The 72,089-nt window shown below is 43.9% G+C and overlaps 1 protein-coding gene and 1 non-coding gene across 2 annotated transcripts; both read left to right on the top strand.

Moving 5' to 3' along the window:
• Positions 1–8,470: 8,470 nt before the first annotated feature.
• Positions 8,471–8,545, top strand: Trnas-uga (transfer RNA serine (anticodon UGA)). Its single transcript has one exon. It is a non-coding gene; the product is annotated as a tRNA-Ser (tRNA).
• Positions 8,546–17,720: 9,175 nt separating this feature from the next.
• LOC126187772 (uncharacterized) lies at positions 17,721–61,604 on the top strand. Its single transcript, XM_049929038.1, has 4 exons — positions 17,721–18,117; positions 30,776–31,003; positions 53,975–54,217; positions 60,723–61,604. The coding sequence occupies exons 1-4, from the start codon at positions 17,778–17,780 to the stop codon at positions 60,881–60,883; spliced, it is 972 nt and encodes a 323-aa protein (XP_049784995.1). The 5' UTR covers positions 17,721–17,777; the 3' UTR covers positions 60,884–61,604.
• The last annotated feature ends 10,485 nt before the right edge of the window (positions 61,605–72,089 follow it).

The raw sequence follows: 72,089 nt of genomic DNA, 5'->3' as shown, positions 1-72,089 counted from the left end.
GGTTGGAGACTGTAGCGCCTAGAACCGCTCGGCCACTCCGGCCGGCGAAGGAAAGCGTACAGTGTACATTGCCTAAGACGAAACTTGGCTCGTTGAACGTTACTTCTTGTAGGATGAAATCATCTAAAAGAGCCGTTCTCAACGTGGGGGCCGGGGCTCGTGGGAGGAGGGCGGCAGGGGGAGGGGGGTCGCTGAGGGTAATAGAGGATGGCGCCGGCTTTCATTGAAATATTTTATGTTATGTAAGAAAAAAGATTTCCGCTGAAAAAATATTGATAGCATCATACTCTCATTTCCATGAAGCAAGTTAGGAAACTGGCCCATCGTTAATGTAATGTCTTATTTCACAAGAACTGTTCAGCAGATCCCGTCAGCAGGAATCGTGAGAAAAGTCTTGAGGCATATGTCACAGATCACCCGCTGTGTTAGCTACTTACCAAAGATTTAGCAACCACTAATGACAATAAGCCGCTTGGCAATGTGACCACCACGTCGTTACACCACTGACTACAAGTGTAAGGTATTGCCCACAACCATTTTGACTGCCCACCCGATTTCAGCCAGGCTCCCGGAGTCAGCTCAAAGGAAGTGAAATAGCTAGAAGGTGAATTCTAGCGTGTGTTCAGTGGAAGTAGTCAGCCGGGTTTAAAGTAAAGTGATACATGTTCCGCCCTTTCCATGGATAAGTCGCTGATTCGCAGTGGTAACAAGAGAGCCCATGGAAGTGATTCACCGAGTGTCTCTTCTCCTTCGAAAGCATAAGGAACGAGATTCGAATTTAATCAAACTACATCCTCCTTTCCTATGAGCAACGTTAGTTCCAAACGCAGAACCGAGGTCAAAAATCAAGTTGATTATTTGACATCAGGCTTTACGAGCATTCTTTTGAATAATGGGGAACGACCACAATGCGATCTTTGGAAATTTCCACTAAAGGTAGCTTGAAGCCTATAAACATCTGCCGACAGAAACCTATAGACAAAACATCCAGATCATGTAAATGAACCCATCGAATTTTTAAGTGTGGTAAGCAACAAATAAAAGGATATTGCATTCTCTCCCGTCCGCGGCTCGTGGTCTTGCGGTAGCGTTCTCGCTTCCCGCGCACGGGGTCCTAGGTTCGATTCGCGGCGGGGTCAGGGATTTTCTCTGCCTCGAGATGACTGGATGTTGTGTGTCTTTCATCATCATTTCATCCTCATTCACTCGCAAGTCGCCATAGTGGCGTTTAAGAATTTGTGGAGCGGCGGCCGAACCGCCCCGCGAGGGGTCAATGCCATACGCTCATTATCATTACAACCTCTCCCGCCTTTAAAACATGCAAAATCATGCGGCGAGAAAAATTTGGCGAGAGCCTGAAGGCGGAACCAGTGTCACATGATATCATGGCTCATCGTACTGATGCACTGACGTATTGCTACCACATCTTTATGAGCCCGAAATTCGAAAAAAAATTGGAAATTTGTGGTAAGCCCTATGGGACCAAACTGCTGAGGTCATCCGTCCCTAAGCTTACACACTACTTAATCTAACTTAAACTAACTTACGCTAAAGACAACACATACACCCATGCCCGAGGAAGGACTCGACCCTCCGACAGGAACAGCCACACGAAACGTACCAAGGCGCCCCAGACCGCACCGTTACCCCGCGCGGCCCGAAATTCGATCTGCAACATGATGACAGTACTGATATCGGAAATATTTCCCAGCTTCTTGTTTTTTGTGCGCTACTGTTATGAAAATGAAATGCAGGAAACTTCCTATTTTGCAAATCTCTAGAAGGTAGGACTCCAGCGAAGATGTTTTCTTTCTTGTGAATTCCTTTTCTGTTGACAACAGTCTATTACGGACAAATTATGTTAATGTATGTACCAATGGGGTGGCAGCATTTACTGGAGCTAAAAAGGGTTTCATGACAAGAGTGCGCCGTTTTACGTACTGCATGACACACAGGGGGGCATTGACTTCTAAAATAGTACAACGGAAGTCAATGAGGTGTTGAACGATTCAGTTAGTTTTGAAAATTTGGTGAAAGCATGAGTTTGAAACAGTAGGCTGTTTTCCATTCTTTGCAAGGAGATAGGTTCTCTTGCACTTTGAGGTACGTTGGTTCTCTCGTGGTAACGCTCTTCGTAGCGTTGTGTAGTTGGAGGACGAACTTCGTCTTTTCTATTTGAACAGCAGTTCCATACTTGGGGCTCAGTTTCTGGATGAAAAGTGGTTTCTGATACTGTGCTACTTGGCAGACGTTTATGAGAAATTGAATGATCTTAACGTATCACTCGAAGGCCGAAATATTAGTATCACCATTCTTATCAAGCAAGTGCTTGTTTTTAAGAGAAAACTTGAACAGAGGGAGAAGGATAACTGCGAGATATTTTCTTGTCTGAATGATTTCGTGGAGCAAAATGAGATGCACGTAGGTAATAGAATTGGCGTAGTACACTCGAAAACCTTCGTCAACAATTCGAGCATAAATCACCAGAACTTTCATTTGGGTGTTACTGTAGGATCCTCAATCCGTTCGATTCCGTCACAACAGACAACTTGTCAACAGTAGATCAGGAGGAACCAACAGAACTCTTAACTGATAGAACACTTCTAAATGAATTTAAATCGAAGTCTCTTAACAATTTTTGGGGTGCAGGTACAATATGAATATCACAATTTAGCAAGGACAGTAGACATTTCTCTAGAACTTACTGGCGTGAGTCAACATTTTCTGCAATTATTTTCATTATTTTTAGGGGTGTCGTCAAGGAAATAATCGTGAAGGCTTGAAATTATATGTTAACTTTGTTGGAAGTCATAAGGCCTGTCATTCTAAAATACTGGATGAATAAAGCCTGGGTAAATTGCGCGCGGTGGGTTACACTGCGTCAAGACACATACGAAATAATGTGAAATACCGAAAATCGAATTTTTGTTGCCCCTGGAAGACGATAGATAGGCAACTTGTGCCTGGCATAGTCGTTTTGTAATATAGAAGGTACACGTAATCCGTCCTTTAAAGATCAAGGAAACCATCCTCTTTAGATTTTGGGTAAGTAAAGAAAGCTGAATTTGGTCAGATGACGATTTGACCCTCGCTCCTTCCAAATATCGGTTCGATGCAGTAGGAAACCGTTACTTCCTGAAATAAATGTGGCAATGTTATGGAGAATATTTAACTGCTAAATTTCTCCGTATACGCACATTTAAAGGCCTCACTGATGTTTTTCTAGCAAAACACGAACTGAAAGCTGTCTGAACATGCGTCATTTCAGATACGTAAGATTTATGATCCATGGTCGGCCTGCTTAGCTGCGTGGTGACGTGATCGCCTCCCATGCAAGCAGTCCCGGGTTCGATTCCCGGCCGGATTTGAGATTTTCTCCGCTCGGGGACTGGGTGTTGTGTTATCCTCATCACCGGCGTGCAAGTCGACTGAATGTAGCGTCGACTGAAATAAGACTTGCACTTGGCGGCCGAACTTCCCCGAATGGGGCCTCCCGGCCAACGGTGCCGTACGCTCCTTTCCATTTTTTTTTTATAAATCCATGGAACAGGCAAGCAATTAAAAGACGAGCTGAGCTCTCAGAACTGATGCTGCCGGGAAATACGCCACTTTAGATGCGTCATACGAGCCTAATTCTTCGCCTTTGTTCGTAAATTCAGCTATAGCAGCTACAGATGCTAATCTCTGCACCACTTTGACGACTGCACTGGAATTCATGACTCCTTACAAGAAAAAAGCGTTAGAACAAAATTATCTCTCGACGACGTCTGAAATTCGTCACTTCCTGGTCTCGAGAACAAAGTACTCGAGATCCTCGATTCTGCCAACGACTACTCTAGAACAGTATGACATTTACGTTGACATAATTGACATTAAGGTGTCTCATGCGGGTGACGGGACGGAAGGATTGGCAGCTGAGCCTCAATATAAATGTAACGTATTGCACATAGACCGACGGAAAGGCCCATTACTGTTTGATTAAACGGTTGAAGAATAGTAGCTAGTATGCATACAGTGTTATTTAGAGCGAAACAATAGCATAAAACTAACAGTAGAAAAGACAGATTCATTGGAAGACTTCTTAGGAAACATAGGCCACCCACGAAGAAGGTCGCTTACACAATCCTCATTCGATAGAAAGCTGAGAGGGACATTTACCAAGTGGGGCAAAGGACATAGAGAACACCCAAAGAAGATCAGACACCGTTGTCACGGGTTCATTTTGTCAGTACAACAGTGTCACGGAAATGCTCATCGAACTGCAGTGGTAGACGCTACAAGAGAAGCGTTGTGCATCACTGCGTGGCTCACTTAAAATTCCTAGAGCATACTTTGAAGAATCAACCAGATATACTGCTTATTTCGCGAAAAGGCCCTGAAGATATAATTAGGGAGATCGATCTCGCACGGGAGCTCAGCAAATGCTTTTCTTCCCAGGCACCATACGCGATTGAAACAGGAGAGTGAGGAAGTCGCAATGGTACACGAAGTAACCCCCACCAGGCAACGTAAAGTGCATTGCAGAATATAGATGCAGATGTACTGTCTTACAGCATCATATTCTGGGACAACTCTTGATTTAGGAAGAAAGTTTTTGGTGCACAGGAGCGTGTGATACAGTTAATATACACTGATCAGCCAGAACATTATGACCACCAACATACAGTCGATATAAACCCTGCCAGGCGATAGCCGCATCACGTGGCAAGGAGTTACTGCTAGTCAGACACAGGCATGTTCAAATGGCTCTTAGCACTATGGGACTTAACTTCTAAGGTCATCAGTCCCCTAGAACTTAGAACTACTTAAACCTAACTAACCTAAGGACATCACACACATCGATGCCCGACGCAGGATCCGAACCTGAGACCGTAGCGGTCGCGCAGTTCCAGACTGTAGCGCCTAGAACCGCACAGCCACACCGGCCGGCGGACACAGGTATGGTGCATGTAGTATCAGTGAGTGTGTATAGAATGGGGAAGGTGCGCGATCTACCTGAGTTTTGATCGAGGGCAGATTGTGATGGCCCGGAGACTCGGCACAAGCATTTCGGAAGCTGATATCACGTCCAGATGTTCTCGTTCTCTTTTATAACTTTTTTTCCGTCTGCCCCACTGTCAAATTATTATTTGATTGAGCTTACAAATTGTAATAAATGGAATCTGAGATTATACTGCTTGCCTGCTGGTCACCGATTTTACGAATCGCATATACAGGGTATTTGACATTTTGTTGTTAGGCTGTTATGTTGCTACACATTAATGCTGCAGCGGCGGGAAGAGCAGCGCCGCTGTGTTTTAATGCATCATCTGGTAAGACCTAGTGTGAGTTGCGAGGCTGCATCAGACACGTACCATAATAATAGTACACGGTTGTACTCGACGAGGTGTGAAGCAACCTCCAGTGGTGTAACAACAAATGTCGAGGAATACGCTCTTGTATGCCTACTTAGCCCGCCCGGTTAGCAGTGCTATCTAACGCACAGCTTCCCGGGCGGGAAGGAGTGCCGGCCAGTCTGTGGATGGTTTTTAAGGCGGTTTTCCATCTGCCTTGGCGAATGCGGGCTGGTTCCCCTTATTCCGCCTCAGTTACACTATGTCGGCGATTGCTGGGCAAATACTTTCTCCACGTACGCGTACACCATAATTACTCTACCACGCAAATATTGGGGTTCCACTCGTCTTGTGTGAGACGTTCCCGGCGACGCGGGGCGGGGGGGGGGGGGGGGAGGGGGGGGGGGGAAGATCCACTGGGGGCCGAACCGCACAATAACCCTGGGTTCGGTGTGGGGCGGCCGTGGGTTGGTGGACTGCTGTAGCCTGTTGTGGGGTTGTGAACCACTGGGGGCTACGGCGGGGACATAGCCTCTCCGTCGTTTCTTGGTCCCCAGTTCAATACAATACAATGCCTTCTTTCTTGTTAATCTCACGGAGAGTGCCCATTAGCAAGTAACTCCTATCAGTACTTGCTGCGGCGATTACATTGAAAAAAAAAACCTTGTGGAAGTTTATATATGAAGATGGTATGTGTTCTTTCGGACATCTCCAAAAGGACAGATACCATCTTCGTATAGATAAGGCTTACCGGCCAATGCACTTCTTCGGTGCGGATGCACTCACATTGCCCGAACTCTTACCGGACACGGTAGACTGACTGCCGCGAGTAATGAGTATAGTGGGCAGGGGCACTACAAATGTAGTGTGTGGACAGTAAGTTGAGAATGTGTGCCTTACGGGGAGCGTCTCTGAGATAAGTCCCTGCAGTCGCACTATCCCCTCTGTCCTCGGTGGCTCAGACGGATAGAGTGTCTGTCATATAAGCTGAAGATCCCGGGTTCAAGTCTCGGTCGGGGCGCACATTTTCACGTGTCCCCGTTGATATTTATCAACACCTGTGAGCAGCTAAACGTCTGATTTCATTGTAATTTCATTTTTGGAAGTTTACTTCTGCAAGTCGCTTGAGTAAGTTAATTTCAAGAAGTTGCTGCCAGTGTTCGTAGAAGTTTTCCACGAGACTAGCGTAGTGCGAAAGGCAAGCAGAAGTTTACAATGTCGTGCTTAAAAAGCAGAGCAGCCGCAACCGTTGTTGCATTATTATTATTAAAGAAGACTCGTGACGAAAAATATAAAGCCAAGAAGAAAGAAGTGTTTGGGTAAATAGATAAGAGGCGTACATATTTCAGTTTTCAAGAAACACTGTTTGAATGAACAAAACTTTCTGAGAATGTGGAATGCAAGTTTTGAACATCTCTTGTCTTCTTCTCCTTCTCTGCTTTTACGATCTCATTGGACCTCTCCAGTCGATCATTTTCTGGTCATGTACTTCAATAGGTGCTATCGCGAAATAGGGGAGAGAGTGTCACTGAAATGATACAGGATTTGGTGTGGACATCATTAAAAAAAAGGCTTTTTTAGTTGCGGCTGAATCTTTCTCCTCTGAATGCGAAAATATTTTGTTGATTCCGCCCTACATAGGTAGAAACGATCATCATAATAAAATAAGGGAAATCAAAGCACGCATGGAAAGATATAGGTGTTCGTTTTTTCCGCTCCCTGTACGAGATTGGAATAATAGAGAATTATTGTGAAGGTGGATCGATGAACTCTCTGCCAGGCACTTAAATGTGATTTGCAGAGTATCCATGCAGATGTAGATGCTCAGTATCTTTTCATTCATTCTGATCCTTCTCGTCGTTCCTCACTGTAAATACTAAATACCCTGAAACTTTCCTGGCAGATTAAAACTGTGTGCCCGACCGAGACTCGAACTCGGGACCTTTGCCTTTCGCGGGCAAGTGCTCTACCAACTGAGCTACCGAAGCACGACTCACGCCCGGTACTCACAGCTTTACTTCTGCCAGTACCTTGTCTCCTACCTTCCAAACTTTACAGAAGCTCTCCTGCGAACCTTGCAGAACTAACACTCCTGAAAGAAAGGATATTGCGGAGACATGGCTTAGCCACAGCCTAGGGAATGTTTCCAGAATGAGATTTTCACTCTGCAGCGGAGTGTGCGCTGATATGAAACTTTCCTGGCAGATTAAAACTGTGTGCCCGACCGAGACTCGAACTCGGGACCTTTGCCTTTCGCGGGCAAGTGCTCTACCAACTGAGCTACCGAAGCACGACTCACGCCCGGTACTCACAGCTTTACTTCTGCCAGTACCTCGTCTCCTACCTTCCAAACTTTACAGAAGCTCTCCTGCGAACCTTGCAGAACTAACACTCCTGAAAGAAAGGATATTGCGGAGACATGGCTTAGCCACAGCCTAGGGAATGTTTCCAGAATGAGATTTTCACTCTGCAGCGGAGTGTGCGCTGATATGAAACTTTCCTGGCAGATTAAAACTGTGTGCCCGACCGAGACTCGAACTCGGGACCTTTGCCTTTCGCGGGCAAGTGCTCTACCAACTGAGCTACCGAAGCACGACTCACGCCCGGTACTCACAGCTTTACTTCTGCCAGTACCTCGTCTCCTACCTTCCAAACTTTACAGAAGCTCTCCTGCGAACCTTGCAGAACTAGCACTCCTGAAAGAAAGGATATTGCGGAGACATGGCTTAGCCACAGCCTAGGGAATGTTTCCAGAATGAGATTTTCACTCTGCAGCGGAGTGTGCGCTGATATGAAACTTTCCTGGCAGATTAAAACTGTGTGCTCGACCGAGACTCGAACTCGGTACCTTTGCCTTTCGCGGGCAAGTGCTCTACCAACTGAGCTACCGAAGCACGACTCACGCCCGGTACTCACAGCTTTACTTCTGCCAGTACCTCGTCTCCTACCTTCCAAACTTTACAGAAGCTCTCCTGCGAACCTTGCAGAACTAACACTCCTGAAAGAAAGGATATTGCGGAGACATGGCTTAGCCACAGCCTAGTTCTGCAAGGTTCGCAGGAGAGCTTCTGTAAAGTTTGGAAGGTAGGAGACGAGGTACTGGCAGAAGTAAAGCTGTGAGTACCGGGCGTGAGTCGTGCTTCGGTAGCTCAGTTGGTAGAGCACTTGCCCGTGAAAGGCAAAGGTCCCGAGTTCGAGTCTCGGTCGGGCACACAGTTTTAATCTGCCAGGAAAGTTTCATATCAGCGCACACTCCGCTGCAGAGTGAAAATCTCATTCTGGGACTAAATACCCTCTTTACTGTTTGTTGTTTGTCTGTTTTTGGTTTAAATCGTATTTTTATTTGTTCTGTTTCCTTAAATTTTCTGTTTTGTTTTTCAAATCGTCCAAGGTTAATTCTAGCTCTTTAATATGCTCCCTGGTTTCCTTTATCCAGTTTACATGTTGCTTCATGTTCCAAAGTTTTTCTGTATTTTTTCTTTGTAAACTGGTTTATGGTGTTCTCATAATGTGACCAAAAAGTTTCTTTTTTCCCGTATGGTATATGCAACGGGCTCCAGTTCGTATACACCGCTTCATTTGGCACTATCCGCCATTGTCTATTTTTTTGATATTTCTTACTTATGCATGTTCTAGTTATTGTTCTCTCACTTCTATGGTTTTGTCTATTCGGTTTTTCTGGGTGATTTTGACTATTGTATAATTGTCTATTGTATAAGCAAGTATTCGCAAACAGGATACAAAAATGAAGTAAGCCATTCCATCGCCTTTTAATTACTCTTCAATTTCTACAAACAGCGTTTATTACTTACGCAAATGAGAAGCAAGTTGCATCTGTGTTCTACAGGGTTACTTTATTTAACTAACCGGTTGTCGCCCTACAACGTCATTATCAGGCTTTAACTGATATATCATTGTGAAAGAACATACAATATTAGATAAGATGTAACTCATCTAGGGTGAGTCACGAATACAGAGTACAAAATGGCTCTGAGCACTATGTGACTTAATATCTGTGGTGATCAGTCCCCTAGAACTTAGAACTACTTAAACCTAACTAACCTAAGGACATCACACACATCCATGCCCGAGGCAGGATTCGAACCTGCGACCGCAGCGGTCATGCTGTTCCAGACTGAAGCGCCTGGAACAGCACGGCCACACCGGCCGGCCTACAGAGTTCATCTACACCCAAACGGCTGCTCTGCAATTCACAACTGACTGCCTGGTAGAGGATTCGTCGAACCACCACCTCTACCGTTTCACTCTCGAACAGTCCGATGGGAAGACGAGCTCTTACTCTTTCCGTACGGGCTTTCATTTCTTATAGTTTATTACTATGATCATTTCTCCCTATGCAGGTGGATGCCAACAAAAATTTTACGCTCTGAGGAGAAAGTTGCTGATTGAAATTTCGTAAGCAGATCTCACCGCAACTTCTGTGAACTTCTCGATATCCTCCGTCAGTCTGGTAAGGATCCCATGTCGTGTAGCAATACTCGAAGAGGGCGAAGAACTGTAGTGTAGTCTTTCGTTCGTCTTTCCCATAACTTCATCTATGTGGTCGTTCCAGTACAAGTTGTTCGTAATTGTAATACCAAGCTGAATTGACAGCCTTTGGATTTATGTGATTTATCGTGTAACTGAAATTTAACGGATTACTTTAGTACTCAGGAGGATGGTCTCACACTTTCATTATTTAGGGTCAATTCCACTTTTCACACCGTACTGTTACTACGTTGAAACAATTTTAAATTGATTTTGATCTTATTTTGACTTTACTGGACGGTAAATGACAGCATCATCTACAAAAGATCTGATACAACTCCTCAGATTGCCACCTAAATCGTTTATACAGACTAGGAACAGCAGAGTGCCTTTAACACTTTCTTGGGGAACGCCAGATGTTAGTTCTGTTTTACTCGGTGACTTTCCGTCAGTTTCTACTAACTGAGACCTATCTGACAGGTAATCACAAATCCTGTTACATAACTAAGACAATTCTCCAGAGGCATGCAATTTGAATAGAAGTCACTTGTGAGGAACAGTGTCAAAAGCATTGCGAAAATCTAGAAATGTGGAATCAGTTTGTGATCCCCTGTCGAAGTCATCTTTGTGAGTAATAATGCAATTAAAAAGTTAAAAGTCGAACAGCAAATAATATAAAGAGAGCAAACGTTGAAGAACATGCACACAAAACTTTGAAAACAGTGCATATATAATAACTTTGATTAAATTAAGAATCCGAATAAAATCAAATTAGTATGCGACAAGAGTACTAAAGAAGGGCTTGAAGTGGTAATATATATGGGAAGTGACACAGAAACAGAGCAAGAAATAGATTTGCCAATTGAAACAACTTAATATATGGAGTACATAACGAATCACAATGAAATAAATAAACACAGGATATGGAGGAATGGAAGGGAACACGAAGTATGGGAAGTATTGAAAAACTTTGATGACTAAGTGAAGATTATAAAAGAGGAACTATTGAGCTGGGTTGTTCATTTAATATTAAATCAAGACTGTAGCCAGATGTTTTGTTGATTTCCAGGGTTGGCAACAGGTTGAGATTTTGGGCTTTGTTTACTAAACGGAGACGTTGGGATTGTAGCTGGTAGCTGTGGTTCTCATTCAGTACATGTTCAGCAAATTTAGAATCATAATTCTTCAACCTCCAGCTGCGTTCACATTCAACCAACGTATTTGCTACGTCTCAGCCTGACTGATCAACATCAAACTTATCATAAGAAGAACAAGTAATTACTTTTATTACAAATTCCCTTTAAGGGGAGCCGGAACGATCCATCTCCTCCATGTTAACTTTAGCAAATAGAAGGAACATTTTTTTATAAAACCATTAAACATATTGCTCTGAAATTTGGACTACTTGTTCAGTGAATATTTCTCTACAAAATTATAATGCCGTGTTAAGAAGTATTTATTGGTTTTTGTTTCTCAATTTTTTTAAACAGATGCTTATTTTTTCTCTAAACTTCTGCACTTTTTCTTCTATAACTCTTGAAATATACATTTTTTTTTACAATTTGTTATAAAAATTTCTTTGATTACTGTTAGAATTTTTTGAGAAAATGTTCCTCAAAGATAAAAATTTTTAAGTTACGGGAAATGGCTTCCAAAGTTTTTTAATAAATTCCTGCCCCATATGATGGATTATCAGCGTCCTCTTCTTTTTCCAATGTTAGTTTCCTTTTCACTGGTCTTTTCTTCCATTTTGCTGCATGTTGTAGGCTTTTGTCTCTTCTTCAAAAAAAATGGTTCAAATGGTTCTGAGCACTATGGGACTTAACTTCTGAGGTCATCAGTCCACTAGAACTTAGAACTGCTTAAACCTAACTAACCTAAGGACATCACACACATCTATGCCCGAGGCAGGATTCGAACCTGCGACCGTAGCGGTCGCGCGGTTCCAGACTGTAGCGCCTAGAACCGATCGGCCACAGCGGCCGGCTCTCTCATCTTCCTGCATTTTTTAGTCTTCCTTCATCAATTAGGCGCATTGTGGAAATGGTGTTGTGTCCTGGTTGGAAACCTAAACGTTTCAGCACATCACACTTGATAACGTTTCCTTCATTGTATGTTGCCACTGCATCATACGCTCCTAAATGCAATGTTTTTATCTGTACAAATATTCTTTTGGGAATCCTAATCCAAATTAAAATATTTACACTTTCATTTGACTTTTGTGTTTTCCCACGTAAACACTTTTCCAATAAACTTGGCTGTGATAAATCTCTGAATATGGGCTTAATTACATCAATTGCAGCATTTGGCAAACTGTTTTTATGGGCATATTCCTTTCCTGATTGGTACTTACACCATGAGTCATCACCTGTGGGGCACAGTGCATATTGTGGGCGCTCATTTGTTGATGCAGTATGAAAAAATAATGCCCATACTGCTCTCCTCATATGCTCAATACTTCTTGTATTTTGCCTAATTGCGCACCCATAATACCTTTACAATCTATCAATTGCTTCATCTGTCAATCTTCCTCTTCCTCCAAGGGTCTTACCATCACTAAGCTACTGGGATCCTAATGTCTGCTTTAGTTTGCGCAAGAGAGCTCCCACGAGCTTCTGTACATGTCCAATGCACTCCTGTTTTTTAATGTGAATTTCATTTCCATATGGTTTGAGTTCCTCTACAGCTTTATATCTCTTAGAAGTACCATCTCCTAGATAGTTAGTGTATCGTACATTATACCACTCCTGTGATCTGGGAAAAATTGCTTTTACTCCCTCTACTTCCATCTCTGCACTCGTGGTATAAAATTTTGCTTCACGACTTTCACTATGTTCGTCCTTGGTATTGCCCTTACATCTACAATGTTTTGAGAGAATAGCAACATTAATTACTTTGCAACTGTCTCCACTGATAACTGTCACAACTCCATTTAGAAATTTATGACCTCTACGTTGCCATGATCCATCTAAGGCAACAAATGTCTACAATTCCCATTATCTGTCACAGCTTCTTGAACTGCTTTCTTCATTGTTGCTTGAGCAATATCTTCAGCATAAGATCCGAGAATTCATTGTAACATCCAAACTTGGTTGGAGGTTTTGCCTGCCTGCAGCACTGCCCTTGCAATGCAGCGCAAGGCATGCACTAGACTAACATTTATATCATACACCTTCTTTCCACTATTACCACTACGAGGAATACTGTTAGAATTAGAAAACGAAACTTCTGCAACACATTTGTTACACTTCAATAACATTTTACATGCAAAACCAATGTGTGAAGTTATTTTCAATTCCAGTCCTCTTTCTTTGCAAAATGCCATAATACGTTACGTTTCAAAATATTAGAGAGCAAGGAAATGTTAATTATATTATTCACATCATTACTCTCACTTTCATAGTTTTCAAATTTTTCTTTGCTGTCACAAAGTTTCTTGCTGGAAGAAGATCCATCACATTCATTTGGAGTAGTCGGTGAAGCAGTCTGAGCAGCATCTCCCTTCGAAACAACAAAAGATTCCTTCTTCCACTCATTGTGCCTTTTCTTAAACACTCGATTGCTGAAACAGGGCATATTGATATCCACAAACCAAATACGTAAAACAGGTACGAGCAAAATTCGTCAAATACGCAAAATTGAACAGCTAAACAACACAAAGCAAACTCCACAAGTCAACACACACGGTATAGCGTTTATGCTTACCGATATGAACAGTCCATTGTCAAAGAGATAAAGCCTTACAACGCTGGAAAACAAAATACTGTCTAATTCCACAAAGAAACCCTGCTTGCAGCCAGCGAGCGGCGCCGTCAGAGGTGACACACCAAGTCGCTTCAACCGTTTACGCGGCGCGTCAGCTTTGCAGGGATAAAAACACAATTAGAATTCAAGTAGAAGGGTGAAACTTGATTTGTTTTATTCAGAAAACTCCAAATAATTTTACAATGAAGAAACCAAAAATTGTTAATTTTGTCATTTTCATCGTTCCGGCTCCCCTTAAGACAAAGAAAAGCGACGCACCACCAAGGAATTATGAGAATGAGAAGGAATTTGATAGATGTGATGTACATGTACACACAAACAAACGATTACACTTTAAGAAAAATTCGATCATTTATTCAACAGAAAGAGCTTGACAAAATGAGCAACTCAGTAACGCTTTGGTCCACCACTGCCCCTTATGCAAGCAGTTATTCGGCTTCGCATTGATTGTTAGACTTGTTGGACGTCCTCCTCAGGCAGGGGCGGGCAAACGTTGCACGCGGCTCGTGAGCGCACAGCGCTGCACGTGTGCTGCTCGCGTGCAGTCGTCGAATGGGGCAGTGGCGACAGCCGGCAGGTTGCGGCAGTGTAGTACAAGGCTAAGCCGCGGACACTGATGCGAAGCGACCACTACGTAGTGAACGTTGTATTTCAAGAACCGGAAAATGCAGAGTGAATCAAGGAAATGGAGACGTGGAGATTTGCTATCTTTTAAAAAGTAATGGGAGAATCATTTTTTCTCTGTGCAAAGACGTGAAAATTCTAAATGTTTAATATGTGGCAGTATTCTCGCTGGTCAGCGGAAGTTTAGAATTGAAGGCCATTATAATAAATTTCACAAGGACGAGTACAATTTATTGTCGGATTCTGAGCGGATGGGGAAATTGATTGAGCTTAAGAAGAGCGATCTGACGATATTAGATGCATCTGTCCTAGTTGCCGTTGTCACGAGAGATCAGCGATTTTCTTTCGTCATGTCTCTCATCTAACTGATTTAACATTTTATGGAGCACTGTTTTCAATTTTTCAGGGCGACAACAATAATAGCCTAGCGGTACGTGCAAGCTATAAAATTGCGCTTAATATAGTGATAGCTGGAAAACCATTTGCTGAATTAATAAGCCTCGGTTAAGAGCAAACATAAGTGATGAAAATTTACGTAACTGTTTGCGTTTGTCTGTATGCAGAAATTTTGGTCCAGATATTAAACGTATTGTAAACTCCACCTGTGATAATTAAATAAAACGTATCGTAGTTAATAGGTCGTCTTTCAAACCATGATTTATTTCAAGCACTCCTGCTAACCTTATTCCATCATTCAATAAAGCACGCCAGAAAAACAAAACGCATTGCAGAGGAAGGAGTGGACAGAAGGTATGGTGGGGAGGGGAGATAAGCGGGTGGCCAGCTTGCCCCTGTGTGCACGCAGAACACCTGTTAACTGCACGCGTGCAAGTGCACCGCACACGTGCAGGATTCCTGCCCGCCCCTGTCCTAAGGGATATCGTGCGATATTCTGTACAGATGGCGCGTTAGACGGTCAACATCCCGAGGTGGTTGGAGGGCTTTGTTCATAATGCTGCAAACGTTCTCAGTTGGATAGAGATTCTGCGACCTTTCTGGACACGGCAGCTTCGGCAAGCACGAAGACAAGCAGTAGGAACTCTCGCCGTGTACGGATGGACGTTATCTTGCCGAAGTATAAGCCCAGAATGACTTGCCATGGAAGCAACAAAACGGGGCGTAAAATATCACTGACATATAGCTGTGCCGTAAGGGTGCCGCTGATGACAGCCAAAGAGCTCCCACTATGAGATAGACCGTCACTACAGGTAGTAGGAGCGTACAGCGGAGTCAGGTTGGTATCACACCACTGTCTGGGGTGTCACCAGCCACGTCTTCGGCCTGGAATCTCATTGACTGGAGTAGAATTGTCTTCAAAGATGAATCCCGCTTCGATCTGAGCCCTGATGACCAGCGAAGACGCGTCTAAGACGCCCCGGACAGCGGTGGGGTACCAACCTGACTGCCGCCCGCCATACGCCGCGACAACCAGGAGTGATTGTCTGAGGCTCCATTTCATGTCGTCGCAGGACCCCTTTGGTTGTCATACTCGCCACCATTATGGCATAGAGGTACGTCGATGGTATTTTACGCCCAGTTTTGTTGCCTTCCGTGGGAGGCCATTCTGGGCTTACATTTCAGCAAGATAATGCCCTTCCACGCAAGGCTAGAGTTTCTACTTGACAAGCCCTGCCTTGGCCAGAAAGGAGCCGGATCTCTCCCCATTGAGAACGTTTGGAGCGTTATGAACGAAGCCCTTCAACCATCTCGGGATATTGACTGTCTAAAGCGCCAAATGGACAGAATTCGGCACGATATCCCTCAGGAGGTCACAAAACAACTCTGTCAATCAATGCCAAGCCGAATAACTGCTTGGGTAAGACCCAGAGGTATTCCAAAGCGTTACTGAGCTGCTCAATTTTACGAAGCTCTTTCTGTTGAAAAAATGATCCATTTTTTTTGAAAATATAATCATTTGTTTGTCTTTGCATGTACATCAAATCTATCCCATTCTGCTAATTCCTTCGCCGTGCGTAGTTTCTTTTGTCTTAGTGTGCATAATCCATTTGTTTTTAATTTTTGTTTTTCCATCCTTTTAGCAGGACGTCTCTGGGACGACGGCCGTTTACTGTCGTGACAAAAAGTAAAAACACCTACAGCCGTCTTTATGATTTTATTATATTTTGCCGCTACCAGTTTCGACGCTTCATTGCGTCATCTTCAGGCTGTTTTGATGCGGTACAGGTTGATACGATCCCCATGCATAACCCATCAGTTGCCAGCACTCCAACCATCAACTGTCAACCACACAGTTGATGGTTGAAGTGCTGACACATTATCTGCGAATCCAGTAATGCTGGCAACTGATGTGTTACACATGGGGATCGTATCAACCTGTACCGCATCAAAACAGCCTGAAGATGACGCAATGAAGCGCCGAAACTGGTAGCGACAAAATAAAATAAAAACATAATGGCGGCTGTAAGGGCTTTTATTTTTGGTCACGAACTTATTTTTATGTCTTTATGCTAGCATTTAAAGACTGTCTGTGTCGTTTTTGTAATTTCGCTCTTGGTGGAAAGAAGACATCGATAAATTCAAAAAAATGTCTCTGAGCACTATGCGACTTAACTTCTGAGGTCATCAGTCGCCTAGAACTAATTAAACCTAACTAACCTAAGGACATCACACACATCCATGCCCGAGGCAGGATTCGAACCTGCGACCGTAGCGGTCGCTCGGCTCAAGACTGTAGCACCTAGAACCGCACGGCCACTCCAGCCGGCATCGATAAATTCATTTCGCACTTAATGGCTGACACTCGTCAGCTGCTTTTCGACACTGACATTTTCGTACCATTACAGAAAACACGAAGCTTCTGCGTTAGCAAACTGGCAAGTTCGGCAGTTGTGTGAATTGCAAAAAACTGTTGTCACTAACTTGCGGAAGCTACTGTACTTCTGGAAGTTGGCGATACCTGAGTAATTCGACTTGTTAGGGATAGTTTCATGTCAAAGAACCTGCAGGAGTGACTTCTAGAAGTGACTTGTAGAAGTTTACTTGCTAGTGAACACGGGTATTTACGAAGAAAAGAGTATAGCAATGCACTCAGATCTGGGAGCTGTCGAGGAATGAACCGGACGAGCGTAAATTCTCCGCCTTCGTTAGTGAATGCGACTATAGTGACTATATACGCTAATCGTTAGATGGCAGTGACGTCTGCTCTGAAATCGTGCGTCTTTTTATTTATTTTTTTTTAAGAAGAAAAAAGAAAAGATTAGAAACGAAAAATGATAGATTGAAATTATCTAGTGACAACAGCTGAGTTCCTTCACTGGGGCTCGTCCTCGCTCGCAGGGGAAGGCCGGGAACAGAGAGAGAGGAACGGAGGCAGACAGATAGAGCGAGATGGGGAGAGGGGAGTGTCGGAGCGCAGCTGCAGTGTCGGGCATACGGGCGGTTGGCGGGAAGGGAGGAAGCGGCGCAGGCACGCGCCGGAGACGTGACCGCCGCAGCGGCAGCTGGGAGAGAGCGAGGCGGTGGGAGGCGTCTGGCGCTATATAGGCGGCGCGCGGCCCGGCGCCCGGCTAGTCGCTCACTGCTGCCGCTGCTTCTACTGCTGATAGCATGGCCGCCTGCTACGTGCATCTGCTGCTGGTTCTGCTGGTGGGCGCGCCTCTGGCGCCCGCCCAGACCGCCTCAGAGCCAGGACCGGAGGCGCCGCTGGACGTCGTCCTGTCGTCGACGCTGCGCGCCGGCGACGCCTCGCTGCCCGAGTACGTCGTCGTGCCGGAAGACGCCGCCTCGCAGCCGCCGCCGTCGCCGTCGGACCTGGCCGTGGAGGACGGGGACGCGGCGGCGCCGCCGCAGCTGCGCAAGCCGTCCGCCGACAAGGCGTGGAGCCTCGCCGAGCGCCGCGAGCAGCTCATGGCCGACCTCGACGACGGGGAGCCCATCTACCCTAGAGGTGAGCTGCACCAGTAACACTGTAAGGCTTAAACGGGGATGCAGTCTCTCTCTTGATTTAATTTTCTCGCGTTTTCTGTCAGCCGAGTCGCGTTGTCTCGACGTTTCGACGAGTTTCCTACCCGTCATCTTCAGGCAAGTAAACTCGTCGAAACGTCGCAGCCAGCCAGCCGTTGGTGGCCGAGCGGTTCTAGGTGCTTCAGTCTGGAACCGCGCGACCGCAGGTCGCAGGTTCGAATCCTGCCTCGGGCATGGATGTGTGTGATGTCCTTAGGTTAGTTAGGTTTAAGTAGTTCTAAGTTCTAGGGGACTGATGACCTCAGATGTTAAGCCCCATTGTGCTCAGAGCCATTTGAACCATTTTTTTGAAACGTCGCGAAAACACCAAGTCACGACTCGGTTGGTAACTCGGCAACATTTCATCAACTATAAAGAGTTTTTCCGTTAGTGCTGCTACAATTTGTATTTGTTCACGGACAGCCAGTTTCGGTCAACTGAGATCTTCGACTCGCGGTTTAACATGACATCAGTTCAGAGGAGAGTTCCTTGACGTCAGCCAGAAAAAGTTTCGAAAACGTTCGAAATTTTGTATAAAGTTTGTTGGGAGTCGCTAAGTGTTCTCTGTCTCAGATACTGGATTAATATAATCTGGGTAATTTGCGCTCGATGAATTGCGCTGGCCGGCTGGGGTGGCCGAGCGGTTCTAGGCGCTACAGTCTGAAACCGCGCGACCGCTACGGTCGCAGGTTCGAATCCTGCCTCTGGCATGGATGTTTGTGATGTCCTTAGGTTAGTTAGGTTTAAGTAGTTCTAAGTTCTAGGGGACTGATGACCTCAGCAGTTAAGTCCCTTTGTGCTCAGAGCCATTTGAACCATTTTTGAATTGCGCTGTCTCAAAACATATACACAGTTTCCAGCTGTATTAATTGATTAAAAAGAGATTCGCAATCGAGGCGGCTTTGTAGTTTTTTAACATATTAACCAACGATTGCTGACGTGCTGCGATGTTGAAGGTTCTGTAATAATTGACTTATTGTGTTAAACCTTTAACGTAAGATGATAGCTCTTAATGAGTAGATTATGACAGTTTTTCAAATGACCACAGCAGTTAAGTCCCACAGTGCTCAGAGCCATTTAAACCATTTCTTTTAAATGTTTAACTTTTACCAGTAACTGTATAAAATACTGAAAACCAAATTTTTGTTGCCGTTAGAGTGGCACCCTGCAAATGGCAGCATAACTCAGTTCACAGGTTTAGTAATATAGATGTTATACTGAACTCAGAGCGTATTATTTTGTAACTATGAAAATTATAGCGTGACTTTGCGAGGCTTTACGGAGTCTATTCTGGAGGATTTAGTTTCTCCGTGTTTTCTCTTTGTCACTTTAGCTGAATGTTAGAATGGGTCCTTCTGTAAGATCGTGTCTAATCTCTTTTCTTGTCGTAGCGTATCTGACTTTTAGAGTTCTGTCTTTAATCACCTAAATTGTCATGAAAACGATAAACATTATCTTCACCTGAAGTAATTTTGGGAAATTACTGAAAACGCCTACAAGAGTGCAGTGTCTTAAAACCTACGCCACTTTGGTCAGTACACGCGGTTATATGAATTTAATCAACAATCTTTCACTGTTGCTTGTTGAGTGGTGTTATTTGATAAATTTAGCAGAAATGCTTGTCCTTCTGACACGAGAAATTTTCCAGATATCTCTCCGCGACAGATACGTCAACTTCTCAGTTCTCCACATGCGATTCACTAAACGTGTCTCGGAATTCGGCAGACGGATACTTGTCTGTTGTGGACGTCCAACACCCAGCTGTTGAAGCCGAACAGGAGCAACCTGGCCTGCAATCCGCCGGGGAACTGTCGGCAGACTGTTTGAATCAATGCAGATGCGTGTATATGTGTAGAGGCACTTGTAACAGTGCATGTCAACACCACCAACTGTTTCTCTGCATCGCAACATCTCATAACTGGCTACTTCTTTATTCATTCCAAAAGATTCTTGCATGGTGATGTAATTTTCACACAGATTATTGGTTGTCTTTGACACAATAAAAAGTATCGTTTGCGACTCTGCCGGCTGCACAATGATTAGCAAATCATAGATGCAGCCAAGAACCTAGAGCTAAGACGTGGGAGTTAAATCTGATCTCACACTATTATATGGTAAACTCAATTCACTCATCCATTTTTTATTATTTTTTTTAGTCCGCAGCCTTTCTCCTTCTTAGATGCTATGTACGACAACCAACATTCTCTGAAAACCCTTGAAAAATGTCTAAGCTTTGTCTTACCCTACAGTCTTTGCCTACTAGTGCTTCTGCTTCTCCTTGAGCTGAGATAACTGTTCCTGGTCTAATGAGATGACCCACCAGTTTCTGCCAGTTTTTAGCAAAGGTTTCCCACATACTTCTTCCATAGCACGTTCTTTTTCTACAGACCTTATACATCTACAAGTATACTATACAAATCACTGTGAAGTGTGTGGCGCAGGACATCTTCTGTTGCGCCAGTTATTAGAGCATCTTCCCGTTCCATTTACGCATGGAGCTCGGGAAGAATGAGTGCTTAACCGCCTTTGTGTGCGCTGAAACTAACCTAATATTGTCTTCGCGACCCCTACGGGGGCGATACATTCCTCTCTTGATAAGAGCGAAAGAAACTCAACCAGCACGTTTCAATAACTAACGGTAACAATCGTCATTTGAACGAATAAATAGATTCAATGAATGATGTTGACCGGCTCCTACTGTTCTCAACGGACCTTTCTTGTTTGTTATTCATCTGTACTTCGGCTCGTTTGAGTGGCTGTCTCACGTCTTCCGATTCTGTGCTCATACCCTCCAGCCATGCACACATATTACATGCAACGTGCTCTGCATTCGACTCTTCGTCTGTACCTGCCTCTACTTCTTCCAGTGCCCAGTTAACAGTGTCTGGAAATTTATGCCCGATCGCTGTATTACAGTACACCGCCGCCCTGGACGGGGATGAAAATCTTTGCGTTCAGTTCTCGTGTAATTAAGGGGAGATCTTTGCTGAAACATTCACATTAATTTACCACAGTCGGAAGCTGGAGGGAAGAAAAAAGAAAATCTCTTCCCTTCCACTGCCATACTTGTTCGGGCGTCCGCATATAGAAGCATTAGAAATCTTGAGCGGTTGAGCTATTATTGTAAATGACCAATAAAAGGTGTGAATGTAAAGCAAATACCTATGAAGTGCCTCGTACTCGTAAAAATTTCCGTGGCCTTTCCTTTTCGTCTTTTCTCCCTAATAGCGCTATTTTATGGTCTATCTACCCAGTAAATACTTAGTATGCTTCTCTAACACTTCGTCCAATACTGCATTGCGCAGCAGAATTACAGGAGCACTTTTTCGAAACCCCATAATTCTCACCCAGTGTGACGCTTTAGTTTGAAAATTGGCTCTAAGGTGCGTACAACTTTCCTCCGTAACGGTGCAAATGCGTGGGGCCCTGCAACGTCACCCTCGGCCTCGACAACGCTTCGTACACCAAGATGTCGACACATGCGCAGAAAAAAGGCTGTAGCTCAGGAGTACTTGCGACGCGTAAGGTGGGTTAATGATGTCACTTTGGCACCAAACTTCACCACAATTCTTCCAAACGATAGGATGGTCGTCTTACCCACATTTGGCCCCCTCTTGTAAGGCATCTGCAATGGAAGTCAGAACCGATACACCCCAGCGTTGAAATCACTCCATTTTCTTATGTGTTGCCAGGGAAAACATTCCAGACACACCGTAGCTGAGAACCGGCTCAAAACCGCCGCAGGGGGTGGCATAATGGGCGTCAATGAAACCATCCCTTTCCCTTGGTCGCTGATACCCACACATTTCGCCGTCGAAAACGACAGTTCGCAGAGCGATGAGTAACATGAAGACGTTCTGCACAACCTTGGACACTGGTAACATCCCCGGGCTTTTTAGACCTTCTCTAAGGACACTGTTGGGCTGCATCCCCATAGAACACGATCGTTTGGTGCGCAGCGTGACGAAATGTTTGCTCTAATGTACTGGCTGTAACCATGAGGGACCGTTAAAAACCGTTCGACGAAATTTCAAGGTGATCCGAAGTAGCCAAGGGTGCTTATGCTAAGCGCGCTCCAAATGGGTCAGATCACGTTTAATGCGGATGCAGCGCCAAAGTGCATTCGGGAGGACGATGGTTCAAACACGCGTCCGGCCGTTCACATTTAGGTTTCCCGTGATTTCTCTAAATCGCTTCAGATAAATGCCAGGATGGTTCTTTTGAAAGGGCTTGGCCGATTTCCTTCCCCCTCCTCCCCTAATCCGAGATTGCTCCGTCTCTAATGACCTTGCTGTCGACAGGACATTAAAGACTAATCTCCTCCTCCTGCTCCAGCGCCACAGCGTCCTTAGAGAAGCGTTGAAACGTCCGAGGGTGTCAGCAGTGTCAAACGTTGTGAATAATCACAACAAAAAGCTCCTGAGAAAACTTTCACATACCAAGAGCCATTGCAATGGAAAAGAAGGTCCTCAGCGACCAAATCCATATAAGCACTAACTCTCTGATCATGCTAGCCACCAAAACAATAACAAACCGAAATGTAACCAGGATAAATAAATAAGGAATATCCTTCTACCTTTCTCTCTCTCTCTCTCTCTCTCTCTCTCTCTCTCTCTCTCTCTCTCTCTCTCTCTCCTCCCCTCACACACGCGCACACATAAACACGCACGCATACACACACAAATGGTTGAAATGACTCTGAGCACTATGGGACTTAACTTCTGAGGTCATCAATCCCCTAGAACTCAGAACTACTTAAACCTAACTACCTAAGGACATCACACACGTCCATGCCCGAGGCAGGATTCGAACCTGCGACCGTAGCGGTCGCGCGGTTCCAGACTGAAGCGCCTAGAACCGCTCGGCCACTCAGGCCGGCCATTCATACACATATAGAAAAATACACACACACGCTAATATAAAAAAAAATCACCCTCTCAGGAAAGAATTACACAATTACACACAGGAAATACACAAAGACACAACAAAAGAAAAATATCAAACCAAAACACAACACAAACAAAACACAGACAAACACACAACAGCTGGCAACACTGCACACCGAAAACACACATATGTTGACCACAAAGATGGAAAGTGCAAGTGATATATGCGTTGTGACAAATCCGAGTGAAAGAACGCCAGAAATCGGCCAGCTGGAGAATAGAAACTAACGAATACATGTCCAGGAGGAGACACATAACAGAGCTGGAAATAGTAACACCGAACAATAAGAGCACATTACGAACTTTGTGCCACAAAAGTTGATTTTAACCTAAAAACAAGAGAAAGACACAACAAAATGTAATACAGCAGCATATTATATCTACCACATAATACGTTTATTGTATCTATAAAAGGAAACATGTATTACAGGCCACTGACGATGCTTCCCAAATAAAAGAAGCGTAACGCGTATGGCAACCAAACAAACTGTCTTCAGTTAGTTGCATAGACGGTACATACCTCCACGAAGTTGTCAAGAACGTCTTCCTGTTACCCATCGCACTGCGAACTGTCGTTTTCGGCCGCGAAATGTTAGGGAACAAAGCCCCAGGTAAAGGGATGGTTTAATTGACCTCCTTTATACCACACCCTGAGGCCTTTTCGTCCCGATTCTGAGCAGCAGTGTGTCTGGTATGTTTTTCTCGGCCACCAATGAGAGAGCCGCGTTGAATTCAACACTGGACTTATCGGTTCCGACCTCCATAGCAGAGGTGCCAAAAAAAGGGGAGGGAGGGGGGAAGGAGGAAGGAGTGACAGGGGATGTGACGACTTTCCCATCGTGTGACAAGTCCACAGTGGCACTGGACACAATTTCGGCGAAATTTGGTGCCAATGTGACATCAATAACCCGCCTTACGCGTCACATGGTCTACTGACAAGGGAACCTCCCCATCGCACCCCCCTCAGACTTAGTTATAAGTTGCCACAGTGGATAGGCCTTGAAAAACTGAACACAGATCAATCGAGAAAACAGGAAGAAGTTGTATGGAACTATGAAAAAATAAGCAAAATATACAAACTGAGTAGTCCATGTGTACGATAAGCAACATCAAGGAGAGGGCGAGATCAGGTGCGCCGTGGTCCCGTGGTTAGCGTGAGCTGCTACGGAACGAGAGGTCCTTCGTTCAAGTCTTCCCTCGAATGAAAAGTTTAATTTTTTATTTTCAGTTTATGTGAAAAACTCTTATGTTTTCATCACTTTTTTGGGAGTGATTATCACATCCACAAGAAAACCTAAATCGGGCTAGGTAGAAGAATCTTTTTACCCATTCGCCAAGTGTACAAGTTAGGTGGGTCGACAACGTATTCCTGTCATGTGACGCACATGGCATCACCAGTGTCGTATAGAATATATCAGACGTGTTTTCCTGTGGAGGTATTGGTTGACCTATGACCTTGCGATCAAATGTTTTCGGTTCCCATTGGAGAGGCACGTCCCTTCGTCTACTAATCGCACGGTTTTGCGGTGCGGTCGCAAAACACAGACACTAAACTTATTACAGTGAACAGAGACGTCAATGAACGAACGGACAGATCATAGCTTTGCGAAAATAAAGAAAGTAAACTTTTCAGTCGAGGGAAGACTTGAACCAAGGACTTCTCATTCCGCAGTTGCTCACGCTAACCACGGGACCACGGCGCTCCTGAACGTACATTCTCCTTGATGTTGCCTATCTTGCATATGGACTACTCAGTTTGTAAAAAATGGCTCTGATTGTGAGCTGCTGTTTGAAGCGCCGGCGATCCCGAGGTGCCGTCGCGGAGCGTTGTGCTTTTGTATCACTACAGAGGAATGTGTGCACACCTTTGAGTCAAATTTCAGACTTAAGCGTCGCTATGTGTGGGAACCGCAAAGTTTCGAAAACGTGATCCTTCAATTCTGTTTCACAGCATAGATGGAAGCTACTGTATACTTTACAAACTGCGTGTATTTGACAGCTGCGTCTGACGTTATCGCCGCAGTGAGACGCCTAGCTTACTGTCTGCTCCTCGCCCGTGTGTTTATACCGCGTGAATCACGCGAGTGCCAGTTCCTTTGTTGTCCTAGAATACCGGCCGTGCCCGCCTAACCGTGGAAGACTTGAGGAAACGGAGGCTCCAGCCGCATATAGCGGCGGCCGCCTGCTGCACCGCCCTTGGGCTATATATAGCACCCTCCCGGCCTCATCTGCTGTTTGCAAAGCGCGCGTTCCTCCTCTTTGTTCCGATCTGTCTATAGTGGACGCCACTTAAAGTACAGCGTCACAGACATAACAGCCAAAATAAACAGATTTTCTATGTGTTTAACTACTCGAATACGAGGGCTGATCAAAAACGAATGTGACTGATTTTTTTCCCGCAGATGTTCATTACTCAGTTTCAATGTTCTCGATTTTTTTAGAGTACTCACCTCCCACGTGACTGCACTTTTTATAGGGTTCCTGCCAATCTTCGAACACATGATGCAAGCCATTCTTTGTCAGGTCCTCATTTTTCTCGAGCACTGCTTCGGAGTTCTCAGATCAAAGGCCCCGAAGCATAAGAAAAAATCGCAGGGTGCAAGACTGGAGCTATAAGTCGCATAGGGAACACAGATATGTTCAACTGAACCAGAAACAGAATGACTTGATATAGAACGTGATGCCACGCATTGTCATGATGAAGTAGCCACCCATTCGGGAAAACTTTTGGTCGTTTCCCTGCAACTTGTTCCTTCAGTTTAGCCAATACTGAGGTGCAATCTGCTGCAGCAGTAGTGAGAAACTATCTGCATGCTGGTAAATCATTGCATGACAGTCAAAAAATGTGATCACCATCACTTTCTCTGCAGATGGAAAAACTTTCGCCTTTTTTATGTTGGAGAACGTGGCGATTTCCACACTGTGCTGGCTCGTTTTCCTTCAGGATGATAATGATGCAGCCATGACTCATCACCGGTGATAACCGATTCCAGAAACACATCCCCTCATCGACAAAGAGACGCAGTACCCACGGCTTATCTACATTCGCAAAGCCTTTTTTCGAGTCAACAGACGTGACACCCAAACGGGCACTAACATGAGTCATAAGGCGATGATCATGCATAATAGTAAAGACGCTGCCATATGAAATTCTCAACACTTCGGTGAGGTTACGTACACCAGGTGTGTTGATGTTGAATTCAGTCACAGCATAAGTAAAAAACCAGGCCCACCTTGCTTAACACATACAAGTAGGCCGTCTTTGAAGTCCTTGGACCACCTAAACACTGATGCCTCAGATAGTGCATCTTCACCGTCAGGTTGCTGCAGCTTCTTGTAAGTTCCAGTGGCTGGTCCTCTCACGTCATTTCCATTGTTTGGTATGCGTAATGCAAAGAGCAGAGCATTACTACCAACTCACCCATACGAGAGGGCTGCCGCCTATGGTCATTATACGCAAAACCCGCTCTTTTTAAATATTCATGGGACAGACATAAAACTATCACGCAAGTCTCAGTCTCTGTCGGTCAGCCCGCGTGCAAGAGCAAAATTGGTGGTTACAGGTTCTGTATATAATAACTACGACACAGTCTACATCAACATCCAGCCTCTAATGATCACACAACGGAAGGACGTAAGACTGATTCTTCCTATCGAGCTATGAGAACAGTGGTAAGAGATTGGACTCGTATTCTGGAAGACGGCGATTCAAAACCCGGTCTGGCCATCCGGCTGGATTTTCTGTGGTCTTCCGAAAACGCCTAAGGTATATGCCGGTAGATTCCTTGGAAATGGACAAGGCTGATTTCCTTCTCAACTTGATGTTGTCATCGATAACACTTACATTTTAATCTTCCTTTCTTGTTTTTACTCTTACTTCCCTACATCAGTTCCAAATAGGGACACAAATTTTATAACCCCGCCTTACGCTTGCATTTCTGCATTTATTTCGTTCAGAATGCAGCTTTAACACTGTAGAGATGGATAGTCTGTAAAAATTGACATAATTTTCCCACTGGTTGTAAAACAGTTCTTGTTTATCCTTGTGATGTAGATTTTGGTGATGATTTGGACAAATTACTCTTGTAACCGACACAATCAGCTCTGAGGATTGTTCTTGCTGAACCGAAACCGGTCTTTTTGAAGAATTAAAGAAATCAAGACGGACAATCAAATAACTTTCTAATGGATTTTTTGTCAAATTAAAACAAATCAAGCCTACTATGAACTTATTCAGTGGAAGTCCTTTTCCGCCAAAGATAACATATGCTGATAAGCAGTAGTCTACTCATAAAACACACTGTCGGGTGAGTTATGAACGATTTTCAGCATCCATAGCATCGACCTTTCTCTTCGGTCCGGTAACAGTTGTAATGTAGGGGGAAATAACTGTACCTGTTTCCTTCTTTTACCTCTTTATTGCGAGTTTCCATTAGTGGTTCAAATGCCTCTGAGCACTAAGCGACTTAACTTCTGAGGTCATCAGTCACCTAGAACTTAAAACTAATTAAACCTAACTAACCTAAGGAGAGCACACGCATCCATGCCCGAGGCAGGATTCGAACCTGCGACCGTAGCGGTCGCTCGGTTCCAGACTGTAGCGCCTAGTAGCGCACGGCCACTCCGGCCGGCTTTCCATTAGTGTTAATTTCTGAATTTTGTTAGTACGTTATGGCAGGGAAGAATGGCGCTATTAAGAAAGGAAATAATAATCGACAGATGTATCTCTAAAACACCAATCTGTCTCTAGAAAGATCTAAATGATTCCTGTACCAGTCTCCATACGGCCTTGCCTCGCGTATGTCGGAGATCAGCAAGAACACAAGTCCACTTGATGTTTTTGATGGAAGGTAAATGTTCGACTATTGGTTCAGGTAGACTGACTTGAGCGTCTACTCAGCAACCCCTGAGCTGATCACAGGAAGTTTCGAGATTTTTGCTCTTTTCTGAAAGCCATTCAACTTTCCCCACCTGTTACGCCCCGCCAGCCTGAGTGGCCGTGCGGTTCTAGGCGCTACAGTCTGGAACCGGGCGACCGCTACGGTCGCAGGTTCGAATCCTGCCTCGGGCATGGATATGTGTGATGTCCTTAGGTTAGTTAGGTTTAATTACTTCTAAGTTCTAGGCGACTGATGACCTCAGAAGTTAAGTCGCATAGTGCTCAGAGCCATTTGAACCATTTTTTTCTTTTTGTTACACCCGAAACTTTATTTTATCTTCAATACAGCTCAGATCACCTGTTTCTCTTCGTACATCCCCATTCCAGTCGTACAAGGAACTCTACGTAATGTAACACCTCCGCTACGCTTCTATATACACAGCTAATTATATTGTTCTTAAATGGGACGTTGCACTGTCATTAACGCGATTTAAGTGCACTCCGAAAAAGAACGCCACGTCTCAACGTTGGATAATGTCTGCATTTAAGCCTTAAGCGAAATTAATCGGGAGAGCTTATAAATATTATGCCCAAGGGATCTGTCCACATCCTGATAGGAGATTAATGCCTGCCAATGGAGGAGAAGTTCCACTTTGCTGCCCGTCTTGGTTCTCACATTTCTACAGACCGTCCATAATTTTATTCAGGTTCACCGTTTGTTCCGGACAAGTATGAAGCCAGTACACTTTCCTTTAGTAAGGTAGCCTCTTCCCACATAACAATTTTCTCCATTAATAATTCGTCGCTCACACACTCCTACGCACACAAGCTAACACGCTCCTAACAAATTGTCGACACAAAATGGATGATCTACACACGTATTTCTTAGTCATTGCTGGCAGTGCTTGTTTCTTCAGAACAGCCCATATTTACTCTCGACAGAAATATCCAATTTTATAAGCTTTTGTTGTCATAATGGACATTCTGGTCCACAACATTCTTTATCGTTTTCGTTTTCCCTTCTGTAAGTACGAAATCATCAGAATGAATTCCGATATTGATTATTTTTCCGTTCTGATTCTTTAATTAATTCCCATTTGGAAAGTTCAATTAACGTCAAGTTTCATTTAGCTGTTTCTTTCGTAATAAAGAAGGAATTATTTTCGATTGATATCATTCGCGTTATTTCACCAGTGCAATTATACCTTGGACAACAGTCTATCAGATGTACCCGAATCCGAATAAGGAAATTCGGGACAGAGCAGAGTCCCACAAGAGGACATGTCGATACTCAAGGAAGAAGTCGCGCTGTAATTCACAGTAAAGCGCCCTATAGGCACTACATTGAAGCAGCATATAGGCCAGCTACTCGGTGCTTATCATTTGCGCGTCTTCTTAGGGGCGTAGCACGAGTGGTTCTTCCTCGACCTTCCGTACGTCTCGTATATCCTGTGTTACGTCAGTCACTCGACTTGTGGTCTGCCGGCTGAATAACTCTGCTGGCAGAATATGCTCAGGGTGAAAACACTGTTGGAAACATTGAATGCCGTGGTTATTGTTGGCGGGGATAGGTCTCCTGATACAACCTTGCTGCCCGCCGCCCGCTGCCATTTGCCATTCCGTAAGTGAACACCATGTCGACAAGCTCTCGATTCGAATACGGAACCACTGCGTACAACGCTGTATAACATCCGCTACAAGGTGAATCGGCAAGAGAAGTGAATCGGACGCAACATTACCAATTACTACGGCAGGAGAGGGCGCTAGGGCATGACGTATGAGGAACAGTGCCACAATCTAGGAGGATACCATGCATAGTGTAAATGTGACTGCATGGTACAGCGCATATTAGACCGCAGTCTCTGTAACGACGTGTGGCTGAATAAATGGTCTCTAGCATGGAAACCGTACATTTCCGGACATAAGTTCTTTAGATCTTTTTTGTTCCGTATTCTCTCATCGATCAGTCCCTAGAGTTTTCAAACGGTGGAGAAAATCACCCTGTGGACACGTACGAGGGCTATTCGGAAAGTAATGAACGTATCTAAATGAAAACCACAGTGAAAATCAAAACTGTTTTATTTGCAACGGTTAGCTACAACTTCCAGCTACTTATCTCCATAGTCACCGATCCTAATTAGACGTTTGTCGTAGCGTTGTGCCAACTTTCCAATGCCCTCGCTATAGAAGGCAGCAGCCAGTGCTTTCCACCAATTCTGTAAGCTGGTCTACAGCTCGTTGTCTGTGCCAAAATGTTGTCTTCATAGCCAGCGGTTCATGTCAGCAGAGATGAAACTCAGAGGGAGAAAATTATGGGCTGTATTGTGGATAATCAAACATTTCCAATTAAAAACGATGCAGGAGCATCTTCATTGCCCCTGCAGAAAGCGGCTGAGAATTGTTTTGAAGAAGAAACTGCTCGACAGTTATGTAATGTTGGCTGCATACCTTCAGGCGAAATTTCTGACCAGGCCCTCGTACTTGGCGGAGACACTACTGTTGTGTCTTTATGCGCTCCCTGTGTGCTCAGAACTAAAAAGAACGACATAATGCGATCGACGGGCATACCGGAGACACTGCCCAATACACTTGTGCAGAACTTCATCGGATTTTCACTGTGGTTTCCATTTCGCGACCGATCGTTCCTTACTTTCCGAATAACCGTCGTACATAGTTTGTACGGAACCGCCCAGTGCGCGAGTCCTACTCGGACTTGCCCAGTTTTTCCTAGAGTGCTATCGTGTGGTGTGTGACGAGACGGCTCTGTGTGTTGGCAGTGGCGACCCCGCGGCTGGTGGCCCACGCGCGCGTGGCCGGCCCGGGCACGAGCCTTCGCGCCGACTCCGCGGAGCGCTGCCTGCAGCTGTGCCGGCTGCGGCCGCACTCGTGCGACGCCGCCAACTACCACGCGGCCACGCACAAGTGCCGCCTGCTGGCGCGCTGCGCGCCCACCAAGGTCGCCTACGAGCACCACGACTACCACCACTTCGCCGCCAGGCCGCACGGTGAGTCTCCTATACTAGCAATCAACCAGTCTCTCTGTGTTCACACACCCAATGGTGCTCACAAGGCTTCAAGTTTGACTCACACTGTTTATTGACCTGCATTTATGAATCTACTCATCCACTAGCCTTTAACTCACAGCACTACGCAGTGTTGCCCTCGTCACTATGTACAGACACTTCACTTCGTCGCCCATTTTTCTTGACCACCGCAAATAAGCTTCCGTGGGGATAAAAAAATACACTACTGACCATTAAAATTGCTACATCACGAAGATGACGTGCCACACACGCGAAATTTAACCGACAGGAAGAAGATGCTGTGATATGCAAATGATTAGCTTTTCATAGCATTCACACAAGGTTGGCGCCGGTGGCGACACCTACAACGTGCTAACACGAGGAAAGTTTCCAACCAAATGTTCAAATGTGTGTGAAATATTATGGGACTTAACTGCTAAGGTCATCAGTCCCTAAGCTTACACACTACTTATCCTAGGGAGGGGAGGACTCGAACCTCCGTCGGGACCAGCCGCTCAGTCCATGACTGCAGCGCCTGAGACCTCTCTACTAATCCCGCGCGGCAAACTTTCCAACCGATTTCTCATACACAAACAGCAGTTGACCGGCGTTGCCTGGTGAAACGTTGTTGTGATGCCTCGTGTAAGGAGGAGAAATGCGTACCATCACGTTTCCGACTTTGATAGAGGTCGGATTGTAGCCTATCGCCATTGCGGTTTATCGTATCGCGACATTGCTGCTCGCGTCGGTCCAGATCCAATGACTGTTAGCAGAATATCGAATCGGTGGGTTCAGGAGAGTAAAACGGAACGCCGTGCTGGATCCCAACGGCCTGGTATCACTAGCAGTCGAGATGACACGCATCTTATCCGCATGGCTGTAACGGATCGTGCAGCCACGTCTCGATCCCTGAGTCAACAGATTGGGACGTTTGCAAGACAACAACCATCTGCACTAACAGTTCGACGACGTTTGCAGCAGCATGGACTATCAGCTCGGAGACCATGGCTGCAGTTACCCTTGACTTTGCATCACAGACAGGAGCGCCTGCGATGGAGTACTCAACGACGAACCTGGGTGCACGAATGGCAAAACGTCATTTTTTCGGATGAATCCAGGTTCTGTTTTCAGCATCATGATGGTCGCATCCGTGTTTGGCGACATCGCAGTGGATGCACATTGGAAGTGTGTATTCGTCATCGCCATTCTGGCGTATCACCCGGCGTGATGGTAGGGCGTGCCATTGGTTACACGTCTCGGCCACCTCTTGTTCGCACTGACGGCGCTTAGAACAGCGGACGTTACATTTCAGATGTGTTACGACCCGTGGCTCTACCCTTCATTCTATCCCTGCGAAACCCTACATTTCAACAGGATAATGCACGACCGCATGTTGCAGGTCATATACGGGCCTTTCTGGATACATAAAATGTTCGACTTCTGCCCTGGCCAGCACATTCTCCAGATCTCTCACCAATTGAAAACGTCTGGTCAATGGTGGCCGAGCAGCTGGCTCGTTACAATTCGCCAGTCACTACTCTTGATGAACTGTGGTATCGTGTTGAAGCTGCATAGGGAGCTGTACCTGTACACGCCATCCAAGCTCTGTTTGACTTAATGCCCAGGCGTATCAAGGCCGTTATTACGGCCAGAGGTGTTTGTTCTGGGTACTGATTTCTCAGGATCTATGCACCCAAATTGCGTGAAAATGTAATCACATGTCAGTTCTAGTATATTTGTCCAATGAATACCCGTTTATCATCTGCATTTCTTCTTGGTGTAGCAATTTTAATGGCCAATAATGTAATACAAAAGACTGCAAGTCAGAATTCCAGTTTCCGATAAGGTTTGCGTACATTATGACTAGCAATAAAGTCCAAAGCTAAACATTCCAGTGTTGCTGAATGACTTCTGTTCTTTGGGGCACCGCGCGGATTGGCCGCGCGTTTAGAGGCGACACGTCACGGATTGCGCAGCCCCTCCCGCCGGAGGTTCGAGTCCTCCCCTCGGGAATGGGTGTGTGTGTTGTTCTTAGCATAAGTTAGGTTGAGATTGTTTAAGTAGTGCCTAAGTCTAGGGGCCGATGACCTGAGTAGTTTCGTTCCTTAGGAATTCACACACATCCTTTGGGGCCCACAGTGCAAACTATGTCTTTCAATGACATGATTGTGACGAATATCAGCCAGCGACACTGCTCTGTAAATGGTTTTTATTTTTTATAAATCGTTGACGATTAACTAGTGCTTCGTGACCACAACTTAGCTAGGAAACATCTCATACAAAATTAACAACTTACTCAACAAAACCGACATCGCCTTTGGATATCAAAACACACACACCCTCAAACACAAAATCCACAAAAGCACGTGGAAAGTTTCCAACACAACAACCCTCGCATTTACAAAATTTCATGTAACACATGCCACAAATTCTACATAGGACAAACTGGTAGGAACTTCAAAATTAGATATAAATAGCACACCAGAGAAAGTGAATGCAACTCATCCACATTTTTTCAACATCCAGAAACAGAAAAACACGAGTTAAAACCTATAAACGAAGCTCTACAAATCCTCCATATTACACAGAAGATAGCATTCATGAACATCCTTGAGCAAATAGAGATACAAGGGGTAGTCGGAAAGTAATCCGATGGAGTGCGAAACGGAAACAACAGTGAAAATCCGATGAAGCTTTGCACAAATGTGTTGGGCAGTGTCTTTAGTATGCCCTTCGATCGCGTCACGTCGCTCTTTTCAGTTCTGAGCGAACAGTGAGCATGTAGAGATGCTTAGAACAATAGTGTCTCCCACCAAGTATAAGGGCCTGGTGTGAGATTGCGCCTGATGTCATGCAGTCCACATAACATAGCTGTCATACGTTTCCTTCTGCATAACAATTCTCAGGCGCTCTCTGAAGCGGCAATGGAGATGCTCTTGCAGCGCTTTCGATGGGGACTGTTTGATCACCCACAATAGAGCCCATAATTGCCTCTCCCTGAGCTTCATCTCTACTTATAAGAACCTATGGCTATGAAGGGAACATTTTGGCTCAGACAACGAGCTTTGGATCAGCTTAGAGGATTGATGGAAAGCACAGGTGGATGCCTTCTATGACGAGGGTATAGGAAAGTTGATACAACGCTACGATAAATATCAAAATCGGAGGGGCATACACATTTTTGATTTTCACAGTGGTTTCCATTTTGCGACCGATCGGACCTTACTTTCCAAATAGGCCTTTATATTCACATGCATACAGCAACCCTACAAATTTAGTGAATGAACAAACAGACCTAAAGCACAAAAAGTACATAGAAAACTCTTTTCACACTATAAAACAAGAAAACGCGTAAAGTAATAAATCAGATGCTAAATAACACATACACATAGTAACAGCGATAACAACATGAAGAGTATAAAACAGAGACATAATACCAACATAAATCATAGTCATAAATGATAGTCACAAAATTATTACGAAAAAATAAAGATGTAAAATAAAAATCTCAAATAAAACTAAAACAAATTCCATACAAAAATAAAAAACAACCGAATTTCGACACATCACTTAGTTATAATGGTAACTATGTAAACAATATCGCTGATCCACTGTCATCCAGGCTGTCAAGACAAAAATAGAATACCTAAAAACTAAAATCAGATAGGCATCTCCAGTGTACATCTAAGGGAAACTAACAATTCTAAAAAAGGACAGGACATAGCAGCAACGATATTACACATTCTACGATACGTTTGGTTGCCCTTCATGGCAGGTCATCCTGGGCTTACATTTCAGCAAGATAATGCCCGCCCGCATACGCGAGAGTTTCTACGAGTTGCCTTCGTGCTTGCCAAACCAAGCCTTGGCCGGCAAGGTCGCCAGATGCTCCCCGATTGAGAATGTATGGATCATTATGGGCAGGGCCCTCCAACCAGCTCGGCCGGATTTTGACGATCTAACGCACTAACTGGACATAATTTGGCACGATATCTCTCAGGAAGACATACAACAATTCAAGTAATCAATGCCAAGCCGAATAACGGCTTGCATGAGGGCCAGGGATGGACCAACGTGCTCTTGATTTGCTCAATTTGTGAACCTCTTTCTCTTGAATAAATCATACAGTTTTTCTGAAATTGTAATCATTTGTTTGTCTGTACATGTATATCACATCTACCGATTTCCGTCCCACTCGGATAATGCCTTCTTTCTGAGGTGTGTCTGGGCTATGACACGAGTTATTATTAGGCTGATAGTAAAGGTGAAAAGCTGCACATGTTTCAAGCAGTATATGGAGCAATAAATAAAATACCTACACACAAAACTTGAAAAGATACAAAAATTAAATTTGATAAGTTAATTTGATAAAACTTTGGTGAAACAATTACTGCTGTATAGGATCGGGAATTATATAAGTAAAAAGAAAGACGACATAAAAATACAAGGACAGGCAGAGCTTCATGAGGAAGGTGAAGGGCTGCACAAGAGGAGATTTAATACAGAATCAAGATGTTCGAAATGAGTACCAATTTACTTCCTGCTAATGAGGAAATAGTTAAACACAGAGAGAGCTGAAAACAGAAAAGAGGTGGAAGACTAGCAGGGACAATTTTGAATCACAGTCCGAAAGAAAGGAGAGATATAAGTCGACCAAGGAAACGATGGACAAAAACTTTGTGAAGACGAAACAGACATATAACTGGTGTCCGCACGTAAGACGACGACAACATTAAAAAATATCACTAAGTTATCGATGACGACATCCGTCCGATTCTTACTGACATGTTCTCATACTATCATATTACAAAATTTCTGGTAGCAAATCACCGTAAATGCGGTTTAGGAAAAGTGAAAACTGAGTGTTTCGCCTTTGTGTTTTCTCTTACTTATGGCGTAACTAGTGGAAGTGGCAATGCTACTAAAAGGTTACTGGTGGTACGAAACATGTAACGAGACCGCTAGCTGTAAGCGCAGAGGAATGCGTGCCTGTTTCCTGAGTCGCGGAGAAAGTGCACTGGCACTTTTTGTACGTCCTGCTCCCAGCAGCTACTTCTACTGTTGAATGACATCTCTTCTAGAACTCAATAGACGCATGACCCAGACTCTGCAAGGAGAGGCACACCGGTGATACCTCAAATCGAGATTCTAGAATGTCGTAGTAGCAACCTCAGAACAAATATTCTGATTCCAAAATTCAGTAGAACACAGTCCGGAAGTGTTTCCCGTAATATACTGTATTGTTCGTTATATTTCCAAATGACACTGTAGTACTAATCCTACAGCTGAGAAAGATGTAACGAATCGAAAAGGTTACGAGGATCAACTATACTGGTGTTAATCTAACGAAGCTGAAGAAATGCGATATTTTACTACTTTATTATCTTAACGGAGTGTATCGTAATTAACAGCTAAAACTTAGACGGCAGAAAGTATACTATAACAAAAGCATAAATATTCCAGTAAACAAAGGTCCGAAAACGAACCATCTGCTAAATGACTGTGAATGAGTAAAGACACAAAGGAATTACAGACACTGGCTGTAAGCGGGCATAGATTTCAATCAACAGAGAAAGTTGAAAATTTGTTCCGGACCGGGATTCGAATCCGGGTCTCCTGTTCACTAGGCAGATACTCTGACCACAAAAGCGTCCAGACACAATGGTCATCGCAGCTATTACCCTAGCTCGCCTCCCGTCAGATTCAAATTCTCAACTTATCCACACACTAATTCATAGTGGCTGCTAGAATAGAAGCAGGCCGCCGTGGTCGAGCGGTTCTAGGCGCTTCAGTCCGGAACCACGCTGCTGCTACGGTCGCAGGTTCGAATCCTGCCTCGGCATGGATGTGTGTGATGTCATTAGGTTAGTTAGGTTTAAGTAGTTCGAAGTCTAGGGGACTGATGACCTCAGATGTTAAGCCCCTTAGTGCTTAGAGCCATTTGAACCATTTTTTTGCTAGAACAGACACCACATATGTGTGAATTTGTAGGTACGAGCCTTCACCCGCTTCAGAACAAATGTATTTAAAACCCAAACTTTTTTAAATGTAGCTTTTCCTCATCTAATTTGGCTTGGATTTCAGCATGACAAGAAATGCAGTAATACTTCAGCACGTCTCATATTATATTTAGAAATATTACTATGTTGTAGATATAGCTATGGGAGAGCTGGGCGAAATCGATAGGCTAAGGCATTCACATATTTTTTTGGTTGAGAAGCAGTAGAACGAAATAAGTGATTATAATGTGCTACAACTTAAGCAAAATATCACAGAGTGTAAGTAACTAAGGATCAAATTAAGTACCTTAAACAATTCAGTTTGCTCAAAGAAGCAAAATGGCATCTTACTATTAAACTTAAAAATAAGAGGTAAAAAATTGTTTTAACAATAATAAATATATTTTATTGTAAATTATGATTCGAGTTAAATTGTTTCCACTTTTCACAAATAAGAGTCAAACTGTGTTCCTCGACTACCGTGCAGAGTTCGTGGCCCCAGAGAGAGGACGACCCGCATTTAACTTGCACTGCACTTCTGGTCAAGAATATGAAAATTTTTTTCGCAGTGTATGCATTCTCTTTTTTCATCGTTGTCGTCAAAAAGAAGCTCTTCCGAGGATGGGGTTCCTGCACTTTGCCTTTTTCTTTTTACTGCCTTTCATCTCTTCGGCTGCTTTCCATTTTTACTTCTTTTTAGTACTTTTTTCTTCTCTTTCTTTATTTGCTACCTGCTAAGTAACCAGTTGGTGCTTGGCTGGTAAAGTGGCCAGTCGCCACCGCCAAGCTGGCAACTTTGCCCGCATTGACGCCATTACACAAAACTTATATACCCCCTAAGAGCATGGCCAGAATTTCAATAAATAAAGTAGGATTATGGAGTCAAGGTGTGACACTTCAACACAATTGAACTAATCAGAGACAAGTCACATTCCCTCCCCACAATAAATGCACGAACTGACCGCTTACGTTACATCAGGACAACTTAAATATACAAAAATCATTAAAACTCTGAGGGTTTTGAGAGAAAATAGGTTGGATTTTGTGGAGTGGTTGGGCTCTCCAGGGAGTTAAGGAATTTCCCGCATCATTCCAGCATCTTATAGCTCCAAGAACCCCAATGGCCCCTCTGCCCGCCGTGGCCATTTTTACCTGCTCTCCCCTGTATATAATTGTTTGTTTGTCCTCTGGATCAGATGCCACTGATGAGAGTCCCTGGGCACGAATAGCGGTCTGCCAAATTAAATATTTTACGTGCAGCTCATGGTATTGGTGAGATTTTTTTAACAAGTATTAAAGTGGTTTCAGCATTCGAAATATGGATTTCTTACAAGAGATCGAAAAAATACCGTTTCGGAAGTGTTGTAAGGAATGAATAGAACCAGAAAGCAAACAGAAAATTCGTGCTGTTGCCATAAATATGTCTCAGCTAGAGTAATAAAACTAAATTCACTTGATATGAATTTTTGTTGAGGTGAAAGAGTTTGTTATTGGGTGTCATAATCTACTTTGCTTTGATAATCTGAAATCGACTACGAAATTATCTGTAAACCCACGCCCCCTGAATCTTTAAAGACTCGAACTCCCATGCATAACACAGCTTCAAACATCTAATAACTTCACAAATGAGTTAATGCGTTCAGTTTTTGACTTTTAAACATATAAGCGAGAAAAAGTTTAGAAAAGATTTGAAATTATGTTGAAAGTTTGTTGGAAGTCACTAAGTGCTCTCATTAACAAACATAGTCTGGATAATTTGCGCTCGGTTTTAAGGAAAAGATAATTTTTTCGGGCATCTCATTACATGACATCTTAACTTGTAAACTATGCGTCGTATAATGATATAATTTTGCACATACGTTCATTGATATATGTGGATACTGTCTGGAAGATGTGTTCTCTATAGAGTTAGTAGGCCGGCCAAGGTGGCCGAGCAGTCCTAGGCTCTTCAGTCCGGAACCGCATGACTGCTACGGTCGCAGGTTTGAATCCTGCCTCGGGCATGGATGTGTGTGATGTCCTTAGGTTAGTTAGGCTTAAGTAGTTCTAAGTTCTAGGGGACTGGTGACCTCAGAAGTTAAGTCTCATAGTGCTCAGAGCCAGAGTTAGTAGTAACAAATAATAAATTAAAACGTTATGCCTGATGCTGAACAACAAAATTAGTTCTTTCATAATTGTGTGGGAGGTGTCAGTGAGAAATAATTTCGTAAAGGCTTGAAATGAAATGTATAATTTGTTGCTAGACGCTAAATGCTCTCAGTCTCAACTGCTGGATGAATGAAGTTCGGATTACGTGCTGCCTAAAGACACGTACTCAGTTTCCAACTGTAATACTCGTCTAACTGTGATGAACCGTTAATGTAATATTACATCTCTTGACGAGCAGAACGTGACATGACTTTAAATTCGGTCAATAATAATATGTAATACTAAAAATGATATTTTTGTTACCCCTGGAAGCCGTTAGATAGGCAACCTGCATATGGGACTGTGCACTGTGGACTACGAAGCGGGTTAGCCGTTTAGTAATACAGATACGAGCATAGCAAGAGAAATGCATTTGACGATCCCACTATGGCTCCAGTACATTTGGACATGTTTTTATAAAACAGCTATGCATCATCATTATTAAAGTGCACAGATGCACATATATGTCAGTAATGCTTTTCATCATAGTCTATTTTATTGTTTTAAGCTGTAGACAATCTGCTAGTTGTATTTATGTTTTTCCCGTATTTTGCTGCAGATGGTCATTATAGAAACCAGTAGTCTCACGATATAAAAATTTGTGGCCATAGACGTGAGGTGAAGGAAATTTATTCTACATTATTGGCCATTAAAATTGCTACACCACGAAGATGACGTGCTACAGACGCGAAATTTAACCGACAGGAAGAAGATGCTGTGATGTGCAAATGATTAGCTTTTCAGAGCATTCACACAAGGTTGGCGCCGGTGGCGACACTTACAACGTGCTGACATGTGGAAAGTTTCCAACCGAATTCTCATGCACAAATAACAGTTGACCGGGGTTGCCTGGTGAAACGTTGTTGTGATGCCTCGTGTAAGGAGGAGAACCGACCATCACGTTTCCGACTTTGATAAAGGTCGAATTGTAGCTTATCACGATTGCGGTTTATCGTATTGCGGCATTGCTGCTAGCGTTGGTCGAGATCCAATAACAGTTAGCAGAATATGGAATCGGTGGGTTCAGGAGGGTAAAACGGAACGCCGTGCTGGATCCCAATGGCATCGTATCACTAGCAGTCGAGATGACACGCATCTTATCCGCATGGCTGTAACGGATCGTGCAGCCACGTCTCGATCCCTGAGTCAACAGATGTTGACGTTTGCAAGACTACAACCATCTGCACGAACAGTTCGACGACGTTTGCAGCAGCATGGACTATCAGCTCGGAGACCATGGCTGCGGTTACCCTTGACGCTGCATCGCAGACAGGACGAACCTGGTTGCACGAATGGCAAAACGTCATTTTTTCGGATGACTACAGGTTCTGTTTACAGCATCATGATGGTCGCATCCGTACTTGGCGACATCGCGGCGAACGCACATTGGAAGCGTGTATACGTCATCGCCATACTGGCGTATCACCCGGCGTGATGGTATGGGGTGCCATCGGTTATACGTCTCGGTCACCTCTTGTTCGCATTGACGGCACTTTGAACAGCTGACGTTACATTTCAGTTGTGTTACGACCTGTGGCTCTACCCTTCATTCGATGCCTGTGAAACTCTACATTTCAGCAGGATATTGCACGACCACGTGTTGCAGGTCCTGTACGGGCCTTTCTGTATACATAAAATGTTCGACTGCTGCCCTGGTCAGCACATTCTCCAGATATCTCACTAATTGAAAACGTCTGGTCAATGGTAGCCGAGCAATTGTGTCGTCTTAATACGCCAGTCGCTACTCTTGATGAACTGTGGTATCGTGTTGAAGCTGCATGGGTAGCAGTACCTGTACACGCCATCCAAGCTCTGTTTGACTCAATGCCCAGGCGTATCAAGACCGTTATTACGGCCATAAGTGGTTGTTCTGGGTAATGATTTCTCAGGATCTATGCACCCAAATTGCGTGAAAATGTAATCAAATGTCCGTTCTAGTATAATATATTTGTCCACTGAATACCCGTTAATCATCTGCATTTCTTCTTGGTGTAGCAATTTTAATGGACAGTAGTGTATTTAAAGGGTACAGATCCACTTGTATGTCAGTAATGCTTTTCATCATGGTCTATTTTATTGTTTTAAGCTGTAGACAATCTGATAGTTGTATTTATGTTTTTCCCGTATTTTGCTGCAGATCTGAAGATGGTCATTACAGAAACCAGTAGTCTTATGATATAAAAATTTGTGACCACAGACGTGAAGTGAAGAAAATTTATTCTATTTTCGGGTCACTGTTCAATTTGCGACCATGTCGCAGCTCGGGAAAATCCCTGAATAACTATGCCGACCCGGTCTATGCGCGGGAGAAAGGGAAAAGAAAAAGAAGGAGTGTAGAAATGGTAAGAAGCCGCTGAGAACCCGTAGCGGATGAGCTGAAGGGGCCGTTCGAGGCGGCAGAGCGGCGGCTCCTGGGGCCCTGGCAGGTTCGTTAACCAGGAGATTGCCCAACGGCGCCGGAGCCGCGTCCAGTGGAGCGCGCCGCTGCGCTGCGGGTTGCGCCACGGCGCCTGCCCGCCCGACCGTGACCGGCGACCGTCCGCTGCTCCTGCGGAAGGCGACGCGAGGCTGCCCGGCGTTCCGCGGCGGCCGTTTCTCCACGCGACGCCGCCCCGGTTTCCACCCCGCATTCGCGATTACCGCGCCGGAGGCGGACGCCCGCTCCGCTGCTGCCGACTCGCCAATTTTCACATCCGGTACAAACTCCCCGTCCAGCGGCTGCACACCTACAGCTACTGTTGTGTACTACCTCGCACAGCGCTAAGGAGAGCTGGACTGTAGGGTGGTGCAGCAGCTGTCGTTGTAGGGAAACTGGACAGGACCAGAAATTGTTAGTGAACATGTCGCTGTAGTATACAGAGAAGTTGCAGCATTAGAAAATTACAGCGAAATGCAGGAAGATCTGCAGCGGAAAGGCACTTGGTGCAGGGAGTGGCAACTGACCCTTAACATAGACAAATGTAATGTATTGCGAATACATAGAAAGAAGGATCCTTTATTGTATGATTATATGATAGCGGAACAAACACTGGTAGCAGTTACTTCTGTAAAATATCTGGGAGTATGCGTGCGGAAGGATTTGAAGTGGAATGATCTTATAAAATTAATTGTTGGTAAGGCGGGTGCCAGGTTGAGATTCATTGGGAGAGTCCTTAGAAAATGTAGTCCATCAACAAAGGAGGTGGCTTACAAAACACTCGTTTGACCTATACTTGAGTATTGCTCATCAGTGTGGGATCCGTACCAGGTCGAGTCGACGGAGGAGATAGAGAAGATCCAAAGAAGAGCGGCGCGTTTCGTCACAGGGTTATTTGGTAAGCGTGATAGCATTACGGAGATGTTTAGCAAACTCAAGTGGCAGACTCTGCAAGACAGGTGCTCTGCATCGCGGTGTAGCTTGTTGTCCAGGTTTCGAGAGGGTGCGTTTCTGGGTGAGGTATCGAATATATTACTTTTCCCTACTTATACCTCCAGAGGAGATCACGAATGTAAAATTAGAGAGATTCGAGCGCTCACGGAGGCTTTCCGACAGTCGTTCTTCCCGCGAACCATACGCGACTGGAACAGGAAAGGGAGGTAATGACAGTGGCACGTAATGCGCCCTCCGCCACACACCGTTAGGTGGCTTGCAGAGTATAAATGTAGATGTAGATATAGATGTAAACAGAAGTTTTACTTAACTATTAGCTTTCTTCAAGCGTTGCAAACAAACTCTACAAAAGAACAGACAGCACTAAAGAACCTCGTGCAGCGTGAGCTCCTTCTTCGGCTACTAACGCACGAGCGAACTGCCGAAAGCTGACTAAGACTGAAGACTGCGACTGAGGCTGGCCGTGCAGCTGCCGCCCGCCATCCCATATCACGGTGGAAGATGGCACTCGTAATCAGAGCCGCAGGCCACAGCACGACTGCTGTCGGCATCTGTGCATTTCCATTGCCAACTGAAAGACGCTGATGGGGCTGGTATCGATCCATGATAACACAATAGCTACATTAATACTCCGCACTTGGACTGTTGATACTATTAAAAATATTGGGAACACGATATATCGATATTTTACAAACATCATTGCCGGTCCACGGTATATCGAGAAATATATCGATATATGAACCATCGCCCTTTTTGGCCTATAAAAATATCGGCTGCACATTGTAACTATACCACCAGTTTTAGAGTTGTACATTTAAGTGCTGATTTGTTATTAGATATTCTGTACATCAACAAGCTAGTTGCCTGCTTATCCCTCTTAGAGCAAGAATTGAAAGGAAAGCGATGCTCGCTCACACTTGGCGCTAATCACTTTGCTAACAATGATAACTTCATGTCCGATGGGTCCGCCGTTCGGTTTAGTCACATAGCGGATCTGTCTGGAACATTTCAAGTCGACTTCCCTGTTTGTTCATTTCAGCAAGCGCCAGCGATCTATCAGCTGTAGTGTCAAAATTGCGCTGAGAAGTTAAACGTTCCAGTTCCTGTTGTTAGCGCCGAGCGCAAATGACGTCAGCATATTCCCTCACACGTCTCCGTCCACCGCGAAAATCAATCTTCGTTGAGATTGTGGTCATCTTTTTCAGCAACTGTTTTTTTTTTTTTTTTTGACGCAGCTGATGTGTTATTTCTTTACAACGGAAATCTTGTTATTCCATTCACATCGCCACCTCCCAGTGCATTCGGACTTCTTCTTTGTACCACCTACACTTGCTTCACACAGTCAAAGAGTAAGACTGGGTGTGATGACAGCTCAAAAAGTAGTAAAACTCCTTCACACAGTGAAGGTTAAATTATGTTCTACTGCAATTTCAAAAGGATAGTTTCACACTTTTAAAGAGAATTGCGAAAAAAACATAAAATAAAAGTCTGCAGTCGATATGGTCATTTCGGTATCGACGTATCAAGGAAAAAACTAACGCCGATATACAGGGTGTTACAAAAAGGTACGGCCAAACTTTCAGGAAACATTCCTCACACACAAATAAAGACAAGATGTTATGTGGACATGTGTCTGGAAACGCTTAATTTCCATGTTAGAGCTCATTTTAATTTCGTCAGTATGTGCTGTACTTCCTCGATTCTGATGATCAAATTGTAAATTTTCACAATCAACATGTGTGGGCTGACGAGAATCCGCACGCAATTGTGCAATCACGTCATCAACACATTTTCTGTGAACGTTTGGGCAGGCATTGTTGGTGATGTCTTGATTGGGCCCCATGTTCTTCCACCTACGTTCAATGGAGCACGTTATCATGATTTCATACGGGATACTCCACCTGTGCTGCTAGAACACGTGCCTTTACAAGTACGACACAACATGTGGTTCATGCACGATAGAGCTCCTGCACATTTCAGTCGAAGTGCTCGTACGCTTCTCAACAACAGATTCGGTGACCGATGGATTGATAGAGGCGGACCAATTCCATGGCCTCCAAGCTCTCCTGACCTCAACCCTCTTGACTTTCATTTATGGGGGCATTTGAAAGCTCTTGACTACGCAACCCCGGTACCAAACGTAGAGACTCTTCGTGTTGGTATTGTGTACGGCTGTGATACAATACGCCATTCTCCAGGGCTGAAGCGCATCAGGGATTCCATGCGACGGAGGGTGGATGCATGTATCCTCGCTAACGGAGGACATTTTGAACATTTCCTGTAACAAAGTGTTTGAAGTCACGCTGGTACGTTCTGTTGCTGTGTGTTTCCATTCCATGATTAATGTGATTTGAAGAGAAGTAATAAAATGAGCTCTAACATCGAAAGTAAGCGTTTCCGGACACATGTCCACATAACATATTTTCTTTCTTTGTGTGTGAGGAATGTCTCCAGAAAGTTTGGCCGTACCTTTTTGTAACACCCTGTATATCGTTATTTTTTTGGAAGAAAATTCCGATATAGTGATATTTTATCAACAGCTCTACTCCACACGCCACCTAAGGGCGTGTCGCAAGTGGTACTTCTGGTACCACTAACTGATCCCGTCTACCCTTTTCCATTCACGATGGCGCGGTAAGAGCCTGTATCGGCTCTAATGTCTCGAATTTTCTCCTTACGATTATTTCGTGAGATGTACGTGGGAGGAAGTAATATGTTGCCCGACTCTTCCCGGAAAGTATTCCCTCGACATTTCAGTAGAAAACCTTACTGTGTTACACAACGCCTCTGTTGTATCATCTGCCACTAGAATTTGATGAACATCTCTATGATGCTCTCACGCTGACTGAAAGATCCCGCAACGAAACGCACTGCTCTTCGCTGGATCTTCTCTATCTTTTCTATCAGTCCAACCTGGTAAGAATCCCATGTTGATGAACAGTACTCAAGAATCGGTCTAACAAGGTCTTGTAAGCCACTTCTTTTATTTATGAATTACATTTCCTTAAGATTCTTCTTATGAATCTCAGTCTGGCATCTGCTTTTCCTACTATTTGTTTTATGTTGCCACTCTGGATAGTTCCTCCAGATGTTTTACGGTAGCTGCTATTTCCAGAAGTTCGTCATTAATAATGTACAGTAGTGGATTTCGTTTCCTATGTATGCGCAATATGTGACAATTATTCACATGCAGGATCGCCTGCCAGTCCTTGCACCATTCATTACTCCTCTGTAGGTCATTTTGCAAGTCGATAATGTCTTTTGGCGTTGCTACCTTCTAATACACAACCGCATCGTCTGCGGATAGTTTCACAGAGCTCCCGATGCATTCTACTAGATCATTTATGTACATTGTAAACAGTAACGACGCTATCACACTCTCCTGGGGTACCACCCGAATCAACTTTACATCTGTCGATTTTGATCCGTTAAGAGCGACTTGTTGAGTTCTGTCTGCAAGGAAGCCTTGAATCCAGTCGCAAACCTGGTAAGCTCGTAAGCGGCAGTGCGGGTTAGTGTCAAACGCCTTCGTGAAGTTAAGGAAGACGGCATAGCCTGAGCGCCGTTGTCTACAGCGCTGTGGATCTTCGGTTACACGACAAATCAGTCAAATATCAAGGCCGTAAATTCAACTAAATACCTAGGAATTACAATTACGAACAAATGAAATTGGAAGGAACACAGAAAATTTTGTGGCGAAGGCTAACAGAAGACTGCGTTTTATTGGCAGGACACTTAGAGAATGTAACAGATCTACTAAGGAGACTGCCTACATTAAGCTTTCCGTCCCTTCAGAATACTGCTGCGCGGGATGGAACCCTTACCAGATAGGACTGACGGAGTACATCGAAAACGTTCAAAGAATGGCAGCACGTTTTGTATTATCGCGAAATATGTGAGAGAGTGTCACTGAAATGATACAGGATTTGGGCTGGACATCATTAAAAGAAAGACGTTTTTCGTTGGAACGGAATCTTCTCACGAAATTCCAATCACCAACTTTGTCCTCCGAATGCGAAAATATTTTGTTAACACCGACATACACAGGGAGAAACGATGACCACGATAAAATAAGGGAAATCAGAGCTCGTACAGAAAGATATAGGTGTTCGTTCTTTCTGCGCGCTATACTAGATTGGAATAATAGAGAATTGTGAAGATGGTTCGATGAACCCTCTGCCAGGCCCTTAAATATTTGCAGAGTATCCATGTAGATGTAGACCTCACGGAGGAACAGAGAGAGACTGAGTTTCACAAGATCTCAGGTTGCTGAATCAGTGTTGATTTTTATGAAGGAGATTTTCATTCTCAAAAGACGTCATAATACATGTGGGTAAAACATGTTCCAAAATTCTACAACAGACTGACGTCAACGATGTAGGCCTATAATTATTTGCATCTGCCCTACGACCCTTCATCGAAACGGGAAAGACCTATGCTTTTTTCCAGTCGTTAGGTACAATACGTTGCTTCAGCGATCTACAGTAAACTGCTGATAGTAGGGGAATCTCCATAGAACATAACCGTGCATTTCTACTGTGTTGTTATCACAACATCAATTTGAAAGATTTCTGTAAACTGCGTACCTTCATTCACCTCGTCCTCGTGCAGTTCACAACTGACACCTAGTATGCTGCACACAAAAACACTACATGATCAAAAGTACCAGGATACCCTACGTAACTGCGGAATTGACCACTAGATGTCACGAGTGGCGGACCCAACAGTATGAAATGAGACGGGGAGAATTATGCTGTCACTAGTGAAGTACTAACAGAATGTGTCGGTCAGTGACTTAGAACATGGATCACTCACTGCATGTCACCTGAGTACACTTCATCCCTTCTACAGATGCCCAGTGAAGTGAAAACGTAAAGGTATAACCACAGCTAAACCACGATCAGGCAGAGCCCATGTACTGCCAGACAGAAACTGTCGGTTGAGGTTAGTGGAGGGTGTTTGTAGAATCTCGCATAAAATAAGAGGAAGGAACGACTTGTAGTAAGTTCCAAAGTGCCACCAGCAGTCCTGACGGCGCCGGCCGCTGTGGTCGAGCCGCTCTAGGCGCTTCTGTCCGGAACAACGCGGCTGCTACGATCGCAAATTCGAATCCTGCCTCGGCCGTGGATATGTGTGATGTCCTTAGGATGGTTAGGTTTACGTAGTTCTAAGTCTAGGGGACTGATGACCTCAGATTTTAAGTCCCATAGTGCTTAGAGACATTTGAACCATTTAGTCCTGATGGCACAGTGACAGCGCGTAGTTAAAAACGAATGGGGTACAGCTGTCGAGCAGCTGCTCATAACTCACACATTCCTGTAGGCAGTGCTAAATGACGTTTGAGGTGGTGTAAAGAGAAACGCCACTGGACAGTGGACGGCTGGAAACAAGTGACCTGGAGTTATGGATCACGCTATACCCTGTAGCAATCCGATAGTACGGTTAAGATTCCTGAAAAACATTACGCGCCCTTATGCGTAGTGCCAACATTGAAGTACGGAGGATGTGGTGTAACCGTGTGCAGGTGTTTTTCACAGTTAGTATGTGACCCCTCAATGCTGTTAAGAAAACATTAGCTGCGGAAGGATATGGACACTTTTACAGCACTGTGTACTGCGCACGGTAGAGGAACAGTCTAGAACCGATGATTATTGCATTATCACGACAATGCATTATATAGCTCTGCTCGCATACTTGGTTTCTGCCTGAAATAACGCTAGCGTGGAACTACCCGCTCTGCGCAGCGCTGGAGACGACGGCTGCTTCCGCGGCGAGAGCGGTAGTCGGCGCCTCCGGCAGCAGCAGCTGCTGCAGAGGGAAAGCCCGCCGGCCTGCAACTAGGCGCCAATGCGGCGATTTTACGCCAGCATCCGCGTCTGCGGTTCGTTTTCTCCGATCTCATCGCGGCGCATTTCTGTGAAACTTCCGCCCACTGCAGACACGCCATCGTGGTTCCGTATAACGAGATATACCAGTAAACACTCAGTTCTTTAAACAATCCGAGTCCCGTGCATAAAACGTTTTCAAACGTCTCATTACTTTACAGATGAGTTAATGCGTTAAATATAAGACGCTAAGCATGTACACGAGAGAAAGTTTATAAAAGATTTGAAATGATGCTAAAAATGTGCTGGAAGTCGCTAAGCGATCTCATTATGAAACCCTGCATGAATGCGGTTTGAATAATTTTAAGCTAGTTTTCACACATCTAAATGTTTATGACGTCATATCTCCTGAACCTTGAGTCGTTCAATGATCTAATTTTGTAGGCGCTTCAAGGGTATCTGTGGAAAACGTCTGCAGACTGTGTTGCGGATATGGTTCAAATGGCTCTAAGCGCTATAGGACTTAACATTTGAGGTCATCAGTCCCCTAGACCTAGAACTACTTAAATCTGAGTAACCTAAGGGCATCACACACATCCATGCCCGAGGTAGGATTCGAACCTGCGACCGTAGCAGCAGCGCGGTTCCGGACTGATTCTTCTAGAACCGCTCGGCCACAGCGGCCGGCTGTTGCGAATAAAGTCGTTACTAAAGAAGTAACAAATTAAAACGTCACGTGTAATGCTAAAGTTTTAGTGCAAAAGCAGTGTAAATGTAGTAAGTGATAAACTTTTTCCTCTCATCATTTTGTGGGGTGTTTGAAATTATGTGAAAGTTTGTTGGAAGTCGCAAAGTCCCTCATTCTCAAATACTGGATGAACTACGTCCGCGTATTTGCTTGCAGACAGTTATGCTGCGACAAAACAATACTCGTGTTGTTGTGTTAAAGTTTTAACGTAAATTTATATCTCTTAATGAGAAATTACAATATTTTAAATTTTTAAATCCGTTAATAATTACCGCGATATGTTGAACAGCAAATTTTTGTTGCCCCTGGGAGCCGCTGGATAGGCAACCTGCAACTTTATTTGCTTCTGTGTTCCAGGAGGAGATTAATGTTTAACGTTCCTTCGACAACGAGATCATTAAAGACGGAGCGTTCGGATTAGAGAAGGATGGGGAAGGAAATCGGCCGTGCCCTTTCAAAGGAACCATCCCGGTATTTGCCTGAAGCGATTTAGAGAAATGACGGAAAAATGAACGCGGGTTTGAACCGTCGCCCTCCCGAATGCGAGTCCAGTGTGCGCCACCTCACTCGGTGTGGGTTCCAGGATAATCTCTTAGTAATATACAGGGTGTTTAACAGTTCATGTTACACACTTCTAGAGGTTGTAGAGAGGACTTAGTTGAGCAAGTTTTACATGCGAACCCATATCTGGAAACGCCATCCACCGACGCTACAGACAATCAAAGTTACAGGCGCCGGCTGCTGTACATGAATGTATATATGTACAGAGTGTTATATGATGATATTATAAACATTTTAGAAGGATAAAGGTATCAGTTTGAGGTAAGGTCAGTTTGAGGTAAGGGACCCTATAACAGAAACGAATGAATCAGCGAAGTGCTCGAAAACCGTTCTGACACCTCTGGCATGCACCGGTACTGTCGTTGCTAACAAGGCAACCCCTCATCATCGCACCCCCTCCCCCCCCGCCCCCGCCCCCGCCCCCGCCCCCGCCCCCGCCCCCGCCCCCGCCCCCGCCCCCGCCCCTGGATTTAGTGGTAAGATGGCCCACTGGACAAGCCCGTGAAAAGCCGAACACAGATCAAGGATGAAAACAGGAAGAAGGTGTGTTTAACTGTGCAAAAACAAACAAAACAGAAACAGTGAACGGACCAAGGTCTATATGTGCAACATCAAGTTGAGTAGACGGGCCATGGCGTTGTGGTTTTATGGTTACGGTATTGGACTGCGACGCACAAGATCAGTGTTCAAAATCCCTCTTGCCTTTTCTTCCACAAATTATGAACAGCCCGTTCGTAACTGACGAGTCTGTTCGCTGTATTCAAATTTGTATGTGTGTGTCGTGGTTGTACGTCCGTTTGCAGCAGCGGAAGGGACCTGTAATGTAAATTGGTTTCGCACAACTACTCTATTAGCAGCCGAAAGGAAGTGACTCTCGAAATGGAACCCCAAACGTTTAATGACAATGCGACATGTCAACCGAATCCTCCACCGGAAAACACGTCTGGTGTGGCATATAGGACATTGGAGACAGTAGGTGTGTCATATGATAGGAATCTCTTATCGACGCATCTAACTTATACGCCTGGTAAATGAATGAGATATGCCTCCTTGCCAAATTTAGGTGTTCCTATGAATGTGAATGTGACAGTTACAAAGAAATGATGAAAACATAATAGTTCGTCACATAAGCTGCAATAAATGAACGCAAGCTTCATAATCATACAGTTTTCCTTGTGCTCTATCAAAACATATGTTTTTAACGTTTTTCAAGTTTTGACTCTTGAGTTCCTTTGTTGAAAAGTAATTCCCACCCGTTTATCTGATGTTTTCATTTCTGCGACAGGTCTACACGGCATTTCGCCTGCTCTCGCTATTCGTCACATTTACTTACGACAGTAATATATTCTTACCACATGACTAATATTCTGTAACTTCTTCTTCTTCTTGCGTTACGGCCTCTGTAGGACCACAGGTAGCCCCTTCGTGGACTGCATTTTCCTCTTCTTCTCCCAGAACCTCTTCATTCTTTCTCTTCTTCTCTCCCGCTCTTCTTCCGAGGTCTTCAGTTTCCGTTTCTCCTGTCTGCTCCACTGGTCTAATCGTTTCCTGTATTCTTCTCTGCCATTGATCTCCGGCACATTTGTTGGTGTATATTTGTTCCTCCAATTTTGCTTTCCTTCGACCTTGATCCCCAAGTCCAACCAGTCCTTCCGAAGTTCAACAACCCACTTGATTCCTGTCTTTCCCCTTCCCCTCCCAGTTGTTTCCTACACTCTCTTCGTCATTCTGTCCATACTCATCCTACAGGGTGTTTCAAAAATGACCGGTATATTTGAAACGGCAATAAAAACTAAACGAGCAGCGATAGAAATACACCGTTTGTTGCAATATGCTTGGGACAACAGTACATTTTCAGGCAGACAAACTTTCGAAATTACACTAGTTACAATTTTCAACAACAGATGGCGCTGCGGTCTGGGAAACTCTATAGTACGATATTTTCCACATATCCACCATGCGTAGCAATAATATGGCGTAGTCTCTGAATGAAATTACCCGAAACCTTTGACAACATGTCTGGCGGAATGGCTTCACATGCAGATGAGATGTACTGCTTCAGCTGTTCAATTGTTTCTGGATTCTGGCGGTACACCTGGTCTTTCAAGTGTCCCCACAGAAAGAAGTCACAGGGGTTCATGTCTGGCGAATAGGGAGGCCAATCCACGCCGCCTCCTGTATGTTTCGGATAACCCAAAGCAATCACACGATCATCGAAATATCCATTCAGGAAATTAAAGACGTCGGCCGTGCGATGTGGCCGGGCACCATCTTGCATAAACCACGAGGTGTTCGCAGTGTCGTCTAAGGCAGTTTGTACCGCCACAAATTCACGAAGAATGTCCAGATAGCGTGATGCAGTAATCGTTTCGGATCTGAAAAATGGGCCAATGATTCCTTTGGAAGAAATGGCGGCCCAGACCAGTACTTTTTGAGGATGCAGGGACGATGGGACTGCAACATGGGGCTTTTCGGTTCCCCATATGCGCCAGTTCTGTTTATTGACGAAGCCGTCCAGGTAAAAATAAGCTTCGTCAGTAAACCAAATGCTGCCCACATGCATATCGCCGTCATCAATTCTGTGCACTATATCGTTAGCGAATGTCTCTCGTGCAGCAATGGTAGCGGCGGTGAGGGGTTGCCGCGTTTGAATTTTGTATGGATAGAGGTGTAAACTCTGGCGCATGAGACGATACGTGGACGTTGGCTTCATTTGGACCGCAGCTGGAACACGGCGAACGGAAACCCGAGGCCGCTGTCGGATCACCTGTTGCACTAGCTGCGCGTTGCCCTCTGTGGTTGCCGTACGCGGTCGCCCTACCTTTCCAGCACGTTCATCCGTCACGTTCCCAGTCCGTTGAAATTTTTCAAACAGATCCTTTATTGTATCGCTTTTCGGTCCTTTGGTTACATTAAACCTCCGTTGAAAACTTCGTCTTGTTGCAACAACACTGTGTTCTAGGCGGTGGAATTCCAACACCAGAAAAATCCTCTGTTCTGAGGAATAAACCATGTTGTCTACAGCACACTTGCACGTTGTGAACAGCACACGCTTACAGCAGAAAGACGACGTACAGAATGGCGCACCCACAGACTGCGTTGTCTTCTATATCTTTCACATCACTTGCAGCGGCATCTGTTGTTGAAAATTGTAACTACTGTAATTTCGAAAGTTTGTCCGCCTGAAAATGTACTGTTGTCCCAAGCATATGGCAACAAACGGTGTATTTCTATCGCTGTTCGTTTAGTTTTTATTGCCGTTTCAAATATACCGGTCATTTTTGAAACACCCTGTAACTACATGTCCAGAAAACCTTGCCCTTTTCAGTCTGACGTCCCCGGATATTGTTCTCATGTTCTGGTACAATTCTTCCCCAGGTCTTCGCATCCACCTCTCTCCACCTCTTTTGGGACCTAGTATTTTTCTCAGTATTTTTCTCTGTTCTTTCTCTAGTTGTTCTGCCCCATTTCTTCCTAGTGTCATCGTCTCAGCAGCATACAATACTGCATTCCTCACCGTTGCCTTGTAGTGGCTTATCTTTGCCTCTGTGGATATATTCTTTTTATTGTATATCTCTCTCGTCATGCAGAAGGCTGACCTCATCTTCTTTATCCTCTCTGTTGTTCCCTCCTAGCTCCTGCTCCTTCCTGTTATAAAGACTATAGAAAGAGAACACATACATCAATGACCGGACGGCAGTTCATAAGTTTGTGGGAAAAAAAATGGGGCCGCAAGGGAGTTTTGAACACAGATCTCATACACTTCGCAGTCCAACACCGTATCCACAGAACAACGACGCTGGGTGTCTTCAGTTTGCTCGAAGTTGCATGTATTGACCTTGGATAGTTCTCTATTTCTATTTTGCTTCTTTTTTCACAGTTCAGTACATCTTCTTCCTGTTTTCATGATCTGAGCTCAGTTTTTAACGGGTTATCCAGTGGGCCATCACGCCACTAAATCTGAGAGGGTGCGATGGGGCGTTCCCTTGTCAGACTGTAGGATAGGCAACTTTCATATGTCATGACTTCCCTTTGTCAATCGGCTGCATTGTTTTGTTTTGACTCGTCTAGCGCCATGGTACGGTACGGGTATTCGTTCGTTATTTTTCAGGACGGCAGACATGGACAGGCATACAAACTAAAAATTAATTATGTAATTTATCTTTTTTGAAGTGATAATAATAACTTCATAATCACCTTTCGTACTTTATAATCGTCGCCTTGTCGAGGCAGAGCGTAAGAGGTGTCGACGTTTTGTTACAGTGCGCGGTGACGGCTTCTCCCACGAGCCCAACTCCGGCTCCTGCATGAAGGTGGTGTCACAGCAGGCCGACTACGCGGGCGCCGACCGGCTGTGCGAGTTGCAGGGCGGCCGCCTGGCGGCGCTGACGTCGCCGGCGCTCAACGAATACGCCGCGTCGCTGCTGCGTCAGGCAGGCGCGCAGTACGCCTGGATCGGCTTGCGCGATGTCTACGGCCGCGAGGGAGACCCCACGCACAGTGATGGTACGTGTGTCTTTCGCGCAGCTTAAATTTAAAAAAAAGAAAATACGCTAGGCATTGCTAAGTAATCCAGAATTTAGCATTTGAACTGTCCAACATGATCACGCAGACCTTTTATGTGGCTGTACTTACTGGGTAGTTTACATGTCAGAGAAACACAGGATGTCTTCCTAGGAGTCTCTTGTGTTTCGGTGGACATTTACAGTTTTGTTTTTAAATGAAGTCAGGCCAAACAAATACTCCCCATCGCCTCATTCTAAGCTACACTCATTGTCAACGTCAAACATCAGTTTGAGTCTCCGTACAAATCAAATGTTTTTAAAAATTAATTTTGCGCACCAGTTTTGTAGAGTGGTCCCAATTCAGTGTTCTGCAAAATTTGGTTTAACGATGTGCATTAACGCATCATCATGTTTGCATCGACAGAGTTGTACCTGAATTCTGAATAACAAACAAGACTGAAAGGATACTTTTGATTGGGCTTCTCTTTCTTGAGATTCCACGGAGGTCCGCGTTTCTTCTAGAAATTTGGTCACCATCTGTGAAAATCAAAAATGTCTTCCATATACACCATGTAAACTGAACATTTGTTCTTTTAGGACAGTTTACAATCAGGATTCCCTGCTGAATTGCCCGTTCACCAGGAGAAGGAGCAGTTCAGAAATAATTAAAAATATTATTGGTATCCTGCATCAACAAAAGCTACCAGAGACAGACCTCTTTAGCACAACACAAGTCACCCATCCCTAGTAAACCACAGGCTACAATAAAATACTTTTACCAAAAACTGTGAGATAAGACCTCTTAGAAATGACTGATTCAGTTTATATTTACTCTGTATTTTTTATAAAAAAATTGTTCAGTCCTCAGCAGGTACAAAGTCAAACTCATAGCATATGTTTTGGAACACCGGTGTAATGTAATTAAGTTTGACATTAAAATTGCAACACAGGGAAGGGTAGCAAATAACGAAACTTTGTTTATTAATGATCTTTCCTTTGCAGGGGAAGAAATTTCTGCCATTTGACTGTTCATTGACAATAAATGTGTAATTAACATGCACATGGTGGAAATATATTTCAAAATATTGTGTTTATTGTGTGTATACAGTATAATAGGAAAAAAGCATGATTCAATTTGTAGGTGGTTTGGGGGCACACAGGATGCGAAATTCAGTAGACAGAGCTGCTGGCTCTGGCAGCAACAATGGCTGTGACCTGGCTGGGTATCGAGTTGAAATGAGCTTGGGTGAGAGGCACAGGTGCTCTTCACCAATTGCGCAGACAGCCAAGTGGCGGCATTCCAGTCTCTTAGGAACCTATGACCAGGTGTTTTCACTGTCTGAGAGGTATGGAGAGCATGCCTGCCAGGGCAACAGTCGAAAAGCCTCCATATCGAGATATGCTAGGACTTTTCTGAAAATAAATAACACACGTCCAGAAAGAAGAAATACCGATCTCTGCCGCATTCAAGCAATGAAAAACTTCATTCGCGACAAGTTATAATTTGTACCATGGCCAAGATTCGAACCCAGGTCTCCTGCTTACTAGGCAGATAGGTTAACCATCTACACCACCTTGGCACAGTGGTTAGACGCAACTGAACGGACTACCCAAGCACACCACCCCACTGAATTCAAATTCCCATTTGCCGCACACTACCAGAGTATTGTCCCATAGCCCGTTCTCCTCTTTTTTGCTCTTCACATCAAGTGAAGTCCCACTTAAGTTCAGGCGAAAAGTGCTCTGCACTGAATGATCATATAAGCCTTCACGTTGCATATACATCCATATGAATGGTATCTGTTCTTTCGGACATATCCGAAAAAAAAAGTTTGCGTTCGTGAACAATTTAATGATGAACAGAGTATAGTGGTGTGGTGCTCTTTATATGCTTCATGGAGATGAGTGTGATCATACTGAACACACCGATTCTATATTCGTCGGATCCCAAGCAACGTGAGAAAAACTGGAGTCTTGATAGGCCAAGATCAGCCGCTGTCGAATTCCGACGCTCATTGCCAGATCTTTCTCCCTTTTACATCAGCCATAACACCATCTTCTTCCCAACATCTAAGGGTGATCTCGGAATGATAAACCAGCTATGTAATCTTTTCTTGTATACAGAATGTACAGTGGCTGGACAAAAATATGGAAACGCCAAAAACAATTACCATGCCTAATACAATGTAGAAAAACCGTTGGCATTCAGACCAGCTTCCAGTCGTCTTGGAATGAATCAGTACAAGTCCTGTATGGCTTGCAAAGGAAACGTATACCATTCTTTCTGCAAAATAGTGGCAAGTTTAGGTAATGATGACGGAGGTGGGTAGTGATCATGCACACATCTCTCCAAAACAGACAACAGGCACAATAAGCATTCAAATCCGGTGACTGTGGAACCAAGGGGAGACGCGACAATTCATCGTCGCGCTTGCTAAACTAGTCTTGGACGATGCAAGCTGTCGTCTTGTAAGACAGCATCATAATCGGCGAAAAAAATGTACCATGAGATAGGCCTGATCAGCGAAAATGCTCACATAACACTTGCCAGTGATAGACATTGGAGAGTACTCATAGATCCCGAGGCAACGGCCTTGCCGCAGTGGATCACCGAGGTTAAGCGCTGTCGGGAGTGGCCGGCACTTGGATGGGTGACCATCCAGCCGCCATTCGCTGTTGCCGTTTTTCACGATGCACTCAGCCTCCTGATGCCAATTGAGGAGCTGCCGCGAGGGATTAGCCGAGTGGTTCAAGGCGCTGCAGTCATGGACAGTGCGGCTGGTCCCGGCGGAGGTTCGATTCCTCCCTCGGGCATGGCTGTGTGTGTTTGTCCTTAGAATAATTTACGTTAAGTAGTGTGTAAGCTTAGGGACTGATGATCTTAGCAGTTAAGTCCCATAAGATTTCACACACAGTTGAACAGTTGAGGAGCTACTCGACCGAATAGTAGCGGCTCCAGTCAAAGAAAGCCATCATAACGACCGGGAGAGTGGTGTGCTGACCACATGCCCCTCCTATCCGCATCCTCAACTGAGGATGACACGGCGGTCGGATGGTCCCGATAGGCCACTTGTGTCCTGAAGACGGAGTGCATAGATCCAGAGGAATACGACAATATAATTGTCCAAATCGTCACTGAACCCTCGCCATGTTTCACTCTTGGGATATAAAAGCGGGCAGTAGTTGGAAGCAGTGTACAGCAAGACTCATCTTACTAAACGACTTTCTTCAATTGCTGCATTATCTAGGTTTTGTGACTTTGGCACTTCGTTTTCCTGCTACAGGAATTTGCATTACTAATGAGTGGTTTTGGAATTCTAGTTTGCATTGCAATTCGCTCCTTCTGGAACTCCCTTCGTGTCGTTTTGGTGCTGACCAGTTTCGCGAAAGCGACATTCAGTTCTACAGTGACTTTTGCAGCTATCATTCTGTTATTTTTCGTAACAATCCTCTTCAATGATCGTCTATCCTCATCACGCAACACACATTTTAGTCCGCGTTGTGACTTAGCGGGTGATGTTTTCCCGCTTTTCCTGTATGTGGTACAAATCTTCGATACGCAGCCTCTTGAAATATCAAACACTTCGGGTACCTTGGTTACAGTAGCCCACACCATACGAACACCAATAGTTTGCCAACGTTCGAATTCACTTACGTCCGACATAATCCACCACAACTACACAGAACACTGTTCTGACCACGACTGACTCTTCAAACTTATTAAGGGCATTGCACAGTCACGTTCGTGGTCAAACACAACAGCGCAACCAGCAGGCTCGGCGAGAGGCTGCATTTATGCCCAAGCACACATTCCTCCCGGTGTTCTCATATTTTTGTCCAACCCCTGTAAATACTTTGTGTGGTTGCGAAGAAATGTAAGTTACTTGCGTATCCAGGCATGTAATGCACTGATAAGCCAAACATTACGACCACTGCCCACTGCGACGTTGGATGACCCTGGTGGCGTTGCGGACGCGTGCCGCTGTAACAAAAGTATGCAAGTGTAGCAGACATGGACGGGGTCATTCTAGCGAAGATATGGGCTGCAAACGGGGAAATCCATTGATATAAGCGACTTTGACAAAGGGCAGATTGTTATTATGCAGAGCCTGTGAACGACTATCTCGAAAACGGCGAACTGTTTGAATGTTCAAGTGCTAAGTCGTAAGCATCTATGGAAAGAGGTAGAAGGACACTGAAACTACCACTAGTCGCTAAAAGGTTGGATGTCCACGGCTCTTCACAAAACGTAGACTTTGGAGGCTTGTCTGCACTGTAAAATAGGACAGACGGTGATCTGGGGCATCTCTGCTGAAAGAGCATAATGCTGGTGCATACACAATTGTTTCGGAGCAGACTGTTCTCCATACGAGGTGCATTCAAGCTCTAAGGCCTCCGATTTTTTTTCTCCGGACTGGAAAGAGATAGAAACATGCGCATTGTTTTAAAATGAGGCCGCGTTCATTGTCAATATGTCCCAGAGATGGCAGCACCGTACGGCAGATGGAATTTTACCGCCAGCGGCGAGAATGAGAACTGTTTTAAATACGTAAAATGGCGACGTTTTCCTTACTTGAACAGCGTGCAATCATTCGTTTTCTGAATTTGCGTGGTGTGAAACCAATTGAAATTCATCGACAGTTGAAGGAGACATGTGGTGATGGAGTTATGGACGTGTCGAAAGTGCGTTCATGGGTGCGACAGTTTAATGAAGGCAGAACATCGTGTGACAACAAACCGAAACAACCTCGGGCTCGCACAAGCCGGTCTGACGACATGATCGAGAAAATGGAGAGAATTGTTTTGGGGGATCACCGAATGACTGTTGAACAGAACGCCTACAGAGTTGGCATTTCTGTGGGTTCTGTGCACACAATCCTGCATGACGACCTGAAAATGCGAAAAGTGTCATCCAGGTGGGTGCCACGAATGTTGACGGACGACCACATGGCTGCCCGTGTGGCCTGTTGCCAAGCAATGTTGACGCACAACGACAGCATGAATGGGACTTTCTTTTCGTCAGTTGTGACAATGGATGAGACGTGGATGCCATTTTTCAATCCAGAAACAAAGCGCCAGTCAGCTCAATGGAAGCACACAGATTCACCAGCACCAAAAAAATTTCGGGTAACCGCCAGTGCTGAAAAAATGATGGTGTCCATGTTCTGGGACAGCGAGGCCATAATCCTTACCCATTGCGTTCCAAAGGGCACTACGGTAACAGGTGCATCCTACGAAAATGTTTTGAAGAAAAAATTCCTTCCTGCACTGCAACAAAAACGTCCGGGAAGGGATGCGTGTGTGCTGTTTCACCAAGACAACCGCACATCGAGCTAACGTTACGCAACAGTTTCTTCGTGGTAACAACTTTGAAGTGATTCCTCATGCTCCCTACTCACCTGACCTGGCTCGTAGTGACTTTTGGCTTTTTCCAACAATGAAAGACACTCTCCGTGGCCGCACATTCACCAGCCGTGCTGCTATTGCCTCAGCGATTTTCCAGTGGTCAAAACAGACTCCTAAAGAAACCTTCGCCGCTGCCATGGAATCATGGCGTCAGCGTTGTGAAAAATGTGTACGTCTGCAGGGCGATTACGTCGAGAAGTAACGCCAGTTTCATCGATTTCGGGTGAGTAGTTAATTAGAAAAAAAATCGGAGGCCTTAGAACGAATGCACCTCGTACATTGTAGAACAAGGAGCTCTGCAGCAGACCACCCCTATGTGTTCACATGTTGACCCAACAACATCGTCAGCTACGATTGCATTGGGCAGAGGACATCGTGATTCGACCGTCGATGAAAGAAAACTTGTCGTCTCTTCTGGTGAATCACATTTTTGCTGCACTAGGCAGATGGTTGTCTTCACAAACGCCGTCAACGAGGTGAACGGCGGCTCGAAACGTGCAGCGCGCCACAGACGCGGGATAGTGGGAGCAGTGTTACACAATGGGAGACTGATGCACTTGCGTGGTAGTAATCGAAGACAAGCTGACAGCTGCAAACCATCTGCATCCCTTCATGCTTGCTGTCTTCCCTAAAGGCGATGTCATCTTCCAGCAGTATAACTGTCCCTGTCTCGGAGTCAGTGGTTTGAGGAGCATTATAGCGAATTCACGTTGATGTCCCGGCGACCAAATTCGCCTGATGTAAAATCTATGGAACTCTTCTTGGGTCACTATCGATAGTACACAAATCAGCGGCCAGTTATCTACACAAAGGACATGACCGGTCATAGACATCTAATGCCACAGATCTACACAAACCTACCAACAAACCGTTGGGTCCCTGATATGCAGAACCAGTGTATTTCGTTCCAAAGACGGACAAACAAACTATTAAACAGGCGCTCATAATGTTTTGGCTCATCAGTGTACAATTTTATGCCAGTTTGATATATGTTGCATGCCACCTTCGCAGTGTTGCAATTTTAGTGGTCAGCTGTGTAGTAGACAGTACCGCGAAAAGCTGAGAGACATTAGCTATACTGACGGTGTGGCTACTTGCAGGTACTTCTGTGTCGGAACGCCGCTTCTTCAAGCCAGCGCCGCAACACTGGAGGAACGCCACGGACAAGAACTGCTGGGCGTTGCGCGACGACGGGCACTGGGCCGAACTGTCGTGCAAGACGCGCCGCCTCTACGGCGTCTGCGAGGTGCCGCTCTTCTGAGGAGCCGCAGTGGCGCCAGCACGCCGCGCCAGTGCTGCCGCGCGCGGGCGATACATCGAAACTGCTGCCGATCGATCAAAATAACCTTGTGATCGACACATGACTGAGTCGAGTGTGACTGAAGCTAACCTCCAGTAGGAGCGCTCGCGTTGCCTGTCCTGAACAGACACGGATGACCTTGAGAACGTGAGACAACTACCATCATTTGCTCATGCTGGCATCGCCCCCTCCCCTCCCCGTCTCTACCTGCCGTTACCAGAAGAGACTTTAAACAATGTGTAGCTACAAAAGTACTGAATGCAATAAATGCCTTAACAGTGTGAATTTCTGCTTATTAAAACATTTTATTTTCATCTTTATTTTCTGAAATAAAAATTCTCAGATTCTCCCATTACTATCAGAAACTAGGCTTCACTATATAGTGTTTCTCAGTTTTCGTTGTCTCACAGAGTAGTTTCATAAAATTACAATCGTAAGATTAGGAGCTCACATACCCAATAAAAACTTGCTAAGATCCGTTTCTGACATGTAATGTGTAACGTCTACTTGAAAGTGCCTTTCTCATCCATTACTCACATGTCAAAAATAAAAAAGTCAATCTGACATTAGCGGTGGCTAGTGCAGTTTGACTCAGTATAGTTTCTAGGCAAAAAAAATAATAATAATAAAATTGAAGTACTAAGTGATATATCAGTGCCTTACTCACCTATGAATGTAAAAACATGAACCGTCCAGCAAAATAAGTTTATAAAACTCTTGCCTTTCAATAAAATATTCAGGGTGGAAGAAAACTGTTGATTTTTGCTGAGGAAAGTACATAAAATGCTGTTCTATTTCTCACAGGCAGTAACATTTCAAACCTCAGTTGTTTTTTGGGCCATTAGACGTAGCGTGTTTTATGTTAGGTGACAGATCTTTTGTTGATAAACATTGCTTTCCTTTCCATGCTCACTGCTTTAAAACTGCAAGACAGCACAAGTCACCTAACATGAATGAACTGTTATGTTCCTGGGGCCATCTTTGGCTCTTTTAATAACATATTTATGTGGGAAGTAGTATAGTTATACTTTAGTTATAGCACTAACACGTCCTTATTTATAATTTTGCAGCTTATGCTGCAAGTAAAAGTACAAATGTCTTATCTTTAATGTGAAATTATGATAGAAACATATCTTGTTACCAATATCATCTCTTTATTTTTTAAGAAAGACTTGTAATAATTAATGTATGTTTATGTATGTCTTAACCTACTGTATGCCTGATTGTAGTTTCACAGCTTATTTATAACAAAAATATAAGACAGTATTATGTTTTTTTTCTCCTTTAGTAATGTTATGTGTTGTGTGCAAATAAATTTCAGACTTACACATAAAATCTAAATGAGAATTATGAAAATCACATCACCCTTCCTCATTTCCTTTAACTGGAATACCTTCAAAATTTTTTCAATAGTCAGCTTAAGCTTTTGATTATCAGAGGAAATATGCATAAAAACCAAAGAAACAGTAAATAACATCAGTGGAGGAAGTCTAAAATTTGGTGGTTTTGATACATTATAATAGGTATGTTAGTTCTCTATATGAGCTCCAGGAAATAAGGGAGGATTTAAGAGTCCTGCAGAAGGTTTCAGCTGATAGTAAGGAAGACTTATGTTCAAAATCACAAGACAAGATTGTGTATTTAAAAAACAGTCTGCAAGAACATATCATGTGGACTACATCATCGTTTGAAAAATGTGTAGGAGTCAAATTTAATAGCAGAATGTATCTAGGTTTGAGTACAGATTCATCTCATAACTTGTTAGTGAAAAGTGCAATGCTGAAATCCAAAAGAATAAAAAAAGGAGCATATACAAAAGCAGTAAATGACAATTTAAAAATTTGCACAGTAGTGTCAAAATCAAAAAGCAAAAAAGTTGCATAGGGGACTTGAAATTTGATTCAAGATCTGAGGAACACAACAAAGAAATTTTATACTATTCTTTGTGACACTGAAGTGCTCTTTCGTGTGCCATTGGGTGCAGTTATTACTGTATAATTAGTTCAGGGAGGTAGTATTACTGTAGGTATGAAAAACTCTCTAATAGCTTACAAAATACTCCAACTTATTGACAATAGAATTAAGTACAATAATGCAAAGGATGACCTGGAAAGCTAGGGGTAATCATTGCTGAGCAAATAAATAGATCTGAAAGGATAAAAATGGTAGAAAACATAACCATCAGTCACCATAGGTGATTTATCCACATTGCACATGCTATGGGCCAGATCTGAGAAAAATTTATTCAAATGATACTACAGACAAAAATTATTACAGTATTATGTTAACAGAATCTTCTGTCAGTTTTTGGTAGAAGAACATTATAATAAATGAAAAGCATCAGTTTACTTTTCATTTATTATTACAGTATTCATTACTTGCAAATAAAAAAGACACATTTATTAAAATATTCATTTACATGAACAAAACATTTATTCGCCTTTTGTAATAAAATGGCTTATGGATAATACACAGGTAAGTTTGAGATGGACAAACTTTTCTTGCTCCAATTTTTTGGCGTTTAGATGTATAAAGCAAATATACTTTTTGATGCATTTAAATTGGTTTTCAGAACAATTTTTTGTTCAAATATTTTGTCAAAAAGTTTATTTGATTTTGAAAGATTTGCCATTGTGATATATAGAAAATATGTTCTACACATGTCATAGAGTGTAGCGACACTTTACGTCTCCTGAAAATCGTTTTGCTTCAGGACAGCGATAGAAGACTTAAATTATGACTTTCTTGGGTAAACATTAGAGAAATTTCTAATTTCACTCTACTTTTTGGCGATTAATTTCTTTGTGATTCCACATCAACTCCACATTTTATTTTTCTATAACGACTTCATCTGAAACTCGTCACCAGATTTCTTCAACATTTATTGGGCTCTTATACTTCTGCAGCTCAATGTAATCTTTCACTGGCCATGGAAAGCAATACAAAATATCTATTTGTTTTTAAATCATACTACAGTTTGTATGTTCTTCCTCTGGTGTTGAAAGACAAGAAGTCTTCAGTTCGTCTGTTGATACTATTATCTCCATAGGTAGCTGTCAGTATGCTGCAATAAATAGTGAAACTCGATGTCTCTTATGAAATTTTTCAATCCCAAAGCTTTATGTAACTGCATAGATGTAATGTCATCTTGTAATTCAAAGATTAGTCAGACTTATTCGTAAAACATTTTCAATTAATTCAGACGAGTTCGTATGTCCAGCAGCTTCGCACAAAGCGTTACATTTTCGTATAGTTGTGCTGTGAACTATGGATAGTGCTGTCTTAGGATACTTTAGATTCAAATTCTGTTCATGTTACTCTGTACCAATAGCGCAGTCCTAATTGTATTCACATATTCTGTACTGTATTTTATTTCTAATTTGCCCAGTTACTCTCATGTGTACAGTACAAGACATTAGATATTTGACAAGTCAATATTTATAACTACGCTGAACTTCAATAAATAATTACAGTTGAACATCTCTTACACATAAACAGCATTTTAGCACTACAAACAACAGAGATCTGCATGATTATATCAAGGAGACATCTAAATGCAATACAATAGTGGAAATTAGTATAAAGGCCTGTGGTTATCGGTAGAAAACACCTTGGTTTACGTATTTGGTATAGTATTCATTTTCCGCGAACAGTTTACAATAAAGCAAACTAAAATACATTCGCATTTCACCATTAAAATTAGGCTGAGTACTTAAAAATTGAAATAAAAGCAGTCTTTCGGGTAGGAAGGGGCGGCAGTTGATATAAAGATAGCTTCGCTAGATGACCCACGCAATAGTGAATGTTAAATGTTCGCTGCAGTTACAGTTTGGAGGCATGTCTGCTAATGTCGTACGGCAGTTATTGTGATAACACAGCGTGGAAAACCTCTGTCGGGTAACGTACAAGCGAGCACTAAGTTGCACAAAGAAATGGCCCTGTCTAAACGCCAGATTGCTAAGAAATCAGGGTGTTCCAGTAGTGTTACTGACAATTTTCTCAGACTGGGTGCACAGTATGATAAAAATGGCAAATATAGCCGGACACGAAAATTGTCAACATCAGATACGCGTTTGATTCTACGTCAAGCTTCTGTTCCTCTCAAATAGTGGTTCATTTGCAGTTATCACTCACTCCCACGTGCGTTACAGAAATCCTGGCTCAGGATGCGAATCTGGTATTCAGAAACGGCTCCATAATCCATCTTGAAACAATGCGCATGAGGAGGCCCGACTGAAGTTTGCGGAAGAACATATGTCGTGGACTGCAGAATGCAAAAAAGTAATTTTCAGTGATGAGAAGAAGTTTAATGGGCCACACGGTTTTCGCAGTAGTACTGGCATAATCTCTGTACAGAAGAACACGTTCGGATGAATAAAAAATTTGACAGTGACAGCGTTATGATCTGGCCAGCATTTTGTGCTTAAGGCACGTCCAACATATCATAGCTGCATTCCAAAATGAAGTCTCATGATTCCACAGGAATGCTGAAATTTAATTGGATCGTAGGTATGAGAGATTTGACGATGATAATTTACTATTCAAACACGAAAACGCTAGGATTCAGGTCTGACAAGAGAAAGACGTGGTTTCAAGATGAAGAAATTCCATTTCTGAGCTAGTCATCGAGAAGTCCGGATTTAAATCCCATGGAGAGTCTACGACGGGTGGTGGTGGTGTGGGGGGGGGGGGGGCTGACAATCTTTGCACGACGTGTTTATCGCAGTGGAGGACAGTTTTAGACTGCGGACGAGCTGCAAACTGCAGTTCGAATGGAGTGGACCTCAGTCTCGGAAGAAGAGATCACTGCCCTTGTACCTGTATAATCAGTGCCTTAGAGGATTTTCGCAGTAATTAATAACAGTGAAAGTTCGATTAAATACTAGGTCATAGTTGTGGTCTATTTACTGTATACGTTAGATTAGTCTGACAACAATTCTTAAGTGACTTTATATCAATTTCAACCCCTAAAGTTGTCTTGTTTCTTTAAGTTTCTTAAATACCGATGCTAATGGAAAAATGAAAATGTATTTTGTTTTGCATTGTTGTAAACTGTGGGAGTAAAGTACGTGCACACCAAAATCGTAAATAAACATCTTTTTCCAAAAATAAACATCTTTTTCCACAAATAATTACGTACCTTTGTCCTGATTTCCACCGTTTTAGTGTTAGCAGTCTTGCTGCACTTAAGGAAAGTATTGTAGATTAGTCTCTGTTGGCCGTAGTCTCGTTAGCAGGGGGAAAGAGAGGAGGAAGACCTGGCAAGTGCAGTCAGTTGAACAGCACTGCGTCGACTAAGGGAACTGCTATGGCTATTGACCTAGCTAGGACTTTTATATTACATTTGCTTTGGTGTAAAACAAGTAAAGCTGTGCTCGACCTGAATGTCGGTTCGAACATTACACTGCTTTACTACGCAATATGCTGTTAGAGGTGATATGCCCTTGGCTTCTTTCGACTTTTGAAGTGACTTATTCAGCCAGCTATAGGAAGACCTAAAGCTCAACGCGGACTTTGAAATGCGGTGAATTTGACATTTTTCTCATTGTTGAATGCGAAAAAAACACGATAAATGACAGAAGAAATCCCAAGACTAAGGGGAGTCGAGCCCAAGTGCTCTAGCTTTGTAGTTGGGAACACTGACACAGTCTGATCAAATGTATCCGAACACCTGTTTGTGGACATTAAGACTGGGTGTGTTCACCCTTCGCCTTTATGACGGCTTGAATTCTGCTGGAGACACTTTCAGTGAGGTATCTGGATGCATGTGGAGGAATGGCAGCCCACTCTTCCTCAAGAGCCGAAACCAGAGAAGGTAGTGATGCTGGATTCTGCAGTCTGGAGAGAAGTCGATATTCTAACTAATCCGGAAGGTGTTTGATTGGGTTCATCAATGACGCTACTTTAAGAGAGTGTGCATTGTCCTGCTAGTACAGACACTCATCGTCTCCAAACTGTTCCATTGCTGTAGACAGTACACAATGATGTAAAATGCATTTTGGGCCTTCTTAAGCATAATAAGAGGACCTTACATTAACCACGATAAACACCACAACACTGTAACACCACCTCCTCTGCAGTTCACTATTGGCACTGTACATAATGGCAGGTGAAGTTCTCCATAAATTCACAGAACCCAAGTCCTTCCATCAAACTGCCATGGGGTATAGCGTGATTCATCATTTCACATCACTTGTTTCTAGTTAAGCACTGTTCAGTGGCATGGCTCTTTACACCACCTTAAATGTCACTTAATATTGACTTCAGAAATGGATGTCTTATGATCATCTGTTTGACCATTGTACCCCAGTATCTTTAATTCCTTACGCACAGTCACTGTGTTAACTGGACTCGCGATATCACTTTGGAACTCATCGGTGATTTCTTCCGCTGATTACATGTGCTTTTTAATAACCATCTCCCCTGTAATACTCGACGGTTCCCGTCCATCAGTACATGAGATCTGCCTGGCCTTGGTTGAAGTCGACTGTTCTTTCGCGTTTCCACTTTAAAATCACATCACCGAGGTTGGCTTGGACGGTTTTAGATGGGTTGAAATGTCCGTGATGGATCTATTACTCAGGTGACATCCAGCGACCAGCCTGCACTCGAGTCACTGAGCTCTCCTGACAGACCCACCCTGCTGTTACTGCTCCACTAACCACAACACGGTACCCGCACCTCCTTTTGTGGTGTGTCCTCTTTCGTGACATCTACTGGTCAATTCCGCATTACAGATGGGTATTCGGATACTTTTAATCATATAGTGTAATTTATAATCAAGTTCGAGACAGTCTGTAAAAGTCAGCACTTTCAATAGCGTACAGTTATCATTTCTGCTTGTGGGTAATTCGAATGATGGTAACAACTCGAAACAGTCGTGCTTTACTCTTCACACCTAGTAAACACACCGTGTTCGCTTGGTCAGTTATACTATATACATAGTGGTGGTGGTTAGTGTTTAACGTCCCGTCGACAACGAGGTCATTAGAGACGGAGCGCAAGCTCGGGTTAGGGAAGGATTGGGAAGGAAATCGGCCGTGCCCTTTCAAAGGAACCATCCCGGCATTTGCCTGAAACGATTTAGGGAAATCACGGAAAACCTAAATCAGGATGGCCGGAGACGGGATTGAACCGTCGTCCTCCCGAATGCGAGTCCAGTGCTATATACATAGCACAAGAAGGGAGGACTCCGAAAATTTTATTATAATTTTATGATGGAGAGACTTTCTATCTATAAAAGTCAATCTGAATGAACATTCCGGACTTGCTGCAAAGCTACGAGCGTTGACTGAAAAGTAATGCCTCCACCTTCGTAACTCTTCAACAGTTGGCAGCATTGGTATGCAGCAGGTTCTGGCTTGTTCCGTAGCCTCTTCTCTACAGCTCCATTTGGCGGGAAGCCTTAGCATTGAACGGTTGTGTTGTTACAGTGTAAAGTATGGAACCCTGCGCAGACGGTCGGTCAGTGCGATTTAAGCAACGTGCAGTCATTGAATTCTTGGCAGTAGAAGGTGTCACCCCAAAGGAGATTAATCAGAAAATGAAAGCAGTTTATGATGATTGCGTTGATGTGAGTACTGTGAGTCGTTGGGCGAGTAAGTTTAAAGATGTTGAGGTGGGAACATTTGACTGCGTGACAAACAAAGAGTTGGACGCCCTGTGACAGCAACCACCGAGTTTCACAAGCAAAATGTTGACAGATTGATTCAGGACGATCGACATATCACTCAGAGAGAAATTGCAAGCACAATCGGCATTTCACAAGAACGCGTGGGTCACATTATTGCTTTGCTTGGCAAACCAGCCATTTCAAGTGCCACAACAGCAGAACTTCAGAGACTGAATCCTACCACCGTACGGCATCCTCCATACAGTCCATATTTAGCACCATCTGACTTCCATCTGTTCCTGATAATGAAAGACCATCTGCGGGGTCATCATTACGCTTCTGATGAAGGCTTGAGAGAACTGTGAGGCTGTGGTTGCGGAAACAGAGTGTCGACTCCTTCCATGACCGCTTCAGAAAACTTGTTCATCGTTGGCAGAGATGTATCAAAAAATGGTTCAAATGGCTCTGAGCACTATGGGACTTAACATCTGAGGTCATCAGTCCCCTAGAACTTAGAACTACTTAAACCTAACTAACCTAAGGACATGACACACATCCATGCCCGAGGCAGGATTCGAACCTGCGACCGTAGCGGTCTTACGGTTCCAGACTGCAGCGCCTTTAACCGCACGGCCACTTCGGCCGGCCGTACTGTTTCCTTCTACGATGGCTTCAGTTCAGGTTTTTAACTCACCCACTTCAGCTGGAGGAATTGAATTAGGTGTGACGCTACATGTAATGTGAATAGCAACTGTAGTTCTCTTCAGAATAAATGTCGGGATTTCAAAAAAAGTCACCCATTAATTCTTTTGTGCAGTGAAAATATTCATCAAGAGTATTAAAATCGCTTCCAAATGTGCTACAGAGAATCTAAAGATAGAACTGAAATCGGAATAAAGAAACGATTCCTATAAAATTGTTACCAGGTTTGTACAATTAATATTAGCAAAGATATTAACATTAGTGTGGAAAATTGTTTGTAACAACTGTAACCAAAACTACAGACGCGCTACAAATACATATGACACATCATCTGCCAGCGCTTGAAATTAACCATAAAACGACATACAGACAAAACATGCTATGTATTTATTATAGATAAAAACATATATTATAATTGTTGAGTGCCAAAATAAATAGTTCTGCACAGTTACTCGAAAAGGCTACCCACTGAATCAGTTGTATACAATATTTTTCATTGCTTATGTTCATTTCATTTAATAAGAAATTTGAGAATTAACTATTATAAGGAAGTTATCTGAACAACATACTCATAGTGCGCAAGCATCAAAAGATAAGAAAGACTGTCAGTTTACTAGCAATCACTGTTCTGCTTCGTGCAGAATACATACTGTAAGTCTATGCTAGTTAATTAACAATGTGCAACTAAAAGCAAATGTCCGTCTGCTTAGCTGGATGGGAACGTGCTTGCCTCCCGTGCACAGGGTCTGGGTTCGATTCCCACCTAGGTTCGCGATTTTCTCCGCTCGTGGACTGGGTGTTATTTTGTCCTCATCATCATTTCATCCTCATCACCGGCGCACAAGTCGCCCATTGTGGCGTCGACTGAAATAAGACTTGCACTTGGCGGCCGAACTTTCCCGCATGGGGCCTCCTGGCCAACGATGCCATACGCTCATTTAATTTTTTTAAAAGCAAATGACATTCTCTTACTAATATTCAAATGTGTTTGAAAACCTGTATAACATCATATAGTGCAGTAGCTCTTATGACCGAGGATGTCAGTCCAGTCACATGAGATAGCTGAAGTGGGAGCAAGCAGAGCATTATCAGGGTCTTTGGGTCGCTATTGTTAAAGTATTTGTTTGGGATGCAGCAACATTGGACACAGTCATTTAGTGCCTCAGTTTGCAGCTTGATATTGTGTATTCATTGTGAGCTAACATAGAATTTTGATACTGAATGTTGTTGGTGGTCATTTGGCATTCAGATAGACTTGAGACGACTGTTAAATGTACTGAATTTGTTCAGGTTAACCGTCTGGTGCACTGCACAATATCGTAGGCACATGTTAAACGTTGCCTGTGTACGCTCTGCTTGCTTTGAACATGCTGCTATTTCAAATTAATTTGTTTTAGGTACAGTGGAACCTCGCATAGCGAGCATAATTCGTTCCAGAATCTTACTCGTAGTGCGAAACTATCGTTAAGAGAAACAATTTATCCTGTAAAAATTAAAGTAAAATACGATAACGCAGAAAAAGTACTAAAAGTACTTCAAAGAAAATCATACATAAAATTTTATGTACTTTATTATTCACGATACATAACTAATTCTTTTTTACTAGGAAGCTATCTACTGTCATTTGCTTCTGCCGGCACTTCAACACTTGGCGAAAATGCGATACAGCATTATCGTCAAATAAATTTGTAGCACGCATAGCCACCATTTTATTGGGATAATGATTTTCAGTGTACGATACAACCGATTCCCGTGCTTCCAGAATTTCTGTTATTGCATCAGAAGATGCTGCTTTGCTGTTACCGCCTCCTCCTCCTTTGAAGAACTCCTTTCCACAACTTCCTGCTGTGAAACACATAGCAACTCCATACGCTCTTCAGTGCTCATTTCTTCGCTGTGATTTCCACAGGTTCATCGATATCACTGTTATCCACTTCTAGACCCATGCTCTTGACCAAAGGCACAATCTCGTTGACTTAGGCTCCAAGGGTACTGATTCAAATGCCTCAGAGTCACGTTCGACAACGCACTCCGGTCAAAGCTTCTTCCAAGCAGAAGTTGAAGTTCTCTTGGTAACCCACGCCTTTTCGATCATCTTGACGCAAGCAACGATGTTGAAGTGATATTTCCAAAACTCTCTGAGAGTGAGATTGGTAGCTTCAGTCAACTCAAAGCAATGCTCGAAGAGTGCTTTAGTGTAGAACTTCTTAAAGTTAGAAATAATTTGATGGTTCATAGGCTGGAGTAACGGAGTGGTGTTGGGAAGCAGAAACTGGATCCTGATGAATTCAAATTCTTCAACGAGATGGCCTTGTAGGCCTGCAGAATGGACAGGAGGGTTGTCCATAACAAGCAAGACATGGAGTGCCAAATTCATCTCAAGTCAATATTTTTTCACCAAAGGACTAAACACTTATTTGATCCAATCACGAAAAAGATCACGTCACCCAAGCCTTGTTGTTGGACCTCCACATCACATTTAACCTGCTCTTCTGGGCTTTACACTTCATGAAGGCTTGTGGAGTTTCTGAATAGTAAACAAGCAGCGAGTTTAATTTTTAAATTGCTGTTTGCATTGTAACAGAATACCAGTGTGAGAAAGTCTTTCATTGGCTTGTGACTGGCAAAGCACTCTCCTCTGCTGTTGCAAAGCACGGTTCGGCGACTTTTTCCAGAATAGACCCGTCTCGTTGCGGCAGATAACCCACATATTCTACAAGCATCTTGACGTTGCTGATGAAGTTCTCTGCTGACTTTGTGTTGGAGCTGGCTGCTTCGCCGTGCCTCACAACGCTGTGGATGTTGGATCTTCTCTTAAACTTCTCGAACCACTAACAGCTTCCCTTAAACACT

The sequence above is a fragment of the Schistocerca cancellata genome, chromosome 5, assembly GCF_023864275.1.
Source record: "Schistocerca cancellata isolate TAMUIC-IGC-003103 chromosome 5, iqSchCanc2.1, whole genome shotgun sequence".
NCBI lineage: Eukaryota > Metazoa > Arthropoda > Insecta > Orthoptera > Acrididae > Schistocerca > Schistocerca cancellata.
The sequence above is the reverse complement of the archived record's forward strand: the minus strand, read 5'-3'. Positions and strand labels throughout refer to the sequence as shown.

What these genes read in the sequence shown, in the direction of transcription:
- LOC126187772 (XM_049929038.1), top strand. Translation starts at nt 17,778, where the DNA reads ATGGCCGCCTGCTACGTGCATCTGCTGCTGGTTCTGCTGGTGGGCGCG. An exon ending in GGAGCCCATCTACCCTAGAG is followed by an intron (nt 18,118 to 30,775) that starts GTGAGCTGCACC and finishes GTGTGTTGGCAG; the next exon opens with TGGCGACCCCGCGGCTGGTG. An exon ending in CTTCGCCGCCAGGCCGCACG is followed by an intron (nt 31,004 to 53,974) that starts GTGAGTCTCCTA and finishes GTTTTGTTACAG; the next exon opens with TGCGCGGTGACGGCTTCTCC.